The sequence below is a fragment of the Neofelis nebulosa genome, chromosome 3 (genome assembly GCF_028018385.1).
Source record: "Neofelis nebulosa isolate mNeoNeb1 chromosome 3, mNeoNeb1.pri, whole genome shotgun sequence".
Taxonomy (NCBI): domain Eukaryota; kingdom Metazoa; phylum Chordata; class Mammalia; order Carnivora; family Felidae; genus Neofelis; species Neofelis nebulosa.
Genome location: NC_080784.1, coordinates 180,398,135 through 180,470,223, shown reverse-complemented (window position 1 = coordinate 180,470,223; position 72,089 = coordinate 180,398,135). Strand labels below are relative to the sequence as shown.

The 72,089-nt window shown below is 33.9% G+C and overlaps 1 pseudogene; it reads right to left on the bottom strand.

Annotated features, from left to right (window-relative positions):
- Positions 1 to 36,264: 36,264 nt before the first annotated feature.
- LOC131508089 (ADP/ATP translocase 2-like) lies at positions 36,265 to 59,995 on the bottom strand (annotated as a pseudogene).
- Positions 59,996 to 72,089: the final 12,094 nt, after the last annotated feature.

Below are 72,089 nucleotides of genomic sequence, written 5' to 3'. Positions count from 1 at the left end.
CCTTTCTCTGATTGACTTATTTCACTTACCATTATAACCGCTAGGTCCATTCATGTTGTTGCAAATGTCAAGATCTCATTCTTTTTATGGTTGAGTAATATTCGATTATATATCTATTTATATCTATATATCTATATATCTATATCTATACCTATATCTATATCATCTATCTATTGTCTATGTCTATATCTTCTTTATCCATTCATTTATGGATGGACACTTGAGTTGCTTCCTTATCTTGGCTATTATAAATAGTGTTGCGATAAGCACACTAAAGGTATATATGCATATATCTTTTTGAATTCGTGTTTTCATTTTCTTTCAGCAAATACCTAGTAGTGGAATTACTGGATCTGATAGTAATTCTATTTTTAATTTTTCAAGGAGCCTCCATATTGTGTTCCAAGGTGGCTGCATCAGTTTTGCATTCCTACCAAGGGAGTACAAGAGTTCCTTTTTCTCCACCTCCTGCAAACACTTGTTCCTTGTGTTTTTCGCGATAGCCATTCTGACAGATAGAGTAAAGTGATATCTCATTGTGGTTTCAATTTGCATTTCCCTGATGATTAGTGATGTTGCTCTTTTCTTTTGTCTGTTGGCTATATGGCTGTCTTCTTAGAAAAAATGTCTATTCAGGTCCTCTTCCCATTTTGTAATCTAGTTATTTGGTTTCTTTGGTGTTGACTTGTAGTAAACTACTTATTTAAAAGTAGTCCACATCACCTACTTTAATGCTCTCCATTTTCTGTAGGTCGAAATTTTTTTTCTACCATCATTTTTCCACTCCCTTAAACACTTCTTTTAATATCTCTGTATTTCATGGTGTATCAGTGATGATTCTTTTATCTTTTTGTGTGTGAAAAAGTTTACCTCATCGTCATTTTAAGACTTTTCCATGGGTATAGAATTGTAGGTTAACAAGTTTGGTTTCCTTGGTTAATTTCTTAAAAACGGCCTTTCCATCTTCTACCTCACATTGTTTCCAATGAGAAACTTGGTACCAATCTTATCTTTGTTCCTCTGTGTGTAATATACCATTTTGAAAATAATTTTAAAACTTCTCTGTATCTCTGATTTTAAGAAATATCATTTTGATGTGACTGCTGTGTTTTTCTTTAGTTTATTATGTTTGGATCTAGTTGAGCTTCTTGGAGTTCTGGGTTTATACTTTTTATTTGGACAAATGTTAGCCATTATTTATTTCTTCCAGTATGTTTTCCTAAAATTGTCCTACATCTCACTGGTGCTAGGTTCATTTTTTATCAGCCTGTTTTCTGTTTCACTTTGAATAATTTTGATTGTTATGTTTTAGGCTTTTTTTTTTTTTCCTACAGAATCTGATCTGTCTGTTTTATTCTGTTCTGTGAATTTTCATTTCTTACATTCTAGTTTGTATTTGTAGAAGTTTAATTTTGGTCTTCTGTATATCTTTTATGTGTCTACTTCTCAGGCTGCCCTTCCTCTTCCCTCTTGGATTAAATTTGGATACAATGACATTTTGATGTTCCTGTCTTTTGATATGATCATCTGCATCATTTCCATGTCCATTTCTATTGATTTTTCCCCTTTTGTTGTATTATCATATTTTCCTGCTCCTTTGCATGCATGCAATTGTTTATTGGATTGCAGACAGTGTGGATTATCCCTAGTTAACAGCTGAATGTTTTGTATTCTTTTTAAGTACACTTGACTTTCTAAGTTACTTGGAAACAGCTTGAAACTAACTTTTCAGCTGTATTAGGTAAGATCAGAACAGTCTTTAATCTAGGACTCACATTTTACCACTAAAACAATACACATCTGATATCCTAACACAGCATACTTCACATTATGTTCCTCCCCCCTCCCCCCGTTGACCAGCTGTCCCAATTTGTCTAGAATGGATAGTTTTCCATGAAGATTTCATTTATAAAACCAGAATAATCCCAGACAAAGTAAGACTATTGGTCATACTTTGGGGGACACAGATTACTGCCAGCTCTGTATAAACTCATAGGATTATTTCTTGTAATCTTTGTGGTGGTGGTGTTGTCATTGCTGTTACTATTATTGTTTTTCCTGCCCTCAGATAGTTTCCTCTCACTATTTTCCTATTGGTATTTCTAATTTCCAACCACATTAGTGAGAGGAAATTAGAGGCCATAAAGACTCTAGGGGAACTCCTGAAGATCTCCGGAGCTCTCTATGTATGCCCTCCTTCTCTAGCAGTCTGCCCCCTCCAATCTCTAGCCTCTTTCACCTTGCCAGACTCCCAAACCATCGTTTCAATTTAGGCATATTGGCAAACTCTATATAAGCTCCTCTCTTGTCATTCAGCCTGTAAGTTTCAGCAGTATTAGGATTCCTTTGCTTTGTGTTTTCTGATATCTAGTGGCTGAATTCCATTGTTTAATATCTTCTGCCCAGATTTTTAATTGTTTCAGGGAACAGGGTAATTCTGGTCCCTGTTACTCCATTTTGCTTGCAATCAGAAGTCTTCAATGGATCTATACAAGTGTCTAAATATTTTTGGTATAGTTATTGAGAATAAGCTGGCAAATAATGTCATTTGAAAACATATAAAATTATTTTTTAAGTGGAAAATAAAACTGACTGGTTTACAAAAATAGCTGTGTGTTTTATTTTAAATAAAAAAGTAGATATAAAATTGCAATACATTAAAAAGAAGATTATAAAATAAGAAACATAGGCTCATAAAAAGAAAATTCAATTGTGTGTGTGTATATATATATATATATATATATATATATTTAAAATAATGAGATACATGAATGATATAGAACACAACAAATATAAGTTAGTGTGAATATTAAAAAGTCAAACCTCTTATTAGATACTTACTGAAGTAACAATATGTTTAATGGCACGGTGTCTAGGATTTTTATTAGAATACCTCAGAAAAAAAAGGGCACCTGGGTGGCTCAGTCAGTGAAGCATCTGACTCTCGATTTGGGCTCGGGTCTTGATCTCATGGTTTGTGAGTTCCAGACCTGCATCAGGCTCTGTGCTGACAGCATGGAGCCTGCTTGGGATTCTCTGTCTCCCTCTCTCTCTGCCTCTTCCCTTCTTATGCCCTATTTCTCTTTCAAAATAAATAAATAAACATTAATTTTTTTAGCTTCAGAAAAAATACAAAATCATAAACTCACAACCAGATATGAGTTGCTGATGAATATAGAGTAATATATTCCATAATTCTGTTTTTATATATTTTTAAAGGTCATTTTTAATAATTGATGTTTTTAAACTGAAATAGGAAGTAAGAATAAAATCCATGAATTGAAATGGAGAATGATCAGGATGTTGAATCTGACTGGAACCTTGTTAGAGATAAAGAGGTTTGTGGCAACATTTGATCAAAAAGATAACGCTGTCAAATACAACTGATAATTTCATCTCAGTACCTAAGAGATTCACAGTGAAATGAAAACTAATAATATATATAGCAAGTAGATAAGGGTAGGTTAAGATAAAAGCCCATATGATAGTATGCAAGACACATCTAAAAGCTTAGAACTAGAAAATGAGAAAAAGAGATGTACGGTGATATTACCAAGGTCTTTTTAACTTCTCTGATAGAGTGTAGGAGAAGAGGTCCAACAACTGAACTTTGGACGACATAGATAATTCTTGAGGTATAAAAGCAGTTTTATGAGCGGTGATTAATATAAATTGAATTATTTCAATACTACAGCCAATACTTGAGTTGAGGGAAAATTTAAAGAGTAATCATACGCTGAAAATGTGATTGGTGTGATAGAAAACTAAGAAAAGCTCATGGAGATGAAACCAAATATGAAAATGAAGGGCAGAGAGATATAAACCAAATGAAGTGCAATTAATATGCATAATAAACATTTAGATGATGACAGTGAATTTGGAAATTAAAAGATGATTCTTTCCTTTAAGCGTTTAATTTTATTGGATTTCAAAACATCATGTAGAGAGATTAAAAGGGAATAGATGTGGAGAAATGGGAATAGCTTGTGCAATTTATTATTCTGAGACATTTAGCTATGACAGGAATAAACATGATGGTTTAAAGGTGGATAATATTTGATTGATTTCTGCCCCCACCCCACTTAAGAAAAGGGATTCTGGAACAGATTTGCAAAGATCAAGAGCTGGGGGGGGATATTTAAAATATTATTTATATGTTCATTTATTTTGAGAGAAAAAGTATGTGCCTGTGTGTACACACCCAAACCAGGGAGGTGAGAAAGAGAGGGAGAGAGAAAGAATCCCAAGCAGGCTCTGTACTGTCAGGCCAGAGCCTGAAATGGGGCTCAAACTTAGAGACTGTGAGATCATGACCTGAGCTCAAGTCAGGTGCTTAAGTGAATGAGACACCAGGTGCCCCACATTTGAAATGTTTAATGAAATAGTTGTTTGGATTCTTGAAAAACAAACGATGTGATGTACCTAATGATGAAACAGAAGGAGAATTTAATTTGAAAGATGAACAAATAGGGAAAGAGAAGGAGAAGGAAAGGAAGAAGAAGACGAAGAAGAGGAAAAATGGTACCATTAGAAAAATTCTTAAGCCTATAGTTAGAGTTTTCATATAAGATACATTTTCTGAAAGTAAAGAAGTTAAAATGCACCAAAGGGCGTTTTAAGATTGGAAGAAGTGGATTTGCATTAGGATAGAAATTGACCATATTAGGGGGAGCCTAACAGACGAAGATGATAGATAGATAGATAGATGATAGATAGATAGATAGATAGGTAGACAGATAGATAGACAGACAGATAGATACACAGGAAAGAGATCTGTGGACTTGTCATGTAGAGCTTCTTGAAAGAACTGTATCTGGTGTGGAGGTAGGGAATATTTGTCTTCGCTAGTGTATTTAATTTGTACAGAATGTTGTTACCCACACAATTTGTCATTTTTATTTAAGACTTATATGAGCATATCATCAAATTGATGGCTTATTCAAACTGATAGAAGAATACAAACAATTTAATAATTTGATGTAGCACAGCTACATGTCACATAATAATAGCCTTTACAAAGATCCATGTTTTCAAAATATCCCTGGGGATCCTGATGGAATTTAAATTACTGGCTAAATATTGTGAGCCAGGAGATATAAACTGCAGTTTGATAGCAAGACTCAGTGGCACTGGGAGGCCTAAAGGAGAAGAATTGGTGTTGTTTAAGTTTAGCACATGCCCACGAGTGCTGTTATTGATTTTATGATATGAGTTTTGTAACTAAGGTAAAAGCAATGGTAAAGACACTAGGTTTCTTTCATTTTTCCCCTCATTACAAAACACAAGAAAATAAGCCATATATACATACATGTGTATATATATATATATATATATATACACATACATATATATATATATATATTTAAATAATTTGCTAATTGTGGAGTGAGAAGTTGGTTTTATAACTGTCTTTGAACAAATGTACAAAAATAAGTGTCCAGATTACCACTTTTCAGAAAGTCAGAAATAGGAAAGAGTACATGTATAATGTCATACTTAATAATACTGAATCAGTTTTTGTATGTCTAAGGTAGCTATATGATAGGTGTAACATTATAGATTTTTAAATTATATATACTTATGTATGTGTAATATGTGTATGTACATATATGTACATATATGTGTATGTGTGTATATATATATATATATATATATACACATTCCTCACAATATTAGAATAATCCTAAATTCTAATTATTTATTGAGATCAATTAGTTAAATGCAATTCATTAAATGAAGGTGATAAACCGGGACAAAACCTGAACTATCTTGTAAAAACTTCATCAAATTTTCTGAAACTGCATTCTAAAATACTTTATAAAAACTAGTTTATTTTTTTGACATTTATTTATTTTTAGAGACGGAGAGAGACAGAGCAAGCAGGGGAGGGGCAGAGAGACAGGGAGACACAGAATCAGAAGCAGGCTCCAGGCTTCGAGCTCTGCGAGCTGCGAGCCGTGAGCTGTCATCACAGAGCCCGACGCAGGCTTGAACCCAGGAACCGTGAAATCATGACCTGAGCTGAAGCTGGAGGTTCAACCAACTTGGCCACCCAGGTGCCCCTATAATAACCAGTTTAAACCTCTCTTTAAAAACTAGTTTGAAACCCAACCACCTTGATTGGTCAATTATGTTACAAACAAAACAAAACAAAACAAAACAAAACAAAACAAAACGCAAAGAACACTCCCCCCCCCCCCCTTAGGAGAGCAAGAATAGATATGTATAATGAATAGTTTACAACAGAGAGAGGTTCAGGAAATCTTACAGGAATAGAAACCCTGCAATTCAATTTTATAATACTCCTCCTAATGTATGATTATACCACTGTGACTTTATTCTAAAATTGAAATTCATAATCTGATGATCATTTAAAAAATCTGTATCAATCTTTCTTGTATTATTTGACACAATAGTGTCTCTTCTGGTTTCTGATGTTTTTGACTATTTTCCTCTGGGGTTTATTCATTCCTTTTCCACTTTTTGATCTCTATCTCTCAGATTCTAGGAGTCTTTGTACTTTGCCCTATTTTCTCTCCCTCACCTACTCTTTCCCCCAAAAAGCATCTACTTCCATGGCTTTGAGTGCAAACTGGACATAAATAACTCTCGAATTTTCATGTCTCTGCTAACTTCCCTGCCTTCACGTTTTCGCTGGCTCTCCATCAGCACTTAGCATAACATTCCAGTGTTAAGCAAGTCCTACAAAAATCTAGTCTTATAGTCACAGTTCAAACACTTGGCAGATGCCGCTTCCTCTTGCGACACTAGTCTTCTCTTGATCTTTTGCTAAGCTAAATTCTATTTATCCTTCAAATTTTAACTTCATGTCAAGACATTGAGAGGCCTTCTTTGAAATCCGCAGTGTGAATCAACTCTCCTCCCTTCTGTTTCATAACAGAAACTTTTTTATCCTTAAGGACTATATCAGACTTTGCAGCTGTATATTTCTTTATATGATTGTGTGTGTGATAACTGTCATTGATCCTATCCTATCTTCCATGCTTAGGACAGGGACCATACCAGAAAAAAATCATCCCACTATACTGAAAAATACAGAGAGACTTAGTAAACACGTGTTAATCCAACAGACCCATCAAATGTTTTGTTACTTATGAGCTAAGTTATATTTCCAATTTGGGGGAGGGATTTATTTAGATACAGGCACCTCCCCAAACTCATCAGAAACTACATTCATTCTGCCTGAATGAGGCTACTGCCTCAACTGTACATTTGACAAAACTAGCATCGTGCTTAATTTTATTTGTTCTTCCCCATTATTTTATTTGTGAAATCATTTTATTTCTTCATTCCTAATTTCTCTTGGATTCTCATGTCTTTCTTCCTCCCTGCAACCACAAAATTCATATCTATATACACATGTAAGAAAATATACAGCTTCAACTTACTTGCTTATTTTCTTCTGAGCTAAAGAGTGTTTAGAAAATGGGATCTACTCCTGGAAATAGAATTCCACATATTTCTTTGCGACAAATACTTGGTCCTCCTTCAGGTCTCCACTTGGGTGTCACCATGTCATAGGAAAAGCTTTCTTGGCCATTGCCATAGGTTTTTCTTGGAAGATTCAGACACTGAGATGGAATTTAGTGGGCTGAATGTTATTTAAGGGATTATTTGGGGACAATTCTTTACAAGAAAGGGAAGGAAGCATGACTGGACCAAGCGGGGGGTGGGGGGGGAAAGTTGATCTACGGGGCCGGTTTAATGACTGCCTCGGCTATCATGCAGGAAACTATGGAATAGTCCATCAGAGCTGTGCTGGGTTGGTGCAAAATGTCTCCAACTTACATGCCCACTTCCGTCAGTCACTGGATATGGGGCACCCTAAGGGAAGGCTGACCTTGGATGAAATCATGTGTCTGCCCCAAAGTAAGGTAAATCCTGAAGCAGGTGAAAATGGCAGGCAATCACCTTGGCAAGTGATGTCCTTACTTGTAGAGCTGGATGGTTTTTACCACAGCCATTAAAAGCTGAATTAGTGCAAGTCTTTTGTGTAAGCCTATCCAATTCAAAGGGGACTTTTGCTTTATCTATGCATTTAACTAATTTTTTAAAAAAATATTATTTTAGATATTATGTATCTAAAGAACTTTGGAAAAAATATCATACAATTCCAGGATTTATTCATTTAGGATTATGGGGAGTGCTTGTTATATTATTCAGTGATTTTTCTGTACTTTAAAAAAGTTTAAAAAAACAGATGATACTACTTTTTTATGCCTCTGATATTATACCATATTTATCCAGATTGTGGTATTTGCCAACCTTACTGTAATTTTCTATTTAGTTATATACTAGTCATTATTCTCCAGAGTTCCATGAGGACACGTGCTCCCTCAATTAAATCTTTGGTCCAGCAAAATGCCAGGAATATAGCATCAAATCCACCAAATTTGCTTTTGAATGAATGAGAATTGCTGCATGTCAGACTCTAAACAAATAGTGGAAACTTTCCTCTTGAAGTCCCCACATGGCTTGCCTATAAATAATGAACCTTACAAATTTAAGAAGTACAAGATTACAGCCTCACAAATGGACTTGAGGCACAAAATTCTGTTAGAATGGTCTAACTGTACTCTTGTTCTCTTGTTTCTTAGAAGGAGAATCACTTTCACCCAGTTTCTCACTCTCTTCAACACTTCTTTTTATTTTGTTTTGAGAGAGAGAGAGAGAGAGAGAGAGAGAGAACCTTGTGAGCAGGGCAGGGGCAGAGGGAGAGGGAGAGAGAAAACCTTAAGCAGGCTCCAACCTCAGCATGCCTGACGTGGGACTTGATCTCACAACCATGAGATCAGGACCTGAGCCAGAATCAACAGTCAGCTGCTTAATGGATTGAACCATCCAGGCTCCCCTCCATCACTTCTATTTGATTCTATAATTAACTTGGTGTTTGTATACTGCTATATTTAACTTTTGAATTTGTAAGTCTCTCTTCAAGAATTTTTACCACTATTAAAATTGGGCTACCTCAAGGCACATATTCCATGCAAACCAGCTATGGGGACTTACTCCAACAGCTAGGTTACTCCACCCAAACCCCATCCTAATTTCAGAATTTAACCATCATAAAATCACTGATGAGCAGGTTCCAAGAATGACCTGAGGAAGAGAGGAATGTGTTGTCATCTGAAAGTGGGTACTGAAGAGATTCACTAAAATGCCTGGCTTAGATCTTGTATTGAAAAAAAAAAAAAAAACAGGATTAATTTAATGGCATCAACTTATTTATTTTTCCTAGATTTTCTATGGTTCCATGTTTGGTAAGCACGTCATTAAATGTTCAGAGGAAAACTTCTGCACTACAATAGCTAAGTCTTACAGCTGTGTTTGTGAACTTAACCTTTTTTATATACTGTATTCACTATTCCAATTATTTAATATTTTATACAAATTGATTCACTTTGTAATCTATAAACACTTTTCAAAGAAAATATTATATCACTGTCCTAAAAACTTAATTCTCATTCTCACCGTAAAGATCAACTAATACTTTATTATTATTATACATTAAAACAGATTTCACTTTATATATTATTAAAAGAATATGCTCTATACATTGGAAAGGACTCTATTAAAGATTAGTTTAGTTGCTCTTTCCTTGGCAATTTACATTCCTCATAGCTTAAAACTAGAGATTTTCAAACACAATTTGAAAAGCAGAGCCTTAAAACTCTGTACATTTTGTGAATTCATGAAGTTTCTGAACCTTAAATACAAGAACTACAGAATAATAATAATAAAAAGATTTGATTATTATCTTCCACAACTTTAACGAGCAGAATTTCTATTCCCCGGTGAGAATCATTAGTGAAAAGATTAAAAAGTGTTGAGACTTAAAGTTAACCATGAGAATATTTTATCATCCTAGATAATATCCAGATCTGTCAGTTTGCTATGAATAAGATTTACAGTCAGTGGGAAAGCTAGAAAGCTGAAAATCCTTATTTTCTCATGAAATCATAGGTTAGCAGAAACTTTGAAAGATCATATAACTCCATCATCTAACTTTAAAGTTGGATTCATCTAGATGACTCCAAACAGATGAAATTCTATTCTAGGACACCCTTATCAAAGTAAATTTTAACTCTATTTTCAGAGATATGTTTTCAGTACTAATAACTTTAACACAGTTGGATATCTGAGCATTTAAGGTAGTGCTATATAGCCTAGGGTATCTCAATATTTGTTGACTGACAATGTCTTATTTAATACGCAATGGAAGAAAAGACAAATTGTAAAACATCTTTTAAAGGTAACACTTAAATCATCTTGGCCTTCTATTTCCTAAACTAAATGTCTCAAGTAACTCAGCATACTCTGAAAGTTTGTAAATACTTTATAGTCTTTAACAGGTGGAATTTTGAAATAGAAATACTTTTCACATATTGAAATAATTTGCAATTAGAGCAGGAAGCTTTCAAATATTTAATTTTTCACTCTCTAATTCTCACACTATTGTTTTCATCTGTATTACTCAAATTCATAAGCTATCATCAGAAAAAAGTGGCAATGGTGTATCCCATAAACTTACGGCTTTGCATTACTTATCAGATATCCTAAGTGTAAATATTCCCACTTAGTGTAGACTTTTTTTTTTTTTTTGCTAATATCTTCTTTTGTCTTTTTACTATGCCACTTTTGTCAACCTTTAGAACACATTACGTTAGCAAATAAAAAGATTTGTGGAGAAAATGGTTAATAGCATCATGGTACTGAGATAATCTGAAATATTTTGTCATGAAATATTGGTAATAGTGTAAGAGCTTCACAAATAACAGGTCAAATCAGTTTTGTATTCACTTTGTTTTTACAGTAATGGGTATTTCCAATATCTGCTTTGTTCATGAAGTTCATTTTTTTAAAGGGGTAAGATCAGGATTGTGATTAAAGCTTTTCAAAGTCAGTGAAAATATTATGTGGAATAGCCCGTCTCTAAACGCCCTCAACAACTTCCTTTCTCTTGGCATCAGTTTAAGCCCTCCTTCAAATTGAATAAGGATCACTTTTGTATCAAATAGGATCCATAGAAATGATGGACTATTCCTTCCAAGGCAGGATGGCAAAAGACATTATTGTTTCCACCTTGCTCTCTCTTGGTTCACTAGCTCTGGGGGAACTAAATGTCATGCCATAAACACACTCTAGCAGCCTATGGAAAAGGTCACATGTCAAGGAACTATTGGCCTCCTGCCAACAACCAGCACTAACTTGCCAGACATCTGAGTAAGCATCTTAGCAGAATCTGGCCCTAGGAAAGCATGACGAAGAACAGAGCTCTGGCCAATGTATTCACTGAAATCTCAGGAACTGTGAGCCAAACACACCAAGACCCATGGTAATTGTGTTGGATAATAAATGCATATTGCTTTAAGATCCTTGATTCCTAGGTAACCTGTTAAGCATCAATAAATAACTGATACATTATCCTAACTACTCTTTTTTTTTTAATGTTTATTTATCCTTGAGAGAGAGAGAGAGAGAGAGAGAGACAGAGCATGAGCGGGGGAGGGGCAGAGAGAGAGAGAGAGACACAGAATCCGAAGCAGGCTCCAGGCTCCGAGCTGTCAGCACAGAGCCTGACACGGGACTTGAACTCACAGACTGTGAGATCATGACCTGAGCCGAAGTCAGATGCTCAACGGACTGAGCCACCCAGGTGCCCCTACTCTTAAGAAATAAGAAGAACAGATTTCTTCATCTTCTTTTCTGATGAAAACAAAAAATCATCATTACCTTGTTCTTTCTTTCCTCTTGTTGTTAAATGTTAGCTTATATTTGGAATGTTACAAATAAGATAATACGTGAAATTCAAAAACATGAAATTAACAAACTCAGACATGGAAGATGTTTTTGGTGTGAACCATTATATATGATTTTCTAGGGCCATGGACACAGATAGGTAGGGTTACTTAAGATATACAGATTGGAATTTTGAAAGGATGAAGACAATTTAAAAAAAAAAAAAACAAAACCAAATCTGTGTTTTGTAGAAGACTCAAATTTGGAGAGTGGTTTGATAAACTTTGAAAGATTCACAGACAATAAATAGGTACCTATACACATTCACATAACATTCTTTTAATGTCTATGATTTATTTCTGAGAGAAATAGAGACAGAGCGTGAGGGGGAGAGGGGCAGAGAAAGAGGGAGACACAGAATCTGAAGCAGGCTCCAGGCTCCGAGTTGTCAGCACACAGCCCGACGTGGGGCTCGAACTCATGAACTGTAAGATCCTGACCTGAGTCGAAGTTGGCCACTTAACCGACTGAGCCACCCAGGTGCCCCAACATTTTTTTCTCTAAGAGATAAGTTTTGGTATGCAAGTAATGTGGGGAGAGTAATTAACATAATCACCCCACAGACATCATAGACTGGAAAACACATGAGCAAACCTAAGAGCTAAAATGTAGTCTGTTTACTAATGTGCACACAATTCAGCTCCATATAATGTGTATGGTTCTATGCAATACACTGAAGCTTGCAGAGAAAGGATTTTGAAATTAACATGATTTGACTTTGTCTACTCCATGTATGGTTGTGTTGTTATTAGTTTTTCTTGGCTTCAGCTTCCTCCTTTTTTTTTTTTTTCTTTTTTAAGTTGTTATTCCATTTTCCAGGACAGGATGGACGTGGAGAATTTGCTCCAACAAATGTTCTCAGTACTTTTATGATTTTACTCATCAAAAATAAAGCTTTACTCTGTTAACAACTTGGAGTTTACTTTGGAGTAAATGACAAGGTAGGCAAAGTCACCCCGGACACTGCACACCCAGGGGGAAAACTGTTCACACAGATGGTGATGGGAATGGCAGTTCTGGAGGTACCCAGGGAGCAACTGGTGCAACTTTGTATACAGCAGCCCTCGTGAGACACTTTTTCTTTAAACCAGTTGGCCACTTATTACAAACCAATGGCTTGAATATAACTCGAGCATCCCAGTGTCTGAGATGAAATGACACTTTCAAAATTTTTACGTCTATGGTTCTGTTTCTAGATTTTCTTCTCAGTGTGGTGATTTTTCACTTCTGTTTTTGTCATTGTGTGCTGTTCAAAATTTCAGCTTCATAGCTGAAGTTACGCAGGTTTCCTTTTCTTGTTTTGATTTCAGGTTTTCATTCAAGTTTTATTTTATTTCATTCAAGTTTTATTTATTTATTTTATTTTATTTTTTATGTTTATTTAATTTTGAGAGAGAGAGAGAGAGAGAGAGAGAGAGAGAGCGGGGGAGGGACAGAGAGAGGAGACACAGAGTCCGAAGCAGGTTCCAGGTTCTGAGCTGTCAGCAAAGAGCTGGACACGGGGCTTGAACTCATGAACTGTGAGATCATGACCTGAGCCGAAGTCTTAGTTAACATAGACGGAAAAATTGGTTTCAGATATAGAATTCAGTGATTCATCATTACTGTCTATCCTTCTGATGACTTTTGGGAGACTTTACCAACTGAAAGAGAAATCATAGGATTTCTATTTGACTTGAATAAAATATATATTGGTGACGAAAAGAGACCATGTAATGATATTGAGTTTACCACATAAAGAAAAGAAACTTTTCATATTTTACTTATCACTTTCAATAATCTATCATAAGTTTTACTGGTTTTCTGCAAGCAGGTCACACTTTTTTTATTGTTAGTTTTTATAACTGTTTTTTAATTTTATTTATTTTATTTTTTTAATGTTTATTTGTTTTTGAGGAAGAGAGACAGAGACAGAGCATGAATGAGGGAGGAGCAGAGAGAGGGAGACACAGAATCTGAAGCAGGCTCTGAACTGTCAGCGCAGAGACTGACACGAGGCTTAAACACACAGACCAGGACCTCGATCTCATGACCTGAACTGAAGTCTCATGCTTAAATGACTGAGCCACTGAAGTGCCCCATATAACTGTTTTTTTTTTAATTTTTAAAAAATGTTTATTTATTTTTGAGAGAGAGGGAGACACACAATCAGAAGCACACTCTAAGCTCCGAACTGACAACACAGAGCACGACATGGGGCTTGAACTCACGAACTATGATATCATGATCTAAGCCAAAGTCTGGCGCTTAACCGACTGATCCACACAGGTGCCCCATATAACTGTCTTTGAAATTTAATAAATACTCTCCCATGTTTTGTATGTGTATGCACACATGCACACACGATTTTTGGCAACTTATAATTAAGTTAATTTTCCCAGCTTTTTATTTCAAATTATAGTTTTATTTAAAAAACTATTCTCTACCAGTGAAACAGTTTAAATATCATAGGGCTCTGCCTAAAAGAGATTCAGTGGCAAACAACACTGGAGTTTCTTGGGAGCTCATAAAAATGCAGATCTCAGACCCCACTGAAAGATATATTCATTTAACATCTGCACTTTCAAGATGCCCGGGGGATATGGATGTAACATTGAAGTCTGAGAAACAGGATCATAGATGGTATTTCTTACTTAAAAATAAATCATCAGTAAAGTCTTGAGGGAAAAATTTTCTTTGACATATTTTATTAAATCTATTATTATTACTTATATTTTTCCTGCCTCTCCCCTTTGCAGTGTGTAATATTTTTGTGGTATTACACACACATACACACACACAAACATACCTACATACTTTGACATATTTTAAATAATTTTCATATATATGTGGTTCATGTTGAAAAACTGATTTCATATACATTTATTGATTATTAATTCATATATATGAATTTCTCGTCTTTAATATTTGTTAGGCATACCAGCTGTTTATTAATTTTAAGCTTGTCACTAAAATTCTGCTCTATTTTATCTTTTCTCATGTTGAAGGGATAATGTAGATACCACAAAATGAAGCCTATTTAGATACATGATTTGATGACTTTTGCAGACCTATGCAGTCCTGTAACATCACACAGTCAAGCTACGGAAGATTTTCATCATTATAAAATGTTATGAGGTACGTCTTTGTAGTCAGTCTCCTATGTAGTCAATCTCTTATCTCACTCCCACCTGAATCACCTGGCAACCACTGATATGTTTTCTGCCCCAGTTGTCTTGCTTTTTAAGAATATTGCATAAATGGGATAATATAAGGGGGTTAACAACCCACAAGTTTGGGGTCAATGCAGTGCAACTTTAATTGGCAGTTTTAGCTCCAGAGCTCCCCATGGGGTGAACCAAAGGAGACTCGGAACTCAATTTCTCCCGCTGGCCAATCTTGTTTCTTTTGCCTTCCTTCCACAAGTTTGTTTCTCTAATAAACATTCTTTGCACTATACCATCTTTCTCTTCTCCTCAAGATAGAGAACTAAAACAGTCATCGATAGAGGTTTTCCTTGAGGACATCCTTGCAAGATGACTACGGTCCCTCTAAAAAGAAGCCTCTGTGATAATGTTTCTAGAATGGAAAAAGTCCTCACAAATAGCCTGCATCAAATAATAGAATGGAAATTTAAGCTAAATTCAAGCTAAATTAAATTATTAGCTATAAATTATTAAATTTAAATTCAAATTAATTCTTATTTGAGAATGTACATTTTGTTTCCAGAGAGAAAATAAAAGCGAGAATCCAGGAAAAAAAATTAAATCCAGAAAAAGAATAAAATTGTTTTTGTTTGAAGGTAATCATGACAGAGAGGAAAAGGTAAAATTAAATTAAATTAAATTAAATCTAAGTTCATTCCATTGAGACTTGAAGTGATAAAATGAGAGGTATCATGTTGTTTAGAAGGGGTGATAAGGGTTATTTCTTCAGTTTCTCCCCATTTTGGAGGGAAAGAATTCAGTCTTTCAAACTAAGTGGGGTGCTAGTTGTAGGATCTATGATGAATTTTCTTAGTTTGATGAGAGATTTTATACGATTCGATGTTGTTGTATTTTGTTAAACTATTTTATGTACCTACTGGAATGATGATATGGTATTCTTTAGTCTCTTGATATGGTCAGTTAATGGTTGGGTTTTGAATGCTATACGAACCTTGTAATCCTGGGAAATTTTATCTGGTCATGATGTATTTACATATAAGATTAAAAAAATGTGAAAAAAATATAACACACTAACCCTAATCAACACAAAGTGAAAGTAACTATATAAATAAACCTTAGAAAAACAGACTTCTGACAAAGGAATATTACCAAAGATACAGAATGATATTACATGTTAATACAGAAAACATTCACAAAGGACAGTAAAAATCTAAAAATGCACTTAACGCAGAACCCAATAACACAAGTATAAGAACAGGAAATAACTAAAAGGAATGTGGACAAATTCATAATTATGGTAGATAGTTCACTAGATCTCTCATTATTTGAAGGGGAATAAAAGTAGGCAGAGAATCTGTAAGGATACTGAAGCATTGAAGAACACTAACAACTAATGAGTGAAATGACACTGATCGAATGTACGGACTTAAAGAACACAAAACATATTCTTTCAAGTTCACGTGGGACATCACTAAAATAGACCATTTCCTACACCGTAATACAAAAGGTGTTAGTCTTAACCAGTATTGAAGAATTACCCCCTCTTACGAAGTATTCCCCAGGCCACAATAGAATTCAGTTAAACATCAATAACAGAAAAAGGTCTAGAATATCTTATCTGAAAATAATTGGAGACTACATACCATACTTCTAAATATCAAATGGGCCAAAAAAGAAGTCACAATAGATATTAGAAAAAAGTAAAAATAAATGACAACCAAACACAACATCTAGATTTGTGAGGTGTGCCTAAAGATGTTTAGAAGGAAATTGAGACAATTAAATACTTATACTAAAAAGAAAGAAATTTTCTCAAATCAGTGATCTTAGCTTCCAACACATAAAATATCCTATCTTCAAAGTTGTAACAAAAAGTCAAGGTAAAAAAATATCACCAGCATCGTGTATTTTTTTTAAATTTTTATCAGTGATATTGAAAAACACTGCACAGAACCCCTTATTTCTGTCATTTTAACTCTAACATAGTACTCATAACAAATAGAACACATAGTCAAGACATTTAAAACTTGTTCTACATTTGCTCAGTGAATCTGTACTTTGCCTAAAATATATATCAGCTTTTCAGGTCCAAGAAATAAATATATATTCGTGACTTTTAAGTTATAAAATTAATGCCGTGAGTATAGAACAGATTAACAGATTTTATTAAACATTTTTAAGATTTGACTTTTTGAATTAACTTTATATTGTGTAACAAATAACTGTTGTGCAATTAATGTTTGAAAATGTGGCTAATGATTCTATAAAGATATACCTAAACTAATCTAAAGACAGATTTCGCATGCCATTAGTATATTGTGCAATGTCTTCCATATACACATCCTGAATTTTCAAGGGCACCTCTGCTTAGCATTATTGCAAGATATTCATGTGAAATTTCAATAAATTGGCAAAGTATGTTCTTTGTCCACAGTCTCCATGGACCTGAATTTTCTTCTTCCACTGGCAGGCTCTTTTCCATTTCAGAAATGCATGTAAATATAAAAAAAAAAAATGTAAAAAACCAAAAAACTCACAAAAATGTAAAAAACTACTCATAATTGAAGTATTTAATAAAAACTGTACAATTATTCACCTGTATTACTTAACCATAAATAGTGCTTTTTAAACATAGACAACTGTTTATCGGAAGGCAAATGATATAATCTCTTAATATGAATATTAAGTAATCTTGGTCAAAATTTAAAAAAATATGTCAAGAAAACTAGATCTTTCCCCAGGCTAGCTTATCTTTTAAATGTAAGCTCAGACAAAGCCTTTTCTCTGCCTTCTTTCAGAAAAAGTCCATGGTTTTTTGTTTGTTCGTTTTGTTTTGTTTTAATTTTAGTTAGTAAACATACAGTGCAATATTGGTTCCAGCAGAATTCAGTGATTTATCACTTCCATACAACACCTAGTGCTCATCACACCAAGTGCCCTCCTTAATAGCCATCACCCACCTAGCCCATCTCCCACCCACCTATCTCCACCAACCCCGTTTGCTATCATTAAGAGCCTCTTGTGGTTTGTTTCTCTCTCTCCTCTTCCCCCCTTCCTATATGTTCATCTGTTTTGTTTCTTAAATTTCACATATGAGTGAAATCATATGGTATTTCTCTTTCTATGATTAACTTATTTAACTTAGCATAATACATTCTAGCTCCATCCACATTGCTGCAAATGGCAAAATTTCATTCTTTTTGACGGCTGGGTAATATTCCAATATTAGCAACATTTTCTTCTAATATTCCAACTAGACATTCTTGCTGTATAACTGAGAGGACCATGTCCCCTTGAGATTGACCCACTGTATGATGCCATTTGGGTCATTTTATTTCTATTGTCATTGATTCAGTAGCCCCTCTTACTACCTTATTCTCAGAAACTAGAATTCTCATAAAGCATATCAATAATGTCATAAATCACATCAGTCTTGTCATTGATATAATGTTGTTTTCTCAAAGTTCTAAGTGCTGGAATTTCAGTTTTCTAAATCCATTGTAATATGGTAATGATATTGCACATTTCATCAGAAACTTTGAACTCTAGAAAGCAAGAGTCATTTTATCAACAGTATAGTCATACATTTTATGTACACAACACTAAGGATTAGGCAAGCACTGATGAATAAAGTGTAAAATATGGGGAGTTTTTGTTTATTCTAATTTTATTATCAGTATTTAGTGTAAGACTAGTAAGACATTGCTAACTTAATCTCTATTCATTGACATTTTTGATCTAAGATAAAGAAAAAAATAACAGTAGTATACATATAAATAGGATATGTCTATAATGGTGAATTAATATCAATAGTTGAATTAAAGATATCAGGGGAACAAAGTTGAAGGTATTCAGAATAAAAAAAAAAGCTAGGAAACTTACAAATTTGTACTGATTATGTTCCTTGAAATTTGAACAGTTGCTGGCACATCATAAAAGTCTAATATATTTAAGAAAAATTATTTAAATGAATAATTGAATGGCATGATAGCTCAATTAAAAAATAATGTTTATTTTTGAGAGAGAGAGATAGAGCATGAGTGGGGGAGGGGAAGAGAGAGAGGGAGACACAGAATCTAAAGCAGGCTCCAGACGTGGAGCTCGAACTCACAAACTACAAGATCATGACCTCAACTGAAGTCAGACACTTAAAAGACTGAGACACCCAGGTGCCCCGTGATTGAACAAGTTTTAAAGATAAAACATGGGATAATACGTGTGCATTTTATTAAGAAGACCGTGATTCATAATTTCTTATGAATAAGAACTGTCTTGATTCATAGGAACTATCTTCTCTGTTAACTGATACTTTCTACTTTATATATATATTATATATATATATTATATATATAATATATACATATATATATAATAGAATATAAACATGACAATGTTTAGCAAACTATTTCATACCTCATCATATACTCTTTCAAAAGTTGTTTATATCTCATCTCACATTTAAGTCTCATCCATTTTGAATTTATTCCTGTGTATAGTGTAAGAAAGTGGTCCATTTTCATTCTTCTACATGTCATTGTCCAGTTTTCCTTGCACCACTGGCTGAAGGGACTGTCTTTTTCCCATTGGATATTTTTCGCCGGTTAGCCAAAGATTAACTGGTCATACATTTGTGGGTCCATTTCTGGGTTCTCAATTCTGTTCTATCAATCTATGTGTCTGTTTTTATGCCAGTACCATACTGTCTTAATGATTACAGCTTTAGAATACAGATTGAAGTCCTGAATTGTGATGCCTCCAGCTTTGCTTTTCTTCTTCAAGATTGCTTAGGCTATTTGGGGTCTTTCCTGGTTCCATACAAATTTTAGAATTGTTTGTTCTAGCTCTGTGAAGAATGCTAGTGTTATGTTGATAAGGATTGCATTGAATATGTAGATTGCTTCGGATAATATAGTCATTTTAACAATATTTTCCTTCCAATCCATGAGCATGGAATGTCTTCTCATTTCTTTGTGTCTTCTTCAATTTCTTTTATAAGATTTCTATAGTGTTTAGCATTCAGCTATTTTACCTGTTTGGTTAGGTTTATTTCTAGGTATCTTATGGTGTTGGTGCAATTGTAAGTGGGATAAATTCCTTGATTTCTTTTTCTGCTTCTCCATTATTGGTGTATAAGAATGCAGTTGATTTCTGTACATTGATTTTATACCCTGTGACTTTGCTGAATTCATGTATCAGTTCTATCAGTTTTTGGTAGAGTCTTTCAGGTGTTAAATAACTTGAATTCAAACGAATATTTTTTTTAAAAGTTGCTATTTAAAATAGATCTCTTTTTCTAGATTGTATGCCATTTAGATAAGACAGATTTTTTTTTTTTACTTTGATGGTAATTGTTACTAAATCTATATTTGAGGATTTACTTCCTATAATTCAATCTGATTCCTGAATGGTGAAAAAATTAAGCTATGAATTAAGAAAATTATTTAAAATATCTGTATTTCAATAAAGAAAGGCTTTTTTCAAGATTATTATCTTCAGGTGACTCTAATATTTGTTCATTTTGTGAAGACCTTTCAAAATTTTTGAAACTGTAGGAATTGGGAAAATTTACTCTCCCAGCACACCTTTTTTTATTCATTTCATATCCATTTTGCACTTTCTATTGCTTCTCTATCACACTTAGAGAAAAGACAACCAGCCTTTAGAGAATTTAAGAAAACCAAGAGTAATTTGATAAACTGTTAAATGGGAAATAGCTAACCTCAGCTGTGATAGATACTGACTGCTGTTTCCTCTTATTTGCCCCAAGGTCTAGCCATTCTCTTTTCAAGGTCAGTTTACCTTGTCCTAGGCTCAAATCCAGATCAAGCTTATTTCCTACTTTCTGAAAATAAATAGAATTTGTGAAACTAATAAGATAATCAATGCAAGTTGACTCATTAAATAGCTAACGAATTATTAACCAAGAAGCGAAACAAACAAGCCTGACCACTGTCAAGTTAAATACAGGTTTACTGAAGACACTGATCTTCAAACAGGTAGCCATACTCGTGGGGGCTACACAAGTTTTCCAAAAATAACAGCGTACTAATAATCTTAAAGAAATTGGTCCAGATAATCTGCCTATATTTACCGTGTACTAGCGGTCCTTTGCCATATCCACTTTTGCAAACTGTCTCCCACTTTACAAAACAAAAGCATACTTCTCACCTGGCATCAATCTTACTGTGGTACATTACTCCATATATAAAAACTTCCAGGGAATCCAACAAAAAGCGCAACAGGAAATATTATTTTCAGAGAAGACTCCTTTTATGGTTAATCAAGGCACAGTAAACAACTCTGAAACTTTTCTATATAAGCATGGTGTTAGAAATGGTGTACTTCACCTTCTACACTGCTAAATTCAATCTTGTACAGAATATGGACAGTGGGGGATTTTACGTGTTCCATTTCCTAAATATTGTCAAGTAACATATTGCCCTTATGAAAGACTGTGAGAACAAAGTAAAGAAAGCACTGACTTTTTTCAAAAGCGCTATTTCTTCCACAAACATAAGAAATTTAAACATAAGAAATTCTCTCCTCAGCTATAACTGCTGAAATAAAAGTATCTACAAACAGCAGAAGAAATTCAATGTAGTGACACTGACACAACTGAATGTAACTGAATGTTTTCAAAACTACGTTTTTTTGTTATATTGGCTATGAGTCAAGGTTATGATTTTATATACTTTCTATTACATGTAATATGCTCAATATTTACAATGGTACTTATAATCTATTTACCCAAATCAAATTCTGAAATATTTATTCCAATTACAGTCTAATCTCATTTCATTTCTAAATTTTTACTGTATTTTAACTTCTAATAACAAAACTACAAATTAACAGTTAAAGATGTTAATTTAAAATAGTATAGACAGGGCGCCTGGGTGGTGCAGTCGGTTAAGCGTCTGACTTCAGCCAGGTCACGATCTCACGGTCCGTGAGTTCGAGCCCTGTGTCAGGCTCTGGGCTGGGAGCCTGGAGCCTGTTTCCGATTCTGTGTCTCCCTCTCTCTCTGCCCCTCCCCCGTTCATGCTCTGTCTCTCTCTGTCCCAAAAATAAATAAAAACGTTGAAAAAAAAATTTATAAAATAGTATAGACCTTCATCTTTCCTTAATTGCTGTAAAGAATTTCATGATGTCTCATGAAATTAATGGAATTATAACTGAATTTTTATCACTGATCTGATTTATCACTGATCTGTATTTTTAAATCAGAATACCAGACATCAACATACTCATGTCTAAAGTAATTACTACTGAAGTAATAACATGCCTTATATCCTAATTATTATTTTATAAATATCTTATAATATTAGTTATGCATTATAAGTTTTTGGCTATTTAGTAGTGACAAACAATATGTATTTATGTTAATAAAACTACTGTTAAACTTGAGTTAGTTATTATTTAATTCCTATCAGTAATATTTTCATTGTATTTGTGTCATTTCATGCTATAATATAAACAGCTTTATCTATTTCATATATGATGTTCCTTCTTGTCTGGCAAAAAGTATATCAGATTTGGCTCATTGGTACAAGATTGATCACTGACTTTGCTAATATAATGTGGTAGACATATTCATTCTGTACACTGGATAAGATAAATATGTACATACAATATTTTGACAAAAATATGTAAAGTTCAAAGAATATAAAAATATTTTGTCCAAAAACATAGTGTTGTCATAGGTATATTAACTTCTAAAAATTATATCCATAACTCTTTCTAACTAAATTGGGCAATGAAGTTGCCATGGGTTGAAACAAAAATCATTGCAGAAATTTTTATTACTCTTGTTAGAACCTTTTAAGACATGAAATTAACAAAGTTCATAGTTCTACTGAGTGGGTACAAATGCTTTATAGACACAATAATTTTTAATTTTTATCTTTAACGAAGAATGAGGAAAATCTAAAATCTAAGAAGATTTCAGTTTTTATATTATTGCGATATGTCACTATTTTATGTCTCAGTCATAATCTGGGATAAGTTTAAAGAATTCAGAGGCTTTTCTTTAACAATCCGCCTCTTTATAAAAGTGAAAATCAGTAACAAAATTGATTACAAACTCAATCTAATTTTTAAAAATTTTAGTGTCATTAGCATACACTATGTTAGTTTCAGGTGTAAAATATAATGATTCAATAATGCTATATGTTACTCAGTACTCATCATGATAAGGATACTCAATCCCCTTCACCTTTCAGTCATCCCCCGCACACACCGCTCCTCTCCTAGCCATCATTTGTTCCCTATACTTAAGAGTATGGTTTTTTGTTTGTCTCTTTTTTTTTTGGGGGGGGGAGTTGTTGTTCATTTTATTCTTTATTAAGATTCTTTTTTTTTAAATTCCAATATTAACATACAGTGCTATAGTAGTTCAGATATACAATATAGTGATTCAACAATTCTATAGATTACACAGTGCTCATCATGGTAAGTGTACTTTTTAATCCCTATTCCCCCGCCCTCCTTGCCTGTGGTAACCGTTTGTTCTCTATAGTTGAGTCTGTTTTTTGGTCTGTCTCTATTTCTGCTTTGTTCATTTGTTTTGTTTCTCAAATTACATATGAGTGAAATCATATGATATTTGTCTTTCTCTAATTGACTTATTTCATTTAGCATTATACTCTGTAGATCCATTCACGTGCAAATGTCAGGATTTCATTGTTTTTTATGGCTAAGTAATATTATGTTATATATATATTATATATATATATATGTGTATGTATATATATATATATATTATATATATATGTGTGTATGTATACACACATATATATATAATATGTATATATATGCAGAGTCCAAATGTGGGGCTATAATTCACAAACTGAGAGATTTTGACCTTAGCCAACATCCAGAGTCAGAAGCTTAAATGACTGAGCCATCCAGGCACCCCTAATGCATGGATTTTTAAAAAATTATCTCACTGATCTCATTAAGAGATTGAGTTACAATAAATTCTTAGTTACACTAAAAAATATTAGTATTTAACACTTTTCATTTTATTAAATTATTTATAAATATTAATAATCCAATACAACTGATTTTTTTCCTATTTATATATAACTTTAAAGTCGCAAGATTGTTGAGAATACCAAAATATTAATTTGCCTATTTCCATTGCCAAACTTTGGTCACCATGAATAAGTCTTCTTACACTAAGATACATGAAACTAGAAAAAAATTCTGAGGCATAAGTGAAATGGAAATACATACTCAAAAGAATAACATAAAATTGCCTACTGTTAAAAAATCTGTTTGCATATATTTTAAATGGATAATGTTGTATGTCACATCACTATGGTGAAAGAATGATTTAACATTTTTATTTTAAAATGTAGATATCGACAACATTCTGAAAAGTATGCCATTTGAAACAAATATTGAAAAGCTGCCCTATGACAACCACTAGACTGTGAAAAAGTCATAACAACACTGAAAACAAAATTCTTACCCTGAAAACTTACATTACATTCTAGCTGGAGATAGGGTAAACATTTATGACTATGGATTAAGTATATTAATAAATTATTTAAAGGTGTTATGACAAACAAGACAAGAGAAGGAATAGTAATGCCACAATGATTATAGCAATATTACTGCTATAGTGAATTAATTATATTCATACATGATATTTTATTTTTTACAGTATGTTATGTAATTTATGAATATGATGAGGTGGCTTTGAACAACTTTAAAATTAACCTGATATTTGCTAACTTGGTAACAAATGCACATCCTAAAGTCTATTGATACTTTTATATATTATTCTAGGTGTAGTTGATAGTTTTACTCAATTGATGTTTATCTAAGGTATATGACACATAAATTACTTAATATAGGTCATATAAATTTATAAAATTTCAAGAAATTAATATGCTCATATATTTATATTTCTTCATGTAGGCTATTCTTCAGTGGTGTGAAATTCTGCGTCGCTTTTTCAAGGAAAGTACCTTGCCCTCCATTCTGTCTTTTCTCCTTCCCTGGGGCTGCGGAGTGTACATGTAGGTGGTAAGACAGTTTTAATCATGTAAATAAAGAATATGCCCTAGAGGATAACAGGGCAAGTTAGAAGTAATCTGGATGCAAAATTACATTATATAGTAGAACACACATATCTATCCTAGAATATTCAGGTATCCTACACTGTACACAGAAGAAATACATTTCTATATTTTTTGACCCACTGCATTTCCTCTTTACAGTAACATAACCAGTGACAGATTCCTTTCAATTTATTGATATAAGGAGACAAGTAAGCCTGTTGATGGGTGAAAATATCATAAAACTATGTGAATTTAGAATGAATGAAAAAAGTTCAGATTAGTCAATGTGGGAGAACGTAATAATAAGAAAACCCCATGCATGTTTCATTGTCCCTAAAAAAAAAAAATTACATATGGTTTCTATTTTTGAAAGCATATTACTGAGACAGGGTAGGAAAGGTAGATGGCATATTTATAAACTTTTCAGGAATGAAGTTACAGAACATTTCTCCAGGAAAGATTACTTTTGTCATCAGTATTTGACTGAGAAATTCTACATCATCAATGCCCCATCATTTTGGTGATATATGATACTAATAAAGCATCTTGATGACCATGATGATGTATATGTGAGTCAAAATATATCATCACAATGGTATCTCTGAAATGATTTATCAGAATACTATATCACTATGGTGGACGTTGGATTGATGTTGAAGTACCAGCAAGAAAACACCCTTTAGACTTAAAATCTTATTTTCATAATAAATATTTTCTTTTTATGAATTCATTTTTTATGAGAAATGAACAGTTACAGTGTGTCAAGTTGGTGAAAAAACATAAGAAATTCAATATATTAAATCTGTATACTTTACTACCATGAAAAAGATATTATTATATAAAGAAACATTTAAGTACAGCAATCACATGAACAATTCAATTGTTTCTGGAAATGTTTTACTTCCATAATCCAATTAAATATAGCTAAAATTTTGTCCCAGAATCCCAATTTCCTTTTTTCTTTTTGACACATGTTGTAGATTAAACTCATATTAGTTCACAATGATGTTGTGAACAGGGGTTTTATGTTCAAGTTTATTCCTGAGAACCATCAAAATAGTTATATCTGAACATCAAAACCCAGATGTCCTTCTGAAATTATCAGCCCTTGGTGACAGGTGAACGTATGTGTTCTTCTGATTCTCTGAGGACTTGAAAAACAAACAAAAAGCAGATATCCATGGTCTTATTAATTTAGGGCAGAGACCTAATTGGTTTGGAAAAGTATGTGGGTGCAAGCTGAAAATTTACTGTACACACTACAGCCCCAGCTAAGGGGGATCCTGAATGAGGGTAGTACAGGGAAATCTTCCATTTGGGCACACCTTTGGGTGTAGCTGCTGATTATCTACTCTGTTTGGAAAGAGGAATCACTCAAGGTAGGGATAAACTTGGCCTTACAGGCAGGGGGAAATGTCTTGGCTTACTTTATAGCAGACTGAGAAAAGCAAAATTAAAACATGGAGAAGAGTATGTCAATGGACATACCAGGTGAGGAGCAAAGTACGAGAATCTTTTTTACTGCACAGTAGTATCCACCAGAGAGCAGTCACTAAACACAGTTATGGAAAAAAAATGTATTTCTAAAAGTCTGTTGGATATTTCCAATTTGAAAACTTGAGGATATCTCAAGTTGTCCCCAAATGAATACATCGTGTTACTTCTTAAAGCTTGCTTCTGTTCATTACTTTATTAATGTTAGTTAATTTGCAACACAATGTTCTAGATTTTGGAGAATTTTATCAGGATAAAGGTCAATCTCCTCATAAGGTTTCTGGAAATGTTGGCTTGAATGTTCCAGTTGTAAATTAAGAGAGAGTGGGCTTCCAGTTATTAAATGAATAAGTCACAGGAAGAAAAGGTACAGCATACAGAATATAGTCAATGGTGTTGTAGTACTGTTACATGGTGAAAGACAGTATCTACACTTGTGGTAAGCATAGAATATTGTATACAGTAGTTGAATCATTATGTTGCACACTGAAGTTAATGTAACATCACCTATAACTATACTCAAAAAAAAAAAAAAGCAAGAGTGAAAGAGAGAGAATTTGGGGGAGAGTTTGAAGTAGCTCTGATACACTCAAAATTAATTTTGGTATACCTATTCTCTATTAGGAAGATAAACTTCTCTATGTAGAAAACACATACACGTAGATAATTGAGAATGGGAAACTTTTCCTGACAGCAAGGGTTGAAGTTACAGAATCAAAGAAAATACCTAGCTGAGAATTTTGTCTTCAAAATAGAATCTATGAGAACACAGGGATACTCTTGAACTTTATATGGTTTCTCATGTACTCAAATAAATATTTGAAAAGCTTGCTTTTTAGTTAAGCCACTTTCACTAAAGCGGCTAAAAGCAGAGGAATTGAAAAGGAATATGTTTAAAAGCATTTTTTTGACAGTGTGCAATGTGTATCCAGGCAACCACTGGTCGATTAATGATCGCTCTCGATACTTACTCGTCAGAGAAGCCTGAGTGTAAAAGGCAAAGAACTTCAGCTTAAATATATTTTTTATGAGTAGGTCATAGTAAATAATTACATAATATTCATTCATTCGCAAGTCAACCATTAAATATCTAAATATCTAAGGACTGAGACTGGGATTTGGTCCTCAAGGAGATTTAAACTGCAATATTATGGAGGAAACAGATGGGAACGTTCAGGAGGAGAATTTATTGGGATTGCTTCTGTTAAATTAAGATTATATTTAAAGAATTTAATAAAAATATATATACCAGTAAATTAAATAAATTGAAGTAAACAGAAAAAAAATGTGTGACCCCATTAGGAAATAAGGTATATTCATGGTGGAACTATTTTTTTTATCTTTTTTCTAATGTTAAATATCATAAAAACTTATTCAATTGACCTAAAAAAAAGCGAAATTGACATTTTTTTTCTTACATCACTACATGTTTTATTTTGCTTTTTATTTGGGGAGATTGGCCATTTGGGGAAGAAAATACCATCAAAAACCAATGATTAAACCCTTAGGTACAGATGTTTTTGAAATTTACCAAATTTTAGGCGGGTCCCTTCGTGTAATGGTTAGCCCTCTGGACTCTGAACTTTATCAAATTTTTATTTTTTTTTTATTTCTAGAAATTCTTCTTTGAACATATTCATCCTCATGTAAATTTCTTACCTTAGAATAATTTACAAACAAATGACACTTCATTGCTAGGAATTAACTCAAAAACATAACTTGTTAAACCTATTATTTTAGTGGCTTCCATCATTTCATTGTTAGCAACCTTGGAAGCATGGAATTTAATTTTTAAAAGACTAATTTTCTGATATTTTTATTAGTATATTTCAAAGACAGTGTTATATTAGAAATATACTCTGGATGTGTGACAGAATCCATAGAAAGAGAAGAGAGGAGAACCTCAAGGTCAAAAATCAGGTGTTAATAAGAACAGAGTTTTTCAAAGCCTTCCTAGCACTTCAGTTGAATCCCCAGATGTTCCAAACTTGTAAAGGCAGGGAAAAGGGCAAAAAGAGGTTATTGCTTTCAGGGTTTATATATTGAGGATCATTTTATTGTTGATGGTATTTTTAGATATTTTACATGTCAGAGATAATGGATGACTTTTTTCACCTTTATTTTCATATTTTATAAATACATGTATAAACTACATAACATATTTATAACCACATATACATAGTTACATGCATACATGGTTATGCTTTTTGTGAGTAGAATTTTGAATTACATGAATTATTCATTTAAAACTAAATAATGGAGAATTAAATCTTATGTACAAGCATATGAAGTCACATCCAAAAATGGCTGATGGGAAAATATAAAAATAGTATTTCAAGCTGAGCATAGCATCGCATTTGAATATCAAACAAATAAATTGACACAGCTATACAAATTACAGCGAATCTAAATTGCTTTACCAAGTATAGATGACACTGTCACCTGGGGAACAAACTTGTAAGTTATACATAAGGAATGCACATTAGATTTTAGAATCTTTCTTTCTCTACATTCTCAGTTGCACACACAAAAAATAATAATCAACTGCATTATTTAAAGAAACCATTGTGGCATATTGTTGACATGTGTGTCTGTGTTTCTCTGTGCATGTGTGGCCATTCCTGCATTTCTGATCCAAGAAAAAAATCACAGCTATTTACACTTGTTTAAAGAAATGCTCAGCATTGCAAGTTTCCTCCTTGGAAAAGACAATCCGTTATTATTTCTCGAGACACTAACTGAAACCTAGCAAACGGTGTTTTTGTGATTCAAGTCATATACTCCTGTGTCCTTTTATGAAGAAGAAAACATGTGGAGTAGGGTAATGATTTAAACTTTTCTTTTTTCAGAAACACCCTTTTCTATTGTGGTTACAACTTTTGTGATAATAACAAACGTTACATTTTCACTTACAGAGACTATAATAGCAATAATGAAGTCCCTAAGCCAATATAACTAAAGCTCAAAGAGTTAAAGTTGTCATTTTAATTTGAGAATCAAGACCACAGAAGGAATACCAATCTCCTGGTAACAAAATGCAGTTGAGAGAGAATCAAAGAATGGAAAACACGGAAAAGGGAAGAGAATTAAAAACTAAAATGAAATGAGGGTTAATGCAGTAGAAATGCACTATACTTGAAATCAATTCTTAATTTTTCATTAAAGATTTTGGGGTTTGTTTTGTACTGAGGTAAAAAAAAATGACCAATATAATTTCCCTCATAGTTTTTAAATTTTTTAATATTTATTTATTTTGGGGGGGGAGAGAGAGAGAGAGAGAGAGAGAGAGAGAGAGAGAGAGAGAGTGAGAGTGAGAGAGAGGGAATGTGAGCCAGGGAGGGCCAGAGAGAGAGAGTCACAGAATCCGAAGCAGGCTCCAGACTCTGAGCTTTTAGCACAGAGCCAGACGCGGGGGTTGAACATGCGAACCGTGAGATCATGACCTGAGCCCAGATGGGGGGCTTAACTGACTGAGCCACCCAGGTGCCCCTCATAGTTTTTACAGCAAGGGGAAGTAATACAAGAACTTCTGTGGAATATAGCATATAATAGAAAAACAAAACCACCATTATTTCAATATAAGACTGCACTAAGTAGTTAGCATTTATATTTTCTTTCATACTAAAATCAAGCGTTAATACTTAAATATTTATTATCTGCACCTGAAATATACAATTGCAGCGAGTTTCCCCCATGGAGTAAAGGTGTGAGGTGGGCTTAGTATAGGATAGTTTTGTTTCTACATTCAGATGTACTAACTCTCAAATGTGTTCTCCTAGAAAAAGTAATACTAGGGGCACCTGGTGGCTCAGTTGGTTGAGCATCTGACTTTGGCCCAGGTCATGATCTCATGGTTTGTGAGTTTGAGCCCCGCTTCAGCATCTGTGCTGACAGTTCAGAGCCTGAAGCCTGCTTCAGATTCTCTCTCTCTCTCTCTCTCTCTCTCTCTCTCTCTCTCTCTGCCCCTCCTCTGCTCACAGTCTGTCTCTTTTCAAAAAAATAAGTAAACATTAAAAAAGAAGAAAAAGTAATACCAATAGTTTGGGAAAAAATATTTTGGAAATTGTAAAAAGTTTATTTTCAAAATTTGCTCACATATTAACAATGAAAATTATTCTGTAATTTTTATTGCATTATAAGATAGCAAACGTTAGTGATGTTTTGTGACTTCTAAGTCACAAAATGAGCTCCTATGCTGACTATAACCATGATGCTTCTTAACATTTTCCACTAAAAAATACTATGCAATAGCAACTATCCCATGCTTGTTATACTGTCAAAAACAAATGTAAATGAAAAATGCTATTTAACTTTATTGATTTTTTTCAGAAAATATACTGTTTTAGAATGTTCTTGAAAAAAAAAAACATGCTAGTGTTGAAATTTAATTGCAAATAATGGCCATGTAGCCTTAAATTTCTCCCTAAACTAATTTCTTTTTAAGAGCTAAATACTCCATTGTTAAAACATGTTTAAATCTCAAATTGATTTCAAATGAGTTATGATCACAGTTTTCAGAAAATATATGTTGCCACTTTTGCAACAATGTTTCTGTTTTAATCCTTGGCCTTTTTGTCCTTGATTTCTGTGTCACAAAGTTGAGAGGATGTAGACAGTGATTAATATAATCCGGAATATAATTCCTCCTGGATAGTACTGCTTCTGTCTCATTGTATTAACTCTTCTCAGAAACATGCAGGTGATTATTTTCTTCCAAAAAAAAAAAAAAATGAAGTCAAGGTCAATGAAAGCCTGGTAAGTGCATGGGTTTCGTTTCTGAAAGAGTATACACTTTCACAGCAGAAGATTTACATTGTATATAGAATAAATACAATACAAATTACCATAGCCAGTCATGGACTTTTATATGAAAAATAAATAGCCCCCTAATTGTTTCCTTTAGAAAAAATTATAGTAAATTATAGCATTAAGCAAACACAAAGATACCGGTTTATTTTGTCACCTTCAATGCTTATTCTCTGATACCACATTTCAGAAGAGTTATGAAAGTAGAATATATTACGTTTATGATACAAGTGGGCAGCAAGTATATCTATGGTAAAGATTGCTGTTTTTTATAATGTAACAGCTTAATTTAGCACGCATATCTTTAAAATCATTATGCAAAATAAATATAATATAGTTATATTTACAAAGTAAGTTTACTCTGAGCTATGTTCAAATCAAATCCAGGTTGCATAGTAAAAGGCTCATTAAGGAAAAGACTTCATTTAAAAGTTGATTATTTTTCAATGCAAGGCCTATAATTAATGGAAAGTTATCAAACATAGTTCATAGAATTATGATTGCTTGTCACCAGAAATAATATCTAGCATGCATTATGTGTCAGGTATAGTTCAGAGTATTTTTTAGAATGTATTAATCAAGTCTTTCAAACAACTTCTTACGTGAGAACTTATTTTCCCCAACTTGTATACGAGGAAGAAGAAAGGCTGAGTAACTTGTTCAAGTTCACTACTATGTGATAAAGGCAGGCTTACGTATTGGAGTATTTGTACTTGACTACCTCTCTGCGTGGCCTATGCTATAACTTTCCATTCTTTCTGCTTGCCTAGTCAATTCTTGGCCAGCAATGGCCATGGTACATAAATAGATAGTGAATTTTATTATCTTTATTCAGCTTGAGACCTACTTAGCGTAGCCTCTCAACGTCCTCTATTTCCATGGCAAAATAAGCGTTTTTTGCTATATGTCCAATGTTAGACAGAGTTCATATTAGTCTGTACCCAAAGGACAGTCCCACAATATTGTTACAGAAGCATCGCTGAATTTTCCAGTACGTAAAGTGCTGCTAGTTGACAAATATTTTTGAATAACTTTCTTAGTGACTACCATCAGATATAAAATCTTCATCTTCCTCTCTGGAGTCAGTCAGTGAGAAAAATTATAAAAGAAAAATATGTCGTCAAATGATAACCTAACATTTAATTGAGCATATCAATTTTACTGCTTTACAGAAAAGTTTTATTATTTACCATTAGTTGTTATTATGAATATATCTGCTAGATCAATGTCAATGACACAAAATATCTTCAAGATATACAAACATTTAGGGGCGCCTGGGTGGCGCAGTCGGTTAAGCGTCTGACTTCAGCCAGGTCACGATCTCACGGTCCGTGAGTTCGAGCCCCGCGTCAGGCTCTGGGCTGATGGCTCAGAGCCTGGAGCCTGTTTCCGATTCTGTGTCTCCCTCTCTCTCTGTCCCTCCCCCGTTCATGCTCTGTCTCTCTCTGTCCCAAAAAAAAATAAAATAAAATAAACGTTGAAAAAAAAATTAAAAAAAAAAAAGATATACAAACATTTATTTACTTAATATGATTAACTTCCATAACAAAATTAACTACCAGTATGTGTGCAGTATATATAAATGACGGCATAAAACTTGCCAATATACCTATACATAAGTTACTTTTAGTCTTTGTTAATGTGCCTGATTCAAATTTGATATTTTATGACTAGTGTTAGCATTTAAAATAACAAAACACTTTGCATACTGGAAGATTTAGAGTATCATTCACTTATTTGATGGCATTTTGTGGCAGACATGCCTTCTTTTTCCCAGCTGTTTGCCTCATGCATTTCTGTCTTCTGTCCACAACCCAGGGACTTCCTGAATTGTTTGAACCTGGGCATGGTTTCACATTCAAGTTGAAACTTTTTTTTTTAACTGTTGGGTTAAATGTTTCCTAAGGATTTAGAGAGATCATTTGCTATGTATTTGAATGAAGAGAAATTTAAAGTGCTTTGCTGGAATTTATGTGTTTTTTTGTTTTTGTTTTTGTTTTTGTTTTTGTTTTTAATGATGCTGTGGTAAAAAAATATTTGAAACATCCCACAGCAAGAACTACAACTGGGGCATGTTTGGAAATGTATTTTTTGAAATTGGGACTGGGTCAGAAAATTCAAGATATGCAGTCAACAAACTAAGGATAATGGAGACACAAAAGTGAAACCAATATAAAGCAGAGATGCTCATAACACATGCACACAGTTTCTTGCATCCTTTTGTCTCAGTGCTGTATCTTTCAACACTTATAGTAATTTATTTTTTTTTTAATTTTTGAAATGTTTTTATTTATTTTTCAGACAGAGAGAGACAGAGCATGAGCAGGGGAGGGGCAGAGAGAAAGGGAGACACAGAATCCGAAGCAGGCTCCAGGCTCTGAGCTGTCAGCACAGAGCCTGCCACGGGGTTCGAACTCACGGACTGTGACATCATGACCTGAGCCGAAGTCGGACGCCCAACCAACTGAGCCACCCAGGTGCCCCTATAACAATGTGTTTCAGGAGTTGATTAATCTGGGAGCTTAGGTGGCTTAGTTCGTCTTCCACTTTTGATTTCGGCTCAGGAAATGATCTCAAGGTTTCATGAGTTCGAGACCTGCATCAGGCTCTGTGCTGACAGCATGGAGTCTGCTTGGGATTCTCTCTCTCTGACCCTCCCCGCTCATGAACTCTCTGTCTCTCTCTCTGTCAAAATAAATAAACTTAAAAAAGGAGTTTATTAATCAATTCGTTTTCTGACTCAGATATTTATATATCCTCTCAATTCAAACACCATGAGAAACACTTTTGTGAAATATACATTTAGAGTACATTTTATTTGGTCACCATTTCATTAAATATTCATGAACTTCCAATACCTCTTTTTTGCCTTTCTTTAAGTATAAATAAACTCAATATTCACCATGGTTGACAAATATTAGAAGTAGCAAGATGATGATATGCATGTTTCTCAAAGTTCATGGGCACCTGGAAGTCCACAGAAGTCGCCCTGAGTCTAGGAATTTTTGAATATTTATTTTTAAGTTTCTAAAATTTTAATGATAAGCATATGGGCTTCTTACACATATCTATCTCTATCTCTAATCTCTATCTCTATCTAGATATCTATATCTATGTCATGTATATCTAATCTATATCTATATCTATATCTATATCTGTATCTATATCTAAACTTATCTATATATATCTGAATATCTGGCTGACTACCATCAGTTTTTCCTTCCTTTGTGTGTCTCTGTGTGTATTCTTTTTGTTTTTAATAACCAAAGAGTAGCACTTAAATTATCATGAGATAATGTGAAAAAGTTATTAACTTTATACTGCACCAAGGGATTCCTGCTAGGTGAAGGCTGAATATTGTTTTGACACTTTGGAAACATTAAGGTTGTTTTTTTGTTTTTTTTTTCCATAGTATAAATAGAGAAGACTGAGCAATAATTGACCCAGCCCCTAACACACAGAAATGTGAGCGTGACCAGGTTACATGAACCTGTGCTACAGAGGTCACTACCATCCCTGTATTTTTAGTAGTGGCCCATTTCAGCAAAACAGCACATCACTAAAAATAGTTTATAAATTTATTGGTTTTGCAGTATTTCTCCCTTTTAATTTGAAAATTGGTTTTGTTCGTGCATAAATGGTATAAGCATTAAAAGTTTATCTCTAAATATGTATACATATTTAAATAATATTACAATAAAGTCTTCCTACTTGATCATCCAGGAAATGCATTTTGCTTTAAAAGTTAGCAAATAATAAGCGGATGTAGAAAAAATATTTTACATATCAAAAAAGGGATGAATTATAATATTTAATGTAATATCAACATTTGCTATGACATGTACTTATATACTTAATGATAGGTAACATATTAGGTTTACATAAAATATAGAAATGACAATGTTTAAAAACGTATTGTAGGCTTAATTTTCTACCTATTAAAATATAAACTATTCTGTAGCTACCTTTCTAAAAAAAATGTCAATTTAACCACTTTGGTGTATCTGGCATTCGTCTAAAGTTATTGGCAAGTTTACAGAATATGACATGTAAAATATATGGCTTAATATAAAAAAATGGGAACATATCTGAAATAGTCACCTTTGATTTAACTGTATGTTAAATGCATCAAATATAGTGTTGAAATTGAAGTCCTTATAAATCCTGAATAACAGTGTTCATCTTGTAGTTTAATTTCTTTATATATTACATTTAATTTCAGTAGCCTATTAAAAACTCAGAGGTAGAAGAGATGAAAAAGTATTGAGATTCAACTAAAATTTTTCCTGACTTTAGGCAAGTAGAGTTTATTTTAAATAAATTAATTCAATGAAAATAGAGTAGATATTACTGTTTTACAGGAATAGTTACAGAATTAATATGGTTTCTCAAGCCTGCTAAATGACTTACGGATGGAATAGGCCACTAAAAAATCACACTGCTGCTCTGCTCAACATTACTGTAGAGTTAAAAGTGAAAGGAAGCCATACAGTTTAAATCAATGTATATATTCTTGTGCTTTTCTATATTTCAGAATAAGCGCTTTTAACCAAGCATATGGGAGAATTAAGAGTACAGACAATTTAAAACAATTCTAAGGAATTATAGAAAGTAATAAAGAGGTTGAAAAAATATGTCCAATGTAAACAATTTTATTTGTTTTTATATTCCAGATATTTTTTTTTTTATTTCTTCATAGTTACTTACTAGGAGTGACTGAAATCAAAAAAATATAATTGAGTCCCATCATCATGGAAATGGCTTTAAGAGAAAACTGGTCAGATGAATATTATTGGTTTCCATTTTCAACCAGTGAACAGTGGCCATTGATAAATGGACTGCCACCAGTATGTCAAGAATGTTCAAGAAATGTTAGATAATTCAACACGCATGTTCACGGGGTAAAAGAAAAAAAAAAACTGGAAAATATCTTAGGTGAACGTCATGATTTCATCATACAGGACAAGTACGAAACCACCACCCATTCCTCTGAAAGCACTGGACTGTGCACCCTTGGAAAAAGCTTTCACTCCTTCGTCATGAACAATCTTCCTCCAACAGTCAAACATGCCTTTGTACATGATGCCAGTTCCTTTGTGCCCTGACTGCATCATCATGTGGCCGTGAACAGTGTCGAATGGATAGAAAGTCAACCCAGAAACCACTGTAACAGATTGTGCAATCATCCAGCTGATGAAGACATGAGTACTCTTGGGATCTAGAAGCAGTGTCATAGATACCAAAGTAGGCAGCTGAGTAGATGATAATACCCCTACACAAGCACATTAAAGCCTTGGTACAGTCCCTCAATCTCATCAGATTTGTAGATCCTAACCAGGCAGTCATCAAGACCTCTGAATTCCCTTTCAGCTCCAAGTTTGCTCACATCGGGTATGGGCAAAATCAAGAGGATACACAAAACACCAGGAAGCAGTCCCAGGGGCAGCACCTGAGGCCAGATTCCCTGCAAAGTAGCACCAAAACTGGGTTTTCTTGTCCACACCACCCAGGAAGATCTGCTTATGTTTACCTTTGAGGGCAAAATTGAGAGGCTGGGTGGAGAAGTAGCTGACGACATTAGCCAGGTTACCATGCCAGAAGGACACCATCTGCTCCCTGGGGATGTGAACCACACGGTGTACAATACACTTGTATTGCTTATCTGTGACAATTTGCTTGCTTGCATATTGCACCTGCAGCAGCAGCTTGACTCGCTCGGTGGGCTTTACTGCAGCCCCTCTACCCACCAAGAGCTCCTTAGTGAAGGACAGAGTGGAGCGCCATCTGTCAGGTTGAAAGGAAAGAAGAGTAGCAACCTGCTGGGGCTCTGAGGCTCTGGGCTCCAATGGTAAATAATTTTAACTGGTGTAAAGTTACATTGAGATTTTTTTTCCTCAATATGTAAGAAATCAAGAATAAGTTAAATCTTTCAATCCGAGGGAGAGCAAAGAACCTCAGATTTAGTTAACAATGGATATGTACCACCCATGGTCCATATATTAAAACAGTCAAATAGAGTTCCTGTTGGATTAAATGATCTCAAACACATAAAGCCCTGGAACACCCATGCACAGCACTTGGTTCTCAGTAAGTTTTAGTCTTTCTTCTTGCCATTTTCTCCTTTTCCAGCCTAATATTATGACCATTTGAGATAAAACAATTTTTTTTTCCCATTGCACATGACAAATGATTCTGTTTAGTATCATCATAAAAAACAATATGGACACTTTATGCACAACTATATTTTCCACATGCATGGATTCTGAAACTTATGAACACTGGACTACCTGAAAGTCTGTACAAAAATATTAGGTAAGATGGGGAGAAGAAAATAGTATCCAGTAGTTTATCCTAAGAGAGAGAATAAAGTCATCATCATGAAGCTATTATATGGTCACATCTCCCCTGATCATGATTTTCAAAGAACTGGGAGTGGTTTATCAAAATGGAGAACTCCTGTGTGAATGCAAAGTTATACAGATCTGATGGTATCCACGCAAATGGTGGAAAAGCAGTAAAAATATTAATGGCTGTGAAAAAATAGGGTTTCAATAAAAGACATTTTAATATGAAAGTTTACAAACTTTAATATGAAAGTTTACTAACAAAGAAGTTAGTAAACTAGGAGACACTAGGAGTCTATGAAAGAAGCCCCTGATTATATGTTAGTACTTTGTGGTGGACGATAAGGATGAAAATGTTAAGTAAGAGACTTTATATCAGAAATTGCATCTTCGTGATCTGACCTGGTTTCTTTACATTTTCTGACCTCCTTTCCTTACTCCAAAAGCATTCTCTGTCCTAACCTATTTAACTCATAAACCACCTATTATGTAAGTTTCAGATTTCATGGGAAGGACACTATATTTCAGAGTAGGACACATTTTACAGAGTAAACACATAGCAACGAAGACATATGATATTTAGATGTGAGAACAGAATGTCACCAGTGCTCAGGTTATGGAACTGGCTGGTTTGGAAGAAAAAACATTGTAACTAGTGCTAAGAAACATTTAAACAATGAAACAATGAAAGTAGCACAAGAAGGTCAGAGCTACTTACAGGTAGCCACTTGTTACTTGTTACTAGTTTTATATATATATATATATGTCACTATATATATATATGTCACTATATATATGTCACTATATATATATATGTCACTATATATATATGTCACTATATATATATATATGTCACTATATATATATATGTCACTATATATATATATATATATGTCACTATATATATATATATATATATATATATATACACATAGTGTCTCCCTCTCTCTCTGCCCCTCCCCAGCTCATGCTCTGCCTTTCTCTCTCTCTCAAAAATAAATAAACATTTAAACAAAATTAATAAGAAAAGGTGTTCCGGTTTTGTTAGATCTATTTTATAATTAGCCCCAAGTCCTTTCTTTCATGTTGAATATCTTAAATGTGTATGTGTGTGTGTGTGTGTGTGTGTGCATGTGTGTGTGTGTGTGTGTGTGTGTAAATACAACATAGGCAATGGCATATGAATGTGCACATGGATATGCACGTATGATAGAACATGGACACAAGGCAGCTGTTTGCAATGCTTTGTCTGCCATTGGGTCAGTGTTCAATGCAATGTGCTGCTTGTATGGGCACTGTTAATAAAAATATGATTTGCCTTCACATATTCCAAATTACATAATAAGGTCAAATGTCAATTTGGAAATAGGTCATCAATCCAGCCATTCCTTGAATCCAATAGTTTTAGAATGCTGTATATACTTTGTTCTAAATTGAAATTAGAAAGAAATATAATGAAATGGACATAAAAGGCAAAAGGTCATGTAGCACCCTCTGAGATGCGCACTGGGCTTTCTGTGGGATAGGAGAAACACAGTCTTTAGTGGTGCTACAAATGTCTTTTTATTTTTTTTTTTATTTTTTTTTAATGTTTATTTACTTTTGACAGAGAGAGAGAGACAGGGCATGAGTGGGGGAAGAGCAGAGAGAGAGGGAGACACAGAATCTGAAACAGGCTCCAGGCTCTGAGCTGTCAGCACAGAGCCCGACACGGGGCTCGGACTCATGAACCGTGAGATCATGACCTGAGCCGAAGTCGGACGCTTAACTGACTGAGCCACCCAGGTGCCCCTACAAATGTCTTTTTAAAAGGTGGCTGACACTGTCAGGTGTTGTAGTTGAGAAATTCATGTAATGTCATGTGCTGTTGAATGCAAGGACAAAGTACTGACTTTGCTGCCCAAAGTGGGACTGTTATATGAATAGGATACTTCTATTTCTAGGTCTGTCTCTCAGGAAATTTTTGAAAGAATGCTAGCATATCAAAAAATATACCTCATTTTTTAAGAAGATATTTTTAGTAGTTCTTGATATGCTAAATTAAATTAATTCGAAGGAAATACTTTGCATTATAGTTCCTGTTAGCATTCAGAAAATGTAAGCAGAGTTGGGGGAATAAAAAGCTATGGTGGAAGTCTGCTATGTAACTTAAGATGTTAATATGCGAAGTCCTTGTACATTTTATTGAACCTTCTTAGGAAAATGAGTTGTAAGAATTCGCCACTGATTGAGCAGAAAGATGATGTTGCTCAAAATTTTAATAAACAAAATTAAATACATTTCTGAGAAGAAATCACTGGTACTTTTAATTATACGAATGAGGCCTATCACTATATGGTTTTATGAACTACATTCCTAAAAGATACAGACTTTGTAAAATGTGAAATAAATACGTGAACTTTTTCTCTACCAAATTATAAGGGCACTTCTAGAGCTCCAAAAAAACTGTTTGTATACTTTTCTACAATGTCTCTGGCTGCTACCCCGCAACGCAAATTGTTTTATTTTTCTCATTTCGCAGTGTCTTGTTTATGAGGAGTTATCAATGTCTAAAATATCTGCAAAACTTTAAAAAATGCAACAAATTGAGGGTATCATCTAACAGCAGAGGCAAATGGTCAATGTAGACAAACAAGGAAAAGCAGCAAGGTTAGGGAAAGATTACTGTATATTTCACAGTGTCAAACATTCAGTCAGTTCAATAAATAATACAACAAATGTGAAATCTACAATGTCGACTAGAGACGGAGGCTGGGGATATTACAGACTGACATTCCTGTAATTAAGGAATGAAAAAAATAGCAACATTTCAGGACATAACAAAGTACACCATCTGGGCCTGCCAACTATAAATATTAAATATGGAAAAAGAAAGGACAAACAAAGCTAATATAAGCATCAAGTCATTTTGCAAATTCATAAAGAATCAAAGAAAATCAAAGAATCATTATAGCCTCTAAATGCTTCTAAGGGTAATTTGTTGATAAAAGGAGTTGGCATCACTTCATAATTTACAAAGGAAGATAGAAGACAGATGTCAGGAGCAGATGTACACTTCCCAGAAAGGGGAAGAAGGAACGCTGAAGCAAATCAGGATCATTTGCAAAATAGAAATCAAATAAAATGGAAAAAAAATAAGGACTGAAAAAGCACTTCTACAGAGTTGGCTTAGTCTTCCTATCAAACTGATGCAAATCTCCAGGTCATAGCTCTCAAATTTGGAAGTACATTGGTTGAATAGACAAGTTGCTTTCCTACTCAGTGTATAGCATTACGCCAGGTCAGAAAGACACTTGGAGGCAAAGAGGACAACTAGCTGCAGAGACCTCAAGGGAGGACCATTTACAGAGTGTACAAGTGTTCACACAAGTCAGAGTGTGTTGATAAATTCTTCACAAGATGGTGGAACAAGTGTGGTTCTTGTATCTATCAATCAGCTATTAACTCAACTATCCATTCTCTATCCATCCATCTGCAAATAATTGAGATACTATTCTAATTATAGCCTGAGACACAATATATTGAGAGTATTTTAGAGGTCAAACAGATATAATAAAAAGATAATTAATTTCAAATAAGAGCTCTTTATCAGATTTGAAACATTGGATCTCAGTCATTCTTTATTTAAATGCATAAATGCAAACTCTACTTATCTAATTACCTCCTGAGTATTTAAAAGAGTAAAATGAGAGCAACTGTCCTTTCTATTTCCTTAGATCATATATTTTATATATATGTGTATAACACACATATACACTTCTGTGTATATGTTAACAGAAGTGTATATGTTAACATGCATATATATGAAGCAAAAATATAAGTCTATATGTGTAATATATATTGTATATGTGTGCATATATGTGTGAGATAGAGGTGAAATATATTTATTCTTAGATTCAGCAATAGAATTGTCCATACACACATCATCATATATAGATGATTTTCAGCTGACAAAGTATTTGAGACTCGGCAAAGCTGATCACAACTTTAATATATAAAGTAATATATATATATATATATATATATATATATATATATAGTCATAGAATTATTTTACTTTTACACCTCTTATCTTTCATCACTCAAAGCAAGTAAACAATGTGACTGAGAAAGATTTTAGCAACTGGTAATATTGATCACACATGCCCTCTCTTTTTCTTCGTAATGACCCTAGTGATCTTCATCTTTCACGACCAGCTGTTCAAGTCCAATCTATTCCACTTAGTCCTTCTTAGAAAGACAGGTTCAAACACATCCTCTTAGCCCTTGAACTTGCAAAACAGTTAATGTCAATTTACCCCTTTGTAAACTAACATTATGAAAAAGAAAGAGGCTTGGAGGAAAATATTGCATAAAAAGAAACACACAGTTGATTCTATTTAGTAAATGTGTTTTTAGTTTACTGCCAGAGGTTTACAGGCAGGGGTTTATTTGAAGCATATATCAAACCATACTTAATAAAAGCCCAAACAACCGTGTAAAATTCATCTATATAATCTATAGATATAAACACTTCCAAATCTCTGGCTTTATTGAGCTATTACTATTTGAGGTATATTGAATGAGGTAGTGGAACTGCCAGGTTTATAACAACATGAGCTCAGCTATGGGAAGTCACGAGTTATACTTTCATGGGCTGTCAGTACAATCACTAAATGGGAAACAGCATATACATACCATTGGTCTCGAAAGAATCAACGGAAAGAAAGGCTTAGCACAAATCCACATTAATATGCGCAATCTGTGATGTGTGTGTGCACCTAAACATGTATCGTGTTTTTCCAGGGGCAGTATTGGTTTATACTTACTGTCTTGGTATAACTATTAATAGCACTTCCTTTCATATACATATAGGCATGTAATGGACAAACTGAATAGCTCGCACATTGTATCTCTTTCTTCTCTGAGACTACTTATTTTCAAGCATATAAGCATGTTTACATATAAATATATATATTTACACTCGTGTAGGCACACACACAAGCATAGATTTACAGAAATATATGTACTTACACTCACTAGTAGACAGTTCTTTATATCATAATAGTTCATGGGTATAGTTTTTGGCACATAGATTTTTCTTTCTAATTCTATATGCGACATTAGTCACTATGTTAGGATATTTTTTGTCTTCAACTGAAAATTCTGATTTAAAAAGGAAGATAGTGACATGCACAGGATCGAGATGTCTGGAAGTAATAAATCTATTTTTGTTCGGTGAAGCTGTGGGACTGATTAATAGTTAAGAGCTATAAGGTGCAACTCTGCAAATGAAAATGCTTCTGAGACGGGGCACCTGGGTGACTCAGTTGGTTCAGCTTCCAACTGCAGCTCAGGTCATGGTCTCACAGTTCGTGAGTTCCAGCCGCGCATCAGGCTGTGTTCTGACAGCTCTCAGCTCGGAGCCTGTAGCCCGCTTCAGATTCTGTCTCCGTCTCTCAGCATCCCCCCTCCACTTGCTCTCTCTCTATCTCTCTCTCTTTCTACTTGCTCCCTCTCTCTCTCTCATATATAAATAAAACATTAAAAAAAAAAGAAAAGAAAATGCTTCTGAAGCCACTAGATGAAGCTGGAAGTCTACCTACCTAAAGGAAGTAAAGGTAAGTTGTTTACAAATGTATTCCGTGTACCTGACATAGGATTTAACTTTTGCAAGACCTTTCAAGAGATGCATTTAGCAAATGGTGTTGGAGAATCCACTCTATCACTTCTAAGTTAAAGTCTTTTTTTTTTAGACACTTAAAATGTGTTAAGTGTCGCTGGATGCCACGTCAGTAAACTAGAAGAATAAAAGGCAATAACAATTTGTGAAACATGTTAGGGATCATTTCCTTCCCATTTTGAATAAAAGGAGGTAATCTGAAAAAAAATGTAAAGGTCTAGGAAACAAGCTACTGTGGATACAGTAGCAACAATAAGTTTCTTACTGATTGTCCAAAAATATTTGGCCTGGATAAATATCTCACATACTTTCTTTTTTAGTTCCCCTACGACTATTAAACAAAATAAAACAAAACAAAACAAAACAAAACAAAACAAGACCTACCTCCACTACCCCAACAAGACCTACCTCCACTACCCCACCCACATAAATCAATTCAATGCTCCTATTGTTTCCCGGTGCTGCTACCAATCTTATCAATATTCCTCCAAATACCCTCATCTGCATATCTACTACCAGTTCTGTCTCAAGAAAAAAAAAAAAAGTCTAGAAAATATAAAGTAACTACTCCCGTTCCCTGACAAACAAGGTTGTGAGGAAAAGCAACAAATCACCCAATTCATTGCCCATAATGTTGACAGGGGGAGTGGGGGAGGATAATGGTGATAAGGGTTGGGCAACAGAATTCAACAGGTATATAATGGATTTAAAATGTGTTTGCTAGCAGAAGCAGTGATCTACATTTCATAAACAGTTGGATTAGAGGACTGTCAACTAAGGAAATTGCAAGGGGCACATCGATCCAGAAAAGCAACATTGGAGGGACAAGAATTGGTGGTTAAGAGACTTCCTAAGGAGACATAAGGAGTGTGTGTGTGTGTGTGTGTGTGTGTGTGTGTGTGCATTGTTTCTTTCTTTTTCTTGAATGATATAATTAATTTGGAGATCTCCTTACCATCTTTCCCTTACAGTATGCTTTCTCTCTCGAATATGATGTGAAGAGTGACCCAGGAGGTAAGCAGTACATATCCATATTTGAAGTTGAAACTCTTGTATCTTGTTTAGCTATGATCCCATGGCAAGATATGTTCTGAAGCCATAACAATCTGCGAACACGCTCTTAAGTTGGCCTCTCCCTAAACTGTAAAACCTAATTATAGTTACTGCTTCAATAATGTAGTTCCAAAGAAACAACTTATGAATGACAGAATGATTGCTCATAAACATAATTCTTTAATGTGATGTAGTTGACATAAACACAGTGTAACCACAGGAATGACAAAAGAATTGACAAGTTATTTTCAGAATGAGAATTATTATGTTGAGTTGGATGTCCATTAAAAGTTGATTCTAAATTCAAGGCTTGGTATTGAAAATTACTTCAAGGATTTAAAAAGTCATTTCATTTCTGCATGTATTTGCAAATATAAGTATTTTATATAACTTTCTATATGTTAATGAAAATTTCTGTATTTTATATTTTCTAAACGACCAATGGATTTTGCTTTTTGCCTCACTGAAAGATGAAAGAATTAAAGTTAAGAGTAAATATATATATATACATTTCTTAAAGCAAGTACCTCTCCAATAGTAAGCTTTCATATATACTAGGTTATTAAAAGAATTTTATATTTCTAAACCTAGTTTTTGTTCACTTCTTTATAGTACTTAATCATGATATCAATTAATTAAAACATCAATAAAATATTTTTGGTGGTCTTAAAATAGTATGCATAACAATACAATGATACAATCTCAGTTTATGCTCTGTTTCTTCCAAAAAATTAAAATTTCATATACCCCGTCCTCCCCATTAAGCAAACCAGTGTTTTTCATTTTATCAAATGCAGGTCAGAATACATTTTTTAATTCCCTAAAACTGAACATCTTTTCAAAGGATATGCTCAATGTTATAGATATATCTCTACAAATTAATACATATCTGTCATTATATATATGAATGTTAAGAGCTTCATCATCACTGCATATAATCAAGAGACTATACCAGATTTCTGAAGACAGTCTCAAAGGAGAGTTCCCAAACATCTTGAACATTATTGTATCATTAAAATTATCATTTCATCTCAGAGTGATGACTTTGAAAGAGTCTACATCACATATTTGGATGTGTGTGATTCACTCCCTGGGAGTTGGGCTAAACAGACACTATTTGAGTGACTCATTGAGGAACGGGGTACTGAAGAATAAAGTTTCAGATTGAGAGCTGTGACAAAGGCTATGAAGAATGCCAGCAACCAAGATCTTGAGCCAAGAAAATAGTTGTACCAGAAACCTAAATTTCAAAATGACTATGACAAAGGTTAGTAAACAACAAAGTCTTAGAGAACAAGGCTGGTGATCGATGTTAGAATCATAAAATAAACAATTTGAAGAGAGGTAGCGATAGAGTCCTGGTTCAAGCTGCTTAGGAATTACTTGTGTCCATCTGTAAATTGAACAGAAAACTCATTGAGGTCTGTCTCCTTCTTGTAAACCACAACCACCCCTCTTCCAGGCTCATCCTTCTCCTTTTCTATTGTTTTTTTTTTCCTCTCCTCAGGGTTTATCAGCTTTGTATACTCCATAACTTATATATTTATATTTTTAGGGGAGGCAACTACAAGAAATGTTCAGTCAAAAAGGTGGAAAACAAGAGGGCCTTGTTAAAGGAGAAGACTGTGCTATAACAGAAAATAAACTCAGAGATCCAGAATTATCTGTGAGAATAAAAGGAAGAGGAGGAAAGAGAGCAGAAGTTTTGTGAGGGTGGTGGCTTCCACACTGCATGATACACCCAATGGTTTATCCCTCACACAAGCTCCACAATAAAAACAGTAGTGATTTTCCTAGAATTTAACACATCCACTCATGATTGGTATAAATGACTTTCTTCTGTAACTCCTGAAGAGCTGGTTTCACATTGCTGGACAGAGGTAACACTCAAGGACTGAAGAATACAGAGATATAACCCTGAGACTAGAAATCATGTAAAAATACACACAGATTCAGGAAGTGGCTTCTGAAAGTTTTGGATATCAAAGACACCTTTCCCTTTAAAGTTTTCAGCAAAATATCCATTATTTTTTAAGAAAGATTTTTCTGTTTATTTATTTATTTTGAGAGACACAGAGAGAGACAGAGTGAGTGTGAGTGGGCAAAGGGTAGATAGCAAGAGAGAGAGACACAGACAGAGACAGAGACAGAGAATCCCAAGCAGGCTCTGTGTCGTTAGTGCAGAGCCTGATGTGGGGCTTGAGCTCAAGAACTGTGAGGTCATGATCTGAGCTAAAATCAAGAGTGGGATGTGCTCCTCCAATATTTAAAAATTTCATTGAATTTAGGAGCATGGAATAGGTCTTTAATTCCTGATTTGGTAAAATACTGCCTCTTCAAGATTCTCTATAAAAGGGAAGAAAATATAAACTATTGTAAGAATGTGATGCTTTTGAAACCTTTAAATTGGCTTTCTCAAACATAATCAACAGTTGTCTACTCAAATGAAGTATTTGGGAATGAATTTACTTGTTTCATTTGTTTGTTTGTTTGTTTGTTTGTTATTAAATAAGCTTACTGAAATTAAATGGTGTAGGTAAGCAACCACAGTTGAATAGGTACAATTTGAAATGAGGGATTATTTTGATAGTTCTATTTTTGTGTGTTCTTTTCCTAATGTATACTTACTGTAATTATCTACAAAGGAGTAAAAACAATTTCAAACTAACAATATTGAAATCTTTTCAGTTTAAATTGTGAACTGTTCCTATAATAGAGTTCAGTACAAAGATTTTAATGTCAAATATGAAGATTAAACTACCATCCAATCTGAGAACACTTTTGCTATTTTCTATATACATTTTTTGAAAAAGTAATTGAGAGTTCAATCCCCAAATGTTCTCTTGCTTTTTTCAAAATCACTGTAGCTGTTCTTGATGATTTATTCATACTCACAAATTTCAGGATATTCTGTCAATTTCTGTGTGAAATTATTTGGATTACTAGAGGATACTGATGGCTTAAAAATGTGCCGGTCTCCATGTATTTTAGATCCACTTTCATTTCTTTCAAGAAAATGTCATACTTTTCCCAGAAAAGTTTTACACACACTTCATTTGTTATTTCTAGTGATCTTTTGGTTTCTGGGCTTGGTTTCAAATGTTTTTGGTTTTTTTTTTTTTTTTAATTGTTTATTTTGTTATCACCTATTTCAGACAAAATTTTAAAGCTTTTTTAATATAATTTATTGGCAAATTATTTTTAAAGTTTTTAAAAATTTTATTTTTGTATATTTTCAATTTCTTACCCCTTTCTTCCTTGAATTTTATTGATAAGCTCTGTTATCTACTTTTTGAAAGGTATGCACTCCTTTAATAATCATTTAGCAGCAACCTCTTAATTTTTAACTTGTGAACTTGATTTTACCAAGTCCTAATGTAATCAATATCTCTTATCTCCCTATGAAAAAATAAAGGAATTTTAGAATGCTTCGACAATTTCCTCCCTTCCAGCTATGCTATCTGGAATTTGAAGCCCTTTATGTTTTCAACTTTAAATGAAACCTTCTATTTTTATTCAGTCAATGATTAATTATATTCACCAAAGATTTACCAATTTTTTTATACATGCTACATGCATTTCAATTTTTCCTGCTGGATTTATGTACTTTAGCAATTTATCTGGTGGACCCATGAGTGATACTCACTTTTTATTCTGAAATATCTGTATATAACTCTTCATTCCTGAAAGATAACTGATCTGGGTATAGAATTCTAGTTTAATGAATATTTTCTTTAAGTTTTTGATGAGAATTCTTTGGCCAACCTTATTAACACATTTATACATAATCCATTTATTATCTCTAGTCACTGCTAATATCTCTTTGAAAATATGAATTTTATTTTTTAATATCTTACTTTAGACTCAGCATGCATGTCTGTATAAAGACTCATGTCTTTCTTCAAATCTAGACAATTATAAAACTTTATAACTTCTAGGAATGCCTTTTCTCTATGCTACCCTTCGGGCACTCAGTAAATGGATTCCTTATGGGCTCTCAACTTTATGCAAGAAGTTCAGTGGGGACTGTGCCTTGAATGTGTAAAACTTCCCCTGCCCTCGTCACTATGAGATTTCAGCTTTCAATTCAGATGTCAAAGCTCTAATGTCCTGTTGTCACTTCATTTTTTTTCTGATAGTACTCTATTTTAAAAATTAAAAATATTTTAGTCTCCACTGTACTTCTACATAATTTTAGTGAGAATAAGACCAAATCCAGTCAATTCCTTTGGCCATATATTTATTCATGTATTTTTCTAAATTGTAAACAGCCAAAATACAGAAAATACTTAGCTTTCTTCCAACTGAAAATGACCAAAAAAAGTCAAAACATTAAATCTGTGTAATAAATTGCTTCTTGCCATATAGCTTCTTCTGAGCTCAGTTAAGTTTAAAGATATGTTGGCTTTTTTTCTTTTGTCTCCCCAGCAGGTTGACTGTGTCTTTTTCTTCTTTTTTTTTCTTTCTTTTTATTTTTTTTAATACCCTTTAACCCAACTGTTTAGGAAGGACAAGGCAGCTTCTTAAAATTCTGCCTATGTTCTCAGGAAATGTCATTCATTTGGCAGCGATCCCAATGTGTAGCCCAGCTTGATTCTCCTTCATAGTCCCCAAAACAGCCAGGCCTGATACTAGGAAGCTCTTTCAATGACAGGCATTCATTTATCTGAACTTATTCTGAACTTAGAGAATATGGTGGTGTGTTTGTGTGTGTGTGTGTGTGTGTGTGTGTGTGTGTGTGAGTGTGATGTACTTTGAGAGGCACATTTAATGTCTCTCTGCAACCAGTCAGTGTTTCTTCTCTAAAACTTGTTTTATGTAATAAAATGGTTTTAAGAGGATTTCTTTTCTTTATATTTTGGTGGAAGCCCTGAAGTGTCTGAATGAAAAAAAAAAAAAAGTTTTAAAACATTTTAGGTAGTGTCCTTGTTTTAAAGTTGGTGTTTAATCAGAAAGTAGACCTTAAAGTTAACTCCTATTTAACTTCAATTTAGAAAAAAGGGACAAAAGTAAAAATGACATGATGTAAATTTTAATGACAAGATTTTATATAGAAACACTATGGGACCTCTTAAAATTTTACATTAGGAGCTTTTCAAATCAAACCAAAATTCCACAATTGTAGATTCTAAAAACATGTCTTGCTCTATGTTAATCAGTATATTACAAACTTAATCTGTGCATACGCTTTCACTTATTACCAAATCTTATTTTATAAAGAAAAATATTACTTCAGAAGCAGAAGCTCTAGGTCAAATCCTGTATCCCACCGTTTCCTACTTGTGAAAATGTGAGCAAATGACTTAGGTTTTCTGTGCCTCTTTGTCCTCTATCTTATATAAGGGTAGAAGTAATGGGTAGAAGTCGTATTCATCTCAGAGTAATTTTGAAGAATGACTTAATCCATCGCTCACTGAGTACACACTAGTTGTTAGCTCTTAGCTGCTACTAGTGTTTCTAGGCTACTTTCACCCCCAAAGTCTATCAGTTGCAAAGAATGTTGCTTTCTTTAATTAAACTCCCTTTGTAAAGTCAGATTTTTGTTATGATATTTCTTATTTACTTTAATTTTATTATCTATTTGTTATGTATATTATTGAGTATAGTTAACGTATTTCTTACTTATAAAAAACTGTTTTGTCTTATTTAACAATTGCCAAGGGCATTTTCTATTTTACAGTTCTACAGTTCTATATAATCCATATTATATCTGGGCTCAGTGATGTTCCTGGGAAAATTTACTCCAATGAATGAGCTAAAAGCAATCCTTAGACAAAGTCACCTCTCTGTCGTCATTGCCCTTCTTGTAGTCAAAACAATGTTCGTTTGACAAAATTTCTATTTTATAAACCTTCTCTCATTGCAAATATAACACTTTTTCAGTAAAAATCTGAATCTCTATGTATATACCATATAAATTCTAGTCATAATGCGGGCTTCCATTGCATTTGGTGATTTTATTTATTGATTTAACTAAATCTCTTTGGCCACTGTTCAGTTATCTTGTCATAATATTTCATACAATGGTGAAAAGTTAAATCTGTAAAGTGATTTTAACATTATATTGAAAGTCATAATTATCTGTATTCTGACAACAGAAAGCTCATAATAAAATTTAATAGATTTCTTTCTAACGATACTAAAACATACACAAACACGACCTATATAAGTATATATACATATGTATATATTTTAAATATCTCATACTATATATTGCTTTCACACTACAATAGCAACAACATCCCAAGATCATTCAATATTTTAATACCATTATTACAATGGACTTTTAGTTTTCTATTCTATTTATGTTTATAATTATCTAAATAAAAATTATCTTCTATTGTCCAAAATTGTTAGTATATAAATAGTGTTCTAAAAGAGAAACTTAAGATTACATGTAAATACATATTTGTATACATATAAAATTATTTTTCAGTCTTTTTCAGGTTCTTGAGTGAAAGCCTTAAGGAATTTATCTTTTCTTGTTAAAGAAGACACACATCCGATCCAATGAGCATTGGTCCAAGTGACAGTTTTGGGCACAGCTGGAAGATTTCTTTGTAATATCCTATATTCTGCTATGTTTCCTTGATTAAGGGATTTTAGATTCACTGAAGATTCTTTCAAAACTACAGAAACTTTCCATCAATTTCCCACCAATATGCATTAAATTAATATATTTGCATTGCTTTTTCAATGCCTAGATACTACTGATTTTATTTTCTGGATTTTTTAAGGTTTTAGATTTTCTCTAATTTAAATAGTTTTCTTTTAATTTTGTCTTTATGTAGGAACAATTTAAGTGTTTTCTAGGTTCCTTTTTTACAGTATTTAAATTATAAATTCAGTTTAATTTTACTAATTGATATGTAGTTTATTAATGTGTTTTTTCTTGCAAAATTTTCTTTGTTTTGTTCTTTTATTTTTTTAATTTTTATTTAAATTCCATTATTTACCATATACAGTGTAATATTAATTTCAGGTATACAATTTATAATTCAGCACTGCCATACGTCACCCCAGTGTTGATCACAAGTGCATCCCTATCACCTATTTAACCCATCCCCCCGTTCACCTCTCCTCTGGCAACGATTGCTTTGTTCTCTATAATTGAGGCTCTGTTGTTTCGTTTGCCTCTCTCTTTTTTCCCTTTATGATTGTTTGTTTCACTTTTTGGAGCTAGAGTATTATGCTGAGCAAAATAAGTCAGTCAGAGAAAGACAAATACTATATGATTTCATTCACATGTGGCAGTTGTGTGTATTTATAATTACCTTTGTGTGCATACATTTGTGTATACACATATATATTTATATATATTTGTATTTGAGTGCATATATATCTTTGCAAATATATGCATATCTTTCTAATTAGATTATACACACACACACACACACACACACAAAGAATTTGAATTTCATAGTAAATACAAATGATACACATGAATGTGGGTATTGAATATGTATATATCTCTCCACATGCTTTCCCTACAGAAATCTTTCCTTATCTAAAATGTATGACCTTTACAGCTATTCGTGATTCCTGTTTTGTAATATGTTAAAATCTATGCACTGAATATTCTATTAGCTAAATCTGTGTTCATATCCTTTATAATCTCCTTAGAGTAAATTCCTAGATATGAAATTGCTTTGTAACACATTTTTAAAACTGACTCATAATGACAAGATTCCCTTTTGGAAACCTGCCAGTTTATAAGTATAACATATGAATATGTATATCTTAAAGATTAGAAATTTAATGTTTTAAATCTGCATCAATTAATTTGTCAATAAATACTAGCTAAATTTTCACTTGTATTTATTTGCATTTATTTGCTTATTAACGACATCAACAATTTTGTGTAAGTTTTTAGTTCAGTCATATTTTTTTTTTCTCCGGAGTTTCCTCTTTTTTATTGTTTGTCCTATTTTATTTGTTCAACCACACTTTTCCTGTGGTGAAATGCTGTTTCCAGGTGAATTACATTCTTAGTTTAGGAGTTTATATGATTCAAATATTTTTCCAGGGTATGTTTACTTTTATATTTCTTTTATCAGATATTAGTGTTTTATTATAAGAAAATATTTTTATTTTATGTGGTAAAATCTATACATATATTATGAAATTTAACTTGAAATATATTTCTCACAGTGATACTTTATAGTATCAAACATTTTACAGTATACACTATATATTCATATGTATATAATTTTAAGCTTTTAATAGTATGTATCTATGGATTAATTTATTTAATTGTAGAAGATAGAAATATGGTTTTGTTTTCCCAAGATATAAATAAGCCATTTACTTGTCTAACTTTGAAGGAAACTAAGGGGGAAAAAAAAAAGACGATTTTGAGTGAAATTGTACTAAACACACAAATATTTTTAAATAATTGGGGCGCCTGGGTGGCTCAGTTGGTTAAATGTCTGGCTTCAGTGCACGTCATGATTTTTCAGTCTGTGAGTTCAAGTCCCACATCGAACTGTCAGCTCAGAGCCTGGAGGCAGCTTCAGATTCTGTGTCTCCCTCTCTCTCTCTGCCCTTCCCCCACTCACTCTCTGTCTCTCTCCCTCTCTCAAAAATAAATAAACATTAAATTTTTCTTAAAATAATTGACATATTACAATATTAACATGATATTAAGGATGTATTTGAAATATTTTTATTTCTTCATGTTATCTTTTTTGTTCTTAATAAATTTATACTAAATAAGTAATATATGTAATAATAAAATGATTTTTCTATGTATTTCATCATAAATATTTGGAAATTTGTACTACCTTTATTATCTTCTCTTTTATAATAAAGTACCATATACTATAAAGTGGCAGTAATGAGAATAAATACAGGCTTTCCAACCCCAAAAGTCATGCATTTAAACAGCAAGCTAAATTGTTAATGTATAAAGGAACTTTGCTTCTCTGTGTGTGTTTTTGTGTGGGTGCCCTTTATATTCATGGATATTTATTTTTTACCAAGCTTGATCAATGAGTTCTCTCATCAGATCTATAGGTTTTTCTTTTCTTTTTTTAATATTTATGTATTTATTTTGAGACAGAAAGAGACAGAGAGAGAGAGAGAGAGAGAGAGAGAGAGAGAGAATGAGTGGGGGATGGGGCAGAGAGAGGGGGAGAGAGAGATTTTCAAACAGGCTCTGTGCTGTGAGCTCAGAGCCCAATGTGGGGCTTGACCACATTCAACCAACTGAGGCACCCCAGTGCCCCAAGATCTATAGGTTTTATTTAATTGATAAATTTTATAGAAAATTTATTATTTGCAAATATTTCCTTTATAAAATATCTATATTTCAAATTTGTTTACTTTTATATTTATTATCTCCTCTTTATTTGTGTTTCTTTTGCTGCCCTTTTACACATTTCTTAATTTGGAGTCTAGACATTCATATCTATTCCTTGCTTATGTAATTATTGAAACAATGAATTTTACTCTACTGAATATTCCTTACTCCACCAGAATTTGTACACTACCTTCCAATATCTTTCAATGAGATTAGATTTTCTTAGTAGGCAGAAAGCTTGGGATATATATATATATATATATATATATATCCCCTTTGGAACACAAACTGAGTATTTTGGTTAAAATCTATAGATTCATAAGTCATGGATAACTGGTTGACTCCTAATCAGGTACTCAGAACAACAATAGAACATCAGTGACAAAGGAAATATACATGAATGCATCTCAGAGTGGGTCAGAGTGTGAAGATATTTATATCTCTCACAAATGAACACTAGAAGGTATCACTCTATTGGGGATATATTAAACTGTTGGATACAATCCTTCAGATGTTAGTTTTTCTTAGTCATCCCAGTTCTTGCTTAATAGACTCATTCACAAAGTGTTCAGTGTGGCAGAGATGTGACTAAGCATGGATTCAAAAACATGGAATTATTTCACTAAGGCTATTTAGCTACAGTCACTACTGAGAAGATTAGATGCTGATACCAAAAGCCAATGTCGAGCCCTAAAATGGCCTAATACCCTGGGAGATCTGCAGGCAAGTAGCAGATTTATTAAAGTCTATACTTTTCATTGTGAGGTAGTGGGGCACAATTTCTCCCTGTAAGAATAGATACATATTCCAGGTATAGATTTGTTTTCCTTGCCCAGAACCATTATATAAATACTTGTAGAATATCCGTTGTATGGTCAATATCACTTCTGTACACAGGAATAGTTCACAAATCCTACACTCTAAAATAAACCCCATGAAATCACAGGCAATATTTAGTTCTATCACCCAGAATTGGTTAGCTCCCTAAAACTGTTGTATGAGTTAGCAAAGAATAAATCATGGAAATATCATTTTGTGAGGTAGGGATGCATTTCTATAGCAGGCGATATAAATCTGAAACCAGCAGCCAATATACAAGGCTTTGCCTTCATAACCAGTCATAAAGAGTTCAGGACCTAGTTGAAGTTGAAAAAGATACCTCTCATGATTGCATGTAATAGAAGAAATTTTTACTTCTCTTCCCCGTGATCCCAGGTTCAGTGTTTACGGAGATCATAGAGCCCAAGAGAGGAATGCTTCCATGAGGAAACACAGCTATACTTTCACAAATATGAAAGCTGAAACTACCCTTTGTCATATTGGGCTCTTAATGGTACTAAACCAATAAACAATGGAAGAAAGCACTAGAGTGGCTAATGTGATATATTCTGCTGGTCAAGGGGATATTTGGTTGTTGCTACTCAATGGGTTCAAGGAGGTCTATGTTTAGACCCTAAGGAGTTCACTGGGGCGTCTTTTAGTACCCCCTGTATAATCGTTTTCAATAGTGGAAACAGCTTTCCAAGGATTCAGTTCCTGAAGGAAGAAAGCATTTCTTTTTTTGTTACCAAGAAAACTTTCTAGCTAAGGTTTTGACTCAGAATAAGGGGAATATGCATTGAGTAGTATATAATCCAGGAATAAACCCCTATTTATACAGTCAATTAATTTTTGAATAAGAGCCAAAAACATAAAATGAAAAATAGTAGCCTATTAAAGAAATAGTGTTGGATCAAATGGATAGCCACATACAAAAGCATGAAACTCGACCAGTATCTTACATCACACACAAAAAGAAATTCAATTATAGGTTACAGACTTGAATGTAAGACCTGGAACCATAAAACTCCTAGAAGATAGCAGGTAAGCTCTGGGAAATTGCTCTTGGCAATTTTTTGGATGACACAAAACTAAGGTAACAAAAGAAAGAATGAGGAAGCGGGACTACATCAAACTATAAAGTTTCTGCACCGCACAGGAAACCGTCAAAATATTGAAAAGGCAACTTATGGAATGGGAGAAAATGTTGTAAACAATATATCTGACACAGAGTTAATATTCACTATATGAAATGAATTCAAACAACTTCATAGCAAAAAACAAAATGAAAAAAAAATTTTGATTAAAAAAAAAAATGGTCAAAGGACCTGAATAGACACTTTCTAAAGAAGACATACAAATGGCCAGCAGGTACATGAAAAGATGCTCAACATCGCTCATCATCAGGGAGATGCAAATCACAACCACAATGAGACCCCATGACATACATGTTAGAATGGCTATTATAAAAAGGACAAGAGATATTATGTCTTTGAAAAGATGTGGAGTCCCTGCACACTGCTAGTGAGAATGTAAATTTGTTTGGCTACTATGGAAAACAGTATTGAGATTACTAAAAAAAAAAAAAAAAAAAAAATTAAAAATTGAACTACCGTATGATCCGTTAATCAATCTTCTTGGTATGTATTACACGAAAATATAAACAGGTTATTGAAGAGATTTTCATTCCCATATTTATTGCACCCTTTTTCACACTAGCCAAGATATAGAAACAAACTAAGTGAAATGTGCTAAGGAATGACTAATACTGCATTTATATGTGGAATCTGAGAAAAAAAAAAAAGAAGTCAAACTTAGAGAAACAGAGAGTAGAAAAGTGGTTGCTAGGGGTTGTGGGGTAAGGGAAATAGGGAGAGGTTAATCAAAGTGTATCTTCAGTTATAAGATAAATGAGGACCTAATGTATAACATACATTATAGTTGATGGTGTGACTACAGTTGATGTACTATTGAAATTTGTTAAGGGATTAGAACTTGAATATTGTCACCAATATATATAGATAGATAGATATAGATAGAGATAAATATATAGATATAGTGCTGGATGTGTTGATTAACTAGGTATGTGAAATATTTTCACAAAGTATACATATATAAAATTGTCATGATATATGCCTTGATTAAATCCTGTAATTTTGTCAATTATACCTCAATAAAGCTGAAAAATAACCTATATTTCTCTCTAAAAATACATGTATATGACCTTAGAGCATATATGCCTGTAGAATACATTTTGTGTATGTATATATATTATATAGATAGATATACACGTATATATGTGTATACATGTGTATATATATTACATATATATACACATATATATGTGTATACATGTGTATATACAATATATATAGCATATATATTATATTTAGCATATATATGTATATATACATATATATAAAGAAATCTATGGTTATCAGTTTAGTCTCTATGATTACCTAGGGAAGTGACAATTAGAGCTATGCTTTATGTTAAATGTTTGCCCCACCATTCCCTATTGACCAATGGGGAAGGGGGAGGGTTCACCTCTAGGATAACAGGGTGAAGGAGATCAGAGAGGCCAATGTATTTATTTCTCTAGGCTTCATCTGCTGTAGCCTTGACTCATAAAATGATAAATTCTTAATTTTAAGGTAATCAATATATACTACTATAATATACAATGTCTAACAAGTCAATGATTTAACAAATAAAATATTTTAAATAGAAGAAAGATACAGAATATATTATATAAATTAATGTCATCTTAGGCAAGTACTAAACTTTATATGAAATTTTGTTATTCTGATTTTAGTAATATTACTTAATAATGGGTCTCCCTATTTCACATTACATTAAGATTGTATGGTACTTGTGAACAGTAAGACAGGTCTTTGAGCATCTCAATGTACTAATTTACCGTAAGACTCAACATTACTGAAAAACAAAAGACTAATCATTGTTGACCACAGAGTTAAAAAGAACAACTGTTGTTTTTATACACTAAAAGTATTACTTAAGTAAACTAAACTGTTAGGGAGAATAGTAGCATTCTCTAATGGCAAACTTAAAATTGAATTCCTGATATTTACTATACCCTACTGCTGGGTTAATATTTTTTAAGCTACTCAAGAGAAAAAAAATGTTAAAGATTTTATTAAAATAAAAAAAATTATTTATAAAAATAACCCACTATATAGCGATTAAATGCCAGGAGCTTTGCTAGATCCTACCCAAGATTATTCAAATCTTCACACAACGAATTTATGGATCAGTGTCTTTGGGGAATCCAGCTCTTGGTTAAAAACCAATGGGTGATTTTTCAGGCTGGAGAGTAAGCCAAAGAGGCACACAGCAGGGCATTCCAGTTTCTGAGGGGAGTTGCAGGAAAGGATGAAACCTAGCTGGTCACACTTTTCCAGTATTTGCATTCCTGGTGCATGCACCTTCATGCCTAGTGTCCTTTATTTCAGACTTTAGCCAGAGTTCTTTACAGGTGCGCCTGCTGAGAGCTCTTTATGGGGAGAGAGAGGAAGAAAAACGTTGAAGATATTTTTTTGTCATTTGATTCAGTGGCCAGTATTTTTCCACTCCTAGCCCTTCTCCCCTGCCTTCTCTCCAATCCCAGCTCCCATAAAACTGCCAGAGGCTTTTCTTTTGTGCTTCTTCAACAGGGACATGACACCCACGTCTGTGCTGATCTACCTGACTCTCCCCTGGAGTACTGTTCTTTGGAAGAAAATAAACAGGGGAGTTAGTGACTTTTCCAGTTTTATCCTCTTGCTTATACCATTGCCATTAAGCAATTAAAGGCTTAAAACTTCATCATTTTTGGCTTGTTGCATTAACCAACTACTCCAACACCTGGCAACTCAGCCCACACACATACTCTCCCTCTGCTCAACTCGGTCCTAAGATTGTATCTCACCCAATATTGTCAGTAACTACTTCATTTCTCTTAGGCAGATGTTGTAGGATTGAGAGCCTTGTTTTACTACAACTCAAGTGTTTCAACAGGCGCAAAATATCGGAAAACTTATTTTGGAATACACTGACGTGAGAACAACATATAAACCAACATACTGCCAGTCAAATAAACAATGTGCCCTATATCTGGCAGTGTTTGAACTCTTTGAGAGTAAGAAATATGTTATCATATTTTCCAAAGAAATCCATTTCTTTGCCCCAATATTGAGGATATCAAAAGGTCGATAAGTATGCACAGTCTTATTTTTTGAAAGCAATGTTGCTACAATACCCAAGTTGTTTTCCCCCCATTTAGGGAGATCCATCAGATAATTAGAGCTAATTATAAGGGTACCCACACTACAAGCATTACTTTGAATTATTAAGACATTCTTATTCACCTTTTAGTCATTACATAGAATTTTATGAAGAGATAGTAAGGAAAAGATGAGAACAATTTCTATAATTAAGGATTTCATACTAAATTTTAAAGCTTTGCTGTTTTATTCTTATGTCCATTTCTCTGTGTGTGATCCACAGTCAGGTGGATAGTCATTGCAAGACCTCGTCAAGAGTTTCATTAGCTGTAGCATAGAAGAAAGAAGAATACAAAGCACTTCTTCTGTCACAGGTATCAAGTGGCAGCTATAATTCAGAAGGCATCTCTTCAACTATTCTTTTATAATTAAATTTTTGAGTACTTTTAGAAAAGCTTGGAATCTCTACAGCGTAAAACATATGATCAGGGGCGCCTGGGTGGCGCAGTCGGTTAAGCGTCCGACTTCAGCCAGGTCACGATCTCGCGGTCCGTGAGTTCGAGCCCCGCGTCAGGCTCTGGGCTGATGGCTCGGAGCCTGGAGCCTGCTTCCGACTCTGTGTCTCCCTCTCTCTCTGCCCCTCCCCCGTTCATGCTATGTCTCTCTCTGTCCCAAAAATAAATAAAAAAAAAAAAAAAAACGTTGAAAAAAAAAAAAAACATATATGATCATTACTGGAAATCCCTTCCTATGTTGCCCTGGTCCTGTGAGTATTATGAGAACAATATAAAAATGAGGATATTTCAAATGTACACACCATCATTATTTGATACGTGGCATGGCTGAGGGAGCATAGTGTATATCTAGAGTGTAAAATAATCTTTCAAATGTCTTACTACCTCATTCTTAGCTGCCCTAAGTCCTTTCTCCACACTCACATTCCAATTCATAATTATTAGCCTTCATAATCGAAAGGGAAGGATCATAAAGAAAAATAAAGGAAAGAGTTCTGACTGGTGGAATTCAGGAGTGTGTTGAAAAATTAGGTAATGGGAGAAGCAATTCTGCATCTCAGCTTGGAGAACAAATAGAAGCAGGCAGTTACCACTTTTTTTTTTTTTTTTTTTTTTTTTTTTACCATGACTGACTTGCTGTTCTCAGCTTCAGCTTCCAGAGGTGGTCTTATCTCAAGTTGTCTCTGTTCTCACTTCCTAAATGCTCTAAAGGTGTCAGGTACCTGCCAGTAATAATTAGGTCCATTTCGGTTTCATAGGACAGAAACTATTCTCAGAATTGCTTAAACAAAATAAAAATAAATTGATCGTTTTTAAATGGGAAGTTAATGGAGGCTTATAAAGCTTCAATCAAGATAGGACCTAAAGGTTAAATGATGGAAGTGACTATATATCAAGTAAGCTGCCCTGTGTCGTGTTGTATATGGCTACTAATGTTTCTAGAGAAATGTAATGTTCTAAGCTAATGATCTTAAGGGAACCTGTGCTTCTTTCCCAATTTATAGAACACCATTTCTACGGAGGGACCTGCTTTATTCACCTAGATCACCTACTTACCATGCATCTCACCCTATAGCTGTGAGTATGGAGTCGTTGACTGGCCTGATCTAAGTCAGATGTCCTCCTCTATAACTGAGGACTGTGTCAGTCACACAGGACAGCAAACAAAATTAATGAGAGGAGAGCTATGGAAACTTGGGAGGATAATAAGTACCAGGAATCTATGTCCCCACGAGGACAAGGGCACTGTCAGAATCCGTGTGATATAACTATTTTGTAACTCTAGAATCTTTGAAGGCTCTAGTCTTCCAGGAGAAGCCTCCCACAATAAATTTTAGTATATTTCAGCTCTCACACAGTAGCAGCTACCCAGTCCCCACTCCAAGCTCCATGGAAGGCAGCTGTGTACGTGTTCCTAGACAGTCTGCACACATCTCTGAGGAGCCAGAGGTGTGCAAAAAAGATATCTAAATATCAATGATATGCGCTCTAACAGCTGATTGCTCCTTCTGATAATCGAGGCACAAATAGGGGTGTGGCCACTGTTGTATGTCCTCCCATCTTTACAAGCCCTTCCCCCTAGGCTGAGTGACTGCCAGGGGATTTAAAGATCTGGTACTGTTTTGTTTATTTTTTTTTTCCTACCTTCATTGTTCTTCTATTTTTCTCCCTTTTGGGAGCTGGACAATAAAGACTAGAACATTAAAAAGCAATAGCTTTTACAAGTAAAATTAGAAAGAAAGTCACCACACATTTCAGGCACAGGCTCACAAAAGACTTTGAAGAGAGTCTGATCTTTGGCACAGAGGCAGCTTACAATAAAAATAAATCAAATAAGCAAAAACCGATCACAACACAACAAAGCAAAACAAAACAAAAAGAAAAACAAAAACAAAAACAAACTATAGCAAACTTTGAGGAAGGGGATAGAATATGATTTCCAGAGTTACCCCATCATTTAATTCAAATGTTGTTTTTCTTTGATTTTCTAAATATTTATTTATTTTTGAGAGAGAAAGAGAGACAGAGCACAAGTGGGGAAAGGACAGAGGGAGAGGGAGACACAGAATCCGAAGCAGGCTTCAGGCTGCCAGCTGTCAACACAGAGCCAGATGTGGAGTTCAAACCCATGAACCATCAGATCATGACCAGAACCAAGGTCAGATGCTTAACCACTGAGCCACCCAGGTGCTCCTCAAATGTCATTTTGAACAAAAATAATCAAAAGGCATAAAAAGAAACAGCAAGATATGATCAATTCCACCCATATAGAGTGAAATAAAAGCCCACTGAGAGTAAGTCAAAGCTGTATAAAGAAATAAGGAACAATCTCAATAAAGGTAAATACATGGGCAATCATGAAAGCTGATGTGTTAGAGTTCTCCAAAGAAACAGAAATAATAGAATAGACATATACAGATATATAGATACAGATAGATAATAGATATAGGTATATAAAGAGGTATTTATTAAAGGAATAATTTTGTGTTGTTATTAGAGGACAAGAAATTCCACAATCTACCATCTGAAATTGGAGAACCAGGAAAGCCAGTGGTATAATTCAGTATGAGTCCAAAGACATGAGAACCAGGGGCCCCTGGTATAGTCCCAGAGTCCAAAGGCATGGGAATTTTAAATTCCAATGTCCAAGGTCAGGAGAAGATGGATGTACCTGCTCAAAAAGAGAGAAAGTATTCACCCTTCCTTCAACTTTTTATTCCATTAAGCCCCCCTACAGATTGGATAATACTTACCCATATTGGTAAGGATAGATGTCTCTAGTCAATCTACTGAATCAAATGTTAATCTCTTTCACTAACATCTTCACAGACCACTGGGCATCAATTAGGCCAGTCAAGTTGATACATGAAAGTAACAATCATAGCTTATATTATTGTACCAATGGTTTTGTTTTCTACATGATTTAAGAGACTAAAACACATAAAAACCAATTTTTGGTCTAAGAGCTAATATCATGTAACTTTGGTTTGTAACTCTACTTTTGTTTTCTATATAATTTAAGAGATTGATGTATTTAAAATGATTGTTTATATTTTGGGGCACACAATGTATAAAGATGTAATTTTGTGACATCAACAACTAACAGGGGGAGGCATAGAGATATAAAGGAACAAAGTTTTTGTATATTATTGAAGTTGAGCTGGTATAAATTCAAGTTAGATTGTTATAACTTTACAATGTTAAATGTAATTTCCCATGTTAATCACAAAAAAAGTAGCTATGGAATATACAGAGAAGGAAATGAGAAAGGTATTTAAACATCTTAGTACAAAAAATTACTACACATAAAATAAGACCATAATGCAGGAAATGAGGGACAAAGGCTATACGTCATTGGCAAACAAAGAGCAAAATGACACAAGTCCCTTCTTATTGGTAATTACCTTAAATGTAAGCAGACTGAACTCTACTCAAAAACCAGAATTGGCAGAATGGATATAGAAATGATCCTACTCTATGCTATCTACAAGAGACTCACTTTAGATCCAAAGGCACAAATAGATTGAAAGTAAAAGGATGTAGGACACCTAGGTGGCTCAGTCGGTTAAGCGTCTATTGATTCTAACTCATGTCATGATCCCAGGGTCAAGGGATTGAGCCCACATCTGGCTCCTTGCTGAGCATGGGGCCTGCTTGGGATTTTCCTTCTCCTTCTCTCTTTACACCTACCCAGCTCACACCACTTTCTCTCTCTCCCACCCTCTGTCTCTCTTAGTCCCTCTCCCTCAAAATAAATGGATAAATAAACATTAAAAAAAAAAACAGCAAAAGTGAAAGGATGAAAAATGTGTTCCATGCAAATAGTAACCAAGAGATAACAGGGGTGGCTATACTAATATCAGGCAAAATAGACTGGAAATCTAAAAAGTTTAAAAGACATAAAAAAGGATAATATATGTTTCAATAGAGCAAGAATATATAACAACTTTAAATGTTTACATACCATCAAAATATATGATGCAAAAAACTGACAGAGTTGAAGGAAGAAATACACAATCCTACAATAATAGTTGTAAATATCAATACTCCACTCTTGACAGTAGGGATAGAACCAGCAGATTGAGGATACATAAGGAAACAGAGGACTTAACACAATAAATTAACTAGATCAAAAAGACATATACAAAACACTACACCCAAAGACAGCAGCAAGTACATCCTTCTCAAGGGCACATGAAACATTTTCCAGGATGGAGCGAAGATAGTGGTCCACAAATTAAATCCCAAGATTATATTTATATTTATATTTATATTTATATTTATATTTATTATACATATACTTATACTTAATTTATATTATTTACATTTATATATCATACAAACTGTCTTTTCTAACCTCAGTGTATGAAGTTGGAAAGCAATAATTAACAGCAGGAAAACTGGAAAACTCACAAATTTGTGGAATTTAAATAACACACTCTTAAATAAGCAATGGATCACAGCAAACATCACAGGAAAAGTTAGAAAATACAGATAAATGAAAATGACAACATAACCTACCAAACCTGACAAATAACAAATAACAAAATAACAAAATAGCAGAGCTAAGGGAGAAATTTATAGCTCTAAATACTTATGTTAAAAAGAAAGATCTCAAATCAGCAACTGAGCTTTAAATATTAAGGAACTAGAAAAACAAAATAAAAGGCAACAAAATAGAGAATATAAAATTAATAGAGATATCCAATGAAACCAAAAGTTAGATTTTTGAAAAGTTTGTCTAAATGGCTAGACATTTACCTAGGTGGAATTAAAAAAAAAGAGAGAGAGAGAGAAAGATTTAAATTAGATTGTAATTAGAAATCACATCAAGAATGAAATATGGGGCATTACCATTGATTATACAGAAATAATAATAATAATAAGATTATTGCAAAGTACTAGGAACAACTAACTGTATGCCAATGCTATAAACTGAATGTTTGTGTACCTTCCTAAAGTCACATGTGAAATACTAAGTTAGGAAATTCAAGAAGCAACTGGGTCATGACTTTGGAGCCCTCGTAAATGGAATTAGAGCCTTTATAAAAGAAACAACAGGGAGTTCTCTGACCCCTTCCACCATGTGTAGACATAGCACCTGGTTCTGTGAACCAGGAAGTGGGTTCTCACCAGATACTGAATTTGCTAGTGACTTGACCTTGGTCTTCCCAGCCTCCAGAATTGTGAGAAATCGATGTTTGCTCTTTAAGTAACCCATCCTAGCAGCCAGAATGGACTGGCAGCAACAAATGGAATAATCTAGATAAAATGAACCAATTTCTACGAACTTGAAACCTATCAAGTCTAAATCATTAAGAAAATATGAACAGACTTATAACTACTAATTCATTCAATATGAATAAAAATTAGTCCAACAAAGAGAAGTCCTAGACCTGCCTTCACTGATGTCTTCAACCAAACATTTAAAGAAGAACCAAAAACAACAGTATTCTCAAGGGAACACTCACTAACTCATTCTATGAGGCCAGCATTACCCCGATGAAGCTAAACAAAGACACTATAAAATCAATATTCCTAATAAACACTGATGCAAAAATATTCAACAAAATAACAGCAAACTAAATTCAGCAGCATATTAAAATGATTATACACCATGAACAAGCGGGATTTATTCCTGCAATGCAAGATTGTTTCAACATATGAAAATAGATAATGTAATATACCATGTTAACAAGATGAGGGAAAAAATGCATGATCATTTCAACTGATGCAGAGACAAAATTTAAAAACTTCAACACCACAGGCGCCTGGGTAGCTCTGCTGGTTAAGAGTCCAACCTTGGCTCAAGTCATGATCTCACTGTTTCCTGTTCCCAAGTTCAAGCCTGGCATCGGGCTGGGTACTGAGAGGTCAGTGCCTGGAGCCTGTTTCAGATTCTGTGTCTCCTCTCTGACTCTGCCCCTCCCCCATTCATGCTCTGTCTCTCTCTTCTCTCTCAAAAAGAAACATTAAAAAATAAAAAGTTCAACACCTTTTCATATGAAAACACTCAAAAAAGTAAGCATTGAAAAAAACTATCTCAACATAATAAAACTCAGAATGAATATCATATTCAGTGGCAAAAGACTGAAAGCTTTTCTTCCGTAATCAGTAACAAAGCAAGTATGGTGGCTTTCACCACTTCAATTCAACACAGTATTTGAAGTTCTACTCAGAGGAATAAGGCAAGAAAAACAGGAGTCATTTAAATTGGAAAGAAGTAAAATTATCTCTGTTCATCACTGATTTGATCTTATGAAATCAAAACCCATAGAAAACCCTGAAGATTCTACAAAAACAAAAACAAAACTGTAGAACTAATAAATGAATTCAACAAAACATCAGGATACAAAATCAACACTCAAAAAACCGTTGCGCTTATGGGCGTCTGGGTGGCTTGGTTGGTTAAGCATCCAACTTTGGTTCAGGTCATGACCTCACACTTCGAGAGTTTGAGCCCTGTGTCAGGCTCTGTGCTGACAGCTCAGAGCCTGGACCTGCTTCAAATTCTGTGTCTCCCTCTCTCTCTCTGCCCCTCCCCTGCTCTCACTCTGTCTCTGTCTCTCAGACACATTAAAAAAACAAAAACAAAAACAAAACCACAAGTGTTTTATTTCTATATACTAACAACGAGCAATCTGAAAAGGAAATTATAAAAACAATTCCATTTGCAATGTCATCAAAAATAATAAAATGCTTTTAAAAAAGGAATTAACCAAAGAAATGAAAGACTTGTTTGATGAGAACTACAAAGCATTACTGAAAGAAATTAAATAAAACATAAATAGAAACACATCTCATGTTTATAGATTGGAAGACTTAATATTGTTCATATATCAATGCTACTCAAAGTAGTCTACAAATTCAATGCAATCAAAATCCCAATGACATTTTTTACATAAGTAGAGAGCCCTTTCTAAAAGTCATATGGAATTGCACAGTAACCTGAGTAGCCAACAAATCTTGAAAAAAGGAGAAAAAAGCTGGAGGATTCATACTTTCTGAATTAAAAACTTACCACAAAACTATAATAACCAAAACAGTGTGGTACTGGCATAAAGGCAGGCATTGACACCAATGGAATACGATAGAGAAGCCCAAACATAAATCCTCTCATACAACCTCAAATGATTTTGACAAGGATGCCAAGGCCATTCAATGGAGAAAGGATAGTTTTTTCAACAAATAGTGCTGGAAAAACTGGGTACCTACATACAAAAGAATGAATTTGGACCCTTACCTAACACCATATACCAAAAAATTAACTCAGAGTGAATTATAAACCTAAATGTAAGATTTATACAACTATAAAACTCTTAGAAGAAAACGTAGGACAAAATCTTTACAATACTGAACGTAGCAACAATTTTGGGATATGATACAAAGTTTTAGGCATGAAAAAGAAAAAAATATAGATAACCTGAACTTCATGAAAATTAAAAACAAATTATGCATCATAAAGACAAAATCAACAGAGTAAAATGGCCACCCACTGAATGGGGGGAAGTATTTCAAACCATGTAAAGGATTAATATCCAGAATACGTAGAGAACTCTCAAAACTCAAAAACAAAACAACAATAACAACAACAACAAAACCCTCCAAACAACCTGATTCAAAATTGAGCAAAGGACTCGAATAAACATTTCTCCAAAGAAAATATACAAATGACCAAAAAAACACATAAAAGATGCTCAAGCTCACTAATCCTTTGAGAAATGCTAATTAAAACTCGAAGTGGCATGCGGCCTCATGTCCAACATAGTGGTTACGATAGATAAAAAAAAAAAAAAAAGAAAGAAAGAAAATAACAAGTGTTGGCAAGAATGTAGAGAAATTGCAATTTGAAATTTGTGCACTGGTGGTGGGATTGTAAAATGGTACAACCATTATAAAACCACTATTACACTGCCTAATAAAATTAATAGAATTACTGAATAAGCCTGCAATTCCACTTCTGAGTATATAATCAAAAGAACTGAAAACAGAATCTCAAAGAGATATTTATATAACGTATTCATACCAGGGTAACCACTATAACTAAAATGTAGCAGCTACTTAAGTGTCCATTGATAGATGAATGAACAAAACAAAATCGATGAATGACTGTACACACACACACACACACACACACACACACACAATGGAATTTTATGCAGCCTAAAATGGGAAGGAAATTGTGACACGCATTACCACATGGATGATACTTCAGGACATTATGCTATGTGAAATAAGCCAGTCATGAAAAGGCGTATATACTGTATGATTCTACTTATAGGAGGTACTTAGGGTGATCAAAATAGGACGGTAGTTGCCAGGAAATGGTGAGAAGGGGGAATAAGAAGTTATTGTTTAATGAATATATACTTTCAGTTTTACAAGATGAAAAGGTTTATGCAGATGGTTGTTGGTAATTGAAGCACAATATTATACATTAATACCTCTGAACTATACACTTAAAAATAGTTAAGATGATACATTTAATTAATTTATTTTTTTTTAATTTTTTTAACGTTTATTTATTTTTGAGACAGAGAGAGACAGAGCATGAATGGGGGAGGGTCAGAGAGAGGGTGACACAGAATCTGAAACAGGCTCCAGGCTCTGAGCTGTCAGCACACAGCCTGACGAGGGGCTCGAACTCACGGACCGCGAGATCATGACCGGAGTTGAAGTCGGCCGCTTAACCGACTGAGCCACCCAGGCACCCCAAGATGATACATTTTAAATATATTTGATCACAATACAAATTGAAAAAAAGTTAATGGTAGGTGTAGTTAGATTAAAAAAAATACTAATGGACAGTCTAAAACAAATATCCCAAAATACTTCGACCCTATGCAAACAACTATGGGCAAAAATAGTTGCAAATTAATATGGCCACTGTTAACATTTACACCTACCATGAGGTAGGGTAGTTTACAAAAGCTATTATTGAAAGACCAAAACATATGTCTCATTCATCACACTTATACCATTGGATTCTGGCTATAAGATTACATAATAACCTAAATGCTTCCCAGTCACATCAATCCTGTGAAAGAGAGAGAATCTGGATGCTAGATACATAGATTATAGCTTCTATCTAATGATGCAATGTGTAATTCCAGAATACCAACATGGCAGGGAGATATAGACCGATAATCTCCAGGAAAGCAGAAAGCATTCAGGCCACCTTCTCGAATAATGAGATAAGGGCTTCCTTGTTTCCTCTACCCAACCCTTTACTGGTGGCTGGAAAGATAACACATTCTCTAAAGTCCTCACAACTTCAGACGTCTTCATCTGGGACCTAAATAATTCTTATTAAAGCATGAAAAATCCATTTTTATAAAAAAAAAGTATTGGCTTAATAAAATAATCATAAAAAAAGGAAAAACAGAGATTTGTTCAATAATTTGAAGCAATTATAAGGACTTTGTGTCTGCAAAGAGTACCCATAATCCACTGTTTAAATTTTATATAGTTAACATTTTGCTATCAACCTTTTCTTACCTCATTTTTTAATGTTCATTTATTTTGCAGAGAGAGAGAGAGATGAGCAGAGGAAGGACAGAGATAGAGGGAGACACAGAATCCAAAGCAGGGTTCAGGCTCTGAGCTGTCAGCACAGAGTCCAATGCAGGGCTCAAACTCACAAACAGTGAGATCATGACCTGAGTCGAAGTTGGACTCCTAAACAACTGAGCCACCCAGGCACCCCTCAACCTTTTCATGTAATAAAGTGATTTTATGAAGGGATACTAACAAAATAAAATTGAGAGCAACTTTCTTCCTAAGAGGTGAAAAGTATGTCCAATATCATTCCTACCAAGACAATGATTCAAAGCAAGGACTCTGGCAGGAGACTAGCTGGCTTCAAACTCAGCATTTCCTTTCCTAGCTGTGTAATACAGTCAGATTACTGCACCTATTGGAGCTTCAGTTTCCTCCTCTGCAAAATTTGGGTTAGGAAAACAACCTAGTTCGTAGGCTTTGAGAACATTAGATGAGTCAACACACGTTTGGTCTTCTAATAGTGGGCACCACTGAGCAAACAAATTTAGCTGCTCAATTCAATAAACAATTAGGGAGTTTTATTTGCTACATCATCTTGGTATGTAACTTGGTGAATTAAGGCCAAAGAACAATCCGATAGGCTCTGCAATTCAGTTTTCAGATCTCTGTTAGCTTTTCTTGAATCTTATCCAGAAAATAGGGGCCCTTTTATGTGTTTGGGTAAATCCACAAACTCCCTCAAATTTCAACAAATATATTCTATATAATGGCGTTTTTATGTATTTTTATAGGAAAAAAATTCATATCCCAAACAACCTGTAAGCAATGATCTGCTTCTTCATTTCATTCAACCCTGTAATTGGCTAAACTGAAACTATTATGTTCGAAGTACGATGCTATAGTGGTTACAAGCACTTTTATTAGCATCGTTTTTCTGAAAAATCCTTCACCTCCTCTAAACATTTACAAGAGAGAAGTAATTATGCTTATTTTTTCATATTTCTGGAAATTATCAATTTCACATTGCAAAAAACAGTTGATCTGAGATACCAAAAACTTAATCCATTCCTGAAGGTAATTAGACATTTCTGAAGCATATGCTAGCACATTTATACCAATACATTTCTATGCAGCAGTGATTTGTTGCCCACAGCTTGAGTGCCTTACTAGATTTTCAAAATTTGCCAAACCTCTGCTCTTTAGGGAATATTTGGCTCAATATACATTTTGGACTAAGGTGGCTCGCCTTTTAAAATTTCATTTCCTGACCTTAATATGTTGATTTTAGGATGTGGTAGACAGTAAGGAAAGGCAAGCTGTCACAATTAATAGAAGACTATGCCTTTGAAATTCCAGTTCTACTCTGTGGATTTTATAGCTTGTCTTATATGTCTTTAAATGAGTCAAGTTATAAAAAAATAAATAAATATACTGATTCACACGTAGTATGCATTAACTGGTTTCACTATTTTAATATTCGTCGACCTGAACAAAAGTCTATTTAACTGAGCATCAAAACTCAGCCACAGGATAATACTGAGGTTGAATTTCCGTATTAGAAGTAGATTTTCTCTTTAAAATGTCAGACCCTACAGTTGTGTGTTTTAGTTTGACTCTATTTCTTTCTCTTCTTATACTATGATCTCTGACATTTTCTGGGACTCATTGTTCATAAAACTTCTGGAATACACTGTATGTGGTGTTGAAAAGGAAAGGGAGAATATTCCATTTCAAAGCGGGTGGTAGTTTAAATTTACTGCTATGTATATTCAAGACATTGTCATATTTCTTTCAATGTAAAAACAAACAAACAAACAAAAAAACTGGAGAGACATTTATTATAGGGGAATGAGGCCTGTGAGGGGAATGGAGGGAAGTGAGAAAGATGTTGGGGAAAAGGGTCAGTCACTCTTTTTTGTATATTGTCAATAACAGAAAGAGATATTGCATCAAATAAAGACTGAAACAATTATCATAAGTGGCAGAAATTCAGAATGCTCAAAAATAAGGGGAGGGGGAACATAGGAAAAAGTAGGAAATAAGAAAATCTTCTAGTAGCAAAGCTTGGAAAAACTGGATACGGTATTCCCTAAGCCTAGTAACAAATTTTTCCAAGAGTTTGCCTGCTGGGAATTCTCTTTTTCTTACAATGTCCTTTAAGCAGGGGTTGTTTTCTTTGTTACTTAGCCTGCACTTCATCAGAATTGCATTCCTCTTAAAATTCAAAGAGATATTCAACAATCTAAATATGTCTATGCCATATCTGTAAACCAGATAGCATCATCCCCTTGCTCTTAACCTGCCAGTGGCTCCTTCATGACATTTTCCAGAACATCCAGACTTCTTAGCATCCCCTTTAGCTGTCTAGTCTAAACAACCTCTCCTCACATACTCTTTTCAAATGATAATGACTGTTTTGCTGTTCTCAGAACATTCTAAACTCTTCCATCAATTTTCCTGTTCAAGATTTTTACATCTGCATCTTCTTTTGCTGAGAACACATCCCCTCACATCGTCACATGGTTTATGTATATCTTTGCTCAAATGGCATCTTCTGAGAAAATCTTTCCTTTATGCTGCCTAAACCACAACTATCCCTGCTCCACACCAATCACAAAGTGAAAATCAACCACATTTTATTTTCCTTCACATATCTCCGCATAAAATATTGTATATTAAATATATATTTATATACTTTGTCATCGCCTGTTTCTATCCTCCCACCAAACGCATGCTCCATGAGGAACGGGACACCATTTACTGAGGAAACACAAATAATCTATCATCAAATCCTACCAATTTGGTAGTTTCAAATAATCGCCTGCAGTAACTGCCTCCATTTTTCTCCAGTGAAGTGTCTCAGAGGTTCTGGCCGGTTGCAGGGGGCCATAACTACAGAGAGCTGCGAATTCTCCCCAGAATAACTGACTTTATTTCAAATAGAATGTGGGAAATTTCAAGACTATGGGCACTCTTCAAAACAATAGAGATTACTACAGTATTATACAGAGGGGTAAATGTAAAGCTTCTGGCATAATATGAGTGATCAATAAGCAGTTACAATGAAAACAACAACAACAACAACAAAAACCAATCGAGATTCTGGTGGTAAACGATTAAGGTGAGGCTGGTAATACCATGAGAACAACAAACTAAACCATAAGCCTGCTAATTTACCAGAGACAACCAGGAAAACAGACAGCTAAGAGAAGCCCACGCGGGGTGAGGAAAAAACCTCAAAGGCCGACCTCAAAAATTACTGCAAAGGGGCCCAAATTTACCTAAATGGGATAGAACATTCTGTACCTCATGGAATTGTCAAAAACAATAGAGCAATC